The 72,089-nt window shown below is 31.0% G+C and overlaps 3 protein-coding genes, 2 long non-coding RNA genes and 2 pseudogenes across 7 annotated transcripts; 2 read left to right on the forward strand and 5 right to left on the reverse strand.

Moving 5' to 3' along the window:
- Positions 1-406: 406 nt before the first annotated feature.
- LOC129287141 (PR5-like receptor kinase) lies at positions 407-3,413 on the reverse strand (annotated as a pseudogene).
- Positions 3,414-16,825: 13,412 nt separating this feature from the next.
- On the forward strand, positions 16,826-22,207 carry LOC129287106 (uncharacterized). Of its 2 annotated transcripts, XR_008587595.1 has the most exons (4): positions 16,826-17,217; positions 18,098-18,159; positions 20,093-20,226; positions 21,946-22,207. It is a non-coding gene; the product is annotated as an uncharacterized LOC129287106 (long non-coding RNA). The 2 variants fall into 2 exon arrangements; XR_008587596.1 differs by lacking the exon at positions 20,093-20,226.
- A 7,455-nt stretch (positions 22,208-29,662) lies between these two features.
- On the reverse strand, positions 29,663-33,990 carry LOC129285459 (rust resistance kinase Lr10-like). 2 transcript variants are annotated; one of them, XM_054921178.1, is made up of 3 exons: positions 33,142-33,989; positions 31,454-31,480; positions 29,663-30,924 (listed from the first exon to the last, which is right to left on the reverse strand). In XM_054921178.1, the coding sequence occupies exons 1-3, from the start codon at positions 33,290-33,292 to the stop codon at positions 29,903-29,905; spliced, it is 1,200 nt and encodes a 399-aa protein (XP_054777153.1). In that variant the 5' UTR covers positions 33,293-33,989; the 3' UTR covers positions 29,663-29,902. The 2 variants fall into 2 exon arrangements, with proteins under 2 accessions (XP_054777153.1, XP_054777154.1); XM_054921179.1 differs by lacking the exon at positions 31,454-31,480 and having other exon boundaries at positions 33,142-33,990.
- A 3,234-nt stretch (positions 33,991-37,224) lies between these two features.
- LOC129285438 (rust resistance kinase Lr10-like) lies at positions 37,225-39,502 on the forward strand (annotated as a pseudogene).
- Positions 39,503-40,246: 744 nt separating this feature from the next.
- On the reverse strand, positions 40,247-42,486 carry LOC129285439 (uncharacterized). Its single transcript, XR_008587212.1, has 2 exons — positions 42,122-42,486; positions 40,247-40,648 (listed from the first exon to the last, which is right to left on the reverse strand). It is a non-coding gene; the product is annotated as an uncharacterized LOC129285439 (long non-coding RNA).
- Positions 42,487-50,447: 7,961 nt separating this feature from the next.
- LOC129285191 (phospholipase A1-IIgamma-like) lies at positions 50,448-52,607 on the reverse strand. Its single transcript, XM_054920771.1, has 2 exons — positions 52,056-52,607; positions 50,448-51,077 (listed from the first exon to the last, which is right to left on the reverse strand). Exons 1-2 carry the CDS (start codon positions 52,605-52,607, stop codon positions 50,448-50,450), a joined length of 1,182 nt encoding a protein of 393 aa, XP_054776746.1.
- A 12,311-nt stretch (positions 52,608-64,918) lies between these two features.
- Positions 64,919-65,862, reverse strand: LOC129286250 (uncharacterized). Its single transcript, XM_054922254.1, has 3 exons — positions 65,780-65,862; positions 65,207-65,448; positions 64,919-65,103 (listed from the first exon to the last, which is right to left on the reverse strand). The coding sequence occupies exons 1-3, from the start codon at positions 65,860-65,862 to the stop codon at positions 64,919-64,921; spliced, it is 510 nt and encodes a 169-aa protein (XP_054778229.1).
- Between the last annotated feature and the right edge of the window lie 6,227 nt (positions 65,863-72,089).

A 72,089-nucleotide genomic window follows, 5' to 3' on the forward strand; every position in this document is an offset into this window, starting at 1 on the left:
GTGCAATGTATACTATATTTTCTTCTACTTTTCATCTTGAATTTCATATACATGTAAAGATTTATTACATGTTAGGCATGACCAAATAGCATCATGCTAAATAAAAATAGTAAATAATTAAGCATTGAACACACGCAACCTATTTCACTATTATTGATGATTTACAACAACGTCCTTTCCATGAATACCTTTCCAATTGACAGAAGGATCCCATCAGCCATTCCAACACTACCAATTAATGAATCCAAGAAGGAGTTTCCACGCAAAGGATAGAAAATAAATTGTAATATGAAATATAATGGGGAGCTTAGTTCTATCTTCCGTAATTATATCAACATATACTAAAACTATCCATTAGAATTATGTCATCAAACAATCCAAATTGTTTTCAAAATCCATATATAACTACAGAGAAATCTTATTGGATGACTATGTTATTCTTCTAAAAGCCTATAGTCCAGTAAATCAAAATGCTAAGAAAACATTCAACATGATAACAATTTTACTAGTTTGATAGGTTTGTAGTTTGTTGCAAATAACTCATTGTGAACATCAAATTTTCATGAGTACCAACATCCTCTTTCATAACCCTTGCCAATTAAGTTACAAGAATTTATGGTGGCAAAACTTCTTGGAGCTCAGTTTCACCCTCAAGCATCTCTATCACTTTCTTCATGGAGGGTCGATCACTAGGATACATTGTATACAATGCGAAGCTACTATAATCATCTTCTTCGCAATTTTCCTTTCCTCATCTAAGGTATTACCCTCGTCTATTGTTTCCTCAAATTGGTCATAGACCCATTTGGCAAAATATGTTTGCCAAGAATGTTCAATGACATTTGTGTTCTTTCTTCTCCCAGCCATTTCCATCAACAACATCCCAAAACTATAAACATCAGCTTTATGTGATATCCCTCCAATGTTCTTGTACAAAAATTCAGGTGCCATGTATCCGAATGTTCCCCTTGCATTCGTCAAAGATACAATGCTATTATCTAATGGATATAACCTCGCCAATCCAAAATCTGAAACCTTTGGATTAAAGTTCTCATCAAGAAGGATATTGTGAGGTTTGATATCAAAGTGCAGAATTTGCACATCACATCCTTGATGTAAATAGTTGATTCCTTGAGCAACGCCAAGAGAAATATTAAATATTTTCTCAAAATTGATGGACCCATTCCCTTGTTTCTCTATGAATATGTACTTGTCAAGAGATCCATTAGACATAAACTCGTAAACAAGAGCACGCTTGTTTCTTTCAACACAGAATCCGATCAGTTGCACCACATTGACATGATGAGTCCTTCCAATAGTGGCAACTTCGCTGATGAAATCTTGTACATTGGCTTTGGACTTTTCTAGTAACTTGACAGCTACATCATGATTGCTTTGAAGCTTACCTTTATAGACATAACCATAGCCTCCTTCTCCTAACTTGTGTTTGAAGCCATTAGTCATCTTCTTGATCTCTGAGTAAGAGTATTTGATGGGCATCAGGTTACTATTATTTTGGAGGAAGTCCTCAATATTGTCGTCATAAGATTCATGCCTTCTTCTCCATCGAAGAATCAAGAATATAAAAGCACAGGGGCCACCCAGTACAAATTTAGCTACTATCCAGAGGATTACTGCACAAAAGATATTTCAACATTCATTAGCAATAAATCAAAATCTTCCAGTATAAAATAGACTTGTATGATTTAGTTTGATGTGTGTATTTGTAGTCCTTAAAATTAAGATTGATGTATCCATGTAGTTTGGTATACTTGAATCTTAACTGTTTGATTTTGTCCTTACTCATCATAAATTCCAATTTAAGAAGAGAAAGGAATAGAAGTTTATGCTCATCAGGGACTTACACGAATATTAAGTCTAATGAATAAGAACGACACAATCACAAGTTTTATCCTATCAGATGAGGTTAATTATGTGAATTGCACGATACTATTTTACTGTATAAACAACCAAACCTTTCCATATATTGTTAACCAAAAGGTCTATGAATTAAGTTAAATAAACAATTAATATGAAATTTAGACTAATTAACTAGAGTTTATATATCCCATATAAGCAGTGGTGGTCTGCAAATTGATAGAATTGTAGACAGATGGTGATGTGACAAAATTTAGCGTTCTTGTTTAATTATATCTCCAAAATTTGTTCCATCTTATATCCAAGTACTGGTAGGAGACAATTCTACGCACTTCAACTAGACAGTGAATAGGGAACGTATTTAACGAGTGGATGTATTTCCTAACTGCTATTAGTTTGGAGACCCAACTTATAAGTAAATATAATAACTGAATGCGCGTGAGAAATGAAATTGAAGGACAAGGAGAAAACCATGCTTCGCTCACCTATAACTATCAATTGTCCAACAGCCACACCTGCGTTGTGAAAATTGGGGAAAAAAGTTCCTATTAGATCATCATGAATTTAATCGCTTTCGATTATCGTTTCTTTTGTTTACCAAAAGCATAAATATAACATCTTGACTATCTATAAATGCTTACCTGAAAGGTCTGAAAGAGTGGGCAAAGGATGACAAAGCACCAAATTTGTGGTATTTTCAAACCAGCAGTGAGGTTTCCCATGACCATCCCATTCTCCACAACGATCAGCACGCCATTTGATGTCAATCCCTTTAACCTCTTGGCTCTGAACTTCGGGATGAGAACAGTTCTCATTACATGTCATAGGTCCCCATGGCGACACCTTCACCATCAAATCTATTTTGCACGGCTCTTCCACTTCATCCACACTGGGATTCTCAGATAACAGAACATAAGGATAATGCTTTTTGGGCTCTTCATCACTTGTACAAGGCGCCACAATTTCAGTATATATAGAAGAATCAACTGGATTTTGGCAGCTGATAAACACTAATTCTCCGGCAGAATAACGGTAACCTTTGGGGTGTATTTGTCTCTCTTTGTCTGTGAAAGCGTGAGTGAAGTTGTTGTATGCAAGAGAATGACGAGTGATTGCATAGCAGTTTTCGTCGTCAACTCCACCGGTGATGGATTGGAGAGAGGTGGAGCTAGTGGCATAAATGGCCTGCACCAAGTGCCTCCCATAGTTTAAATACAATACAGTTCTGTTGTTCTCTGAGAGCACTTCGTAACTGGGATTGTAGCAGTTGCCGTAGAAATCGACTGTATTTTTAGAGACGTTGAACACATGTCCACAGGAGTCACTATAATATCTGGTAAATTTGGAGTAAAAGTTTTCATAATTAATGAAGAAAAATAGAACAAATACAGCTGAGATGAATGTGAATATGAAGGCTTCCTTCATTGTGAAGGATATCAGAGAAGGAATAAACAACTTCAGAAGCCTGCACTACCAAATAATTGAAAATCTGCCCAGCTCTCAATGCAATATCCACGCGGGGTGGCTCGGCTAGTTTTGGGTGATTATGAATGATCATTCAGTCATTGATAATAAAAGTGGTCCACGAATAGAAAAAGCCTTCGATAATTGATGAAGAGTCAATAATGGTCGACTTGGAGTCAATACCTTGTACCAATCCTCCACCATCAGCACCACTCATTCATGGTATGGGGAATTTTGTAGCATTCCATCTCCATAAAATGGAAATGAATTAAGGGAAAATGGCCACAAAATCCCTTTGAATTATATAAATGACAATTTGATCCCTCAATATGTCATAATTTTATTGAAATCTTTAGGGAATTTTGTGTCAATAAATTTTAAAGTAAAAAAATATTTTACAATAGTAAGCCCCAATTACAACTTTTGGTTAATAAATAACAATTTTTATTCTATTAATTATAAGAGTTGAATAAGAAATCACAACTTATCAAATGTAATTTTTGTTATTGAAAACGTATCTTAATCACAACTTTTGCTTAAGAAATAATAACTTTTATTATGTGAATCATAAGAGTTGAATAAGAAATCAGAATTTGTCAAGTGTAATTTCAATCATTAAAAAACAAGTTCTCAAAATAACAAATTTCATTCACAATTTTTATTTAAGAAATAACAACTTTTATTGAAAGAATCACAATAATTGAATAAGAAACACTACTAGAAAAATGAAATTTAGCAAGGGACAAATCCCTTGCTAAATGTCATTTTTCCTAACTAAATTACATTTTAGTGAGAGAGAAAATCCCTTGCTAAATTTGTAACTAAAAAAGGGCTTGCTACGTTTAGCAAGGAATCATATTTCCCTCACTAAATACTATTCAAAATTCAATAATTTAGTGAGAGATTAGTCCCTCGCTAATTCCTCACTAAATATGCCTATATTTAAAGATAGTGATTCCACATCACCCGTCATGTGTGCATCAACTTGTGCCATGTCACCAATAACTTCATGCCTTATCAACCATCATGTCACCTACCATCTCGTATCCTATCAGCCGTCACATGTGCAACAACTCTTGACACGTCATTGTTCACCTTGCGTCATGTTATTTGCTCCTTACCATATCATATATTCATTATGTTTATGCCAAAACCAAGACTTGAATCCTTGACCTCATACCTTCCAAGCTAAGCCTTATACTCTCCTTCTTTGCTAGTTGAAATGAAAGGCACCTATAGTCATTATATAAAAATTAAATATATATTATTTAACTACATAAATATATCAAATAATATATTATAAAAATACACACATATATACATATTAAATCTTATTTTCAATTATTAATGTGTTAAAAATATTTATATTTTATTAAATTATTCTTTATGTTATATTTTTAATAAGGTATTATTTTATTAATTAAAATCAACTTAAAATAAATAAAATATTAAATATTAAATAATTTTATTGTGAATATTTTAGTTAATTTTTAAATTTAATTTTTATTTTTAAATAAAAATAATTAAATATATAATTAAATTTGTAGTAATTAGCTAAGGATAGAATCCCTCACTATTATCTTATTTTATATAGGGATTGAAAATCATTGTTATTTTTCTTACTAATTCTCTTATTTTAAAGAGGGATTAGCAGTTCCTCGCTATTTTTCTTACTAATTATCTTATTTTAGATAGGGATTGACAGTCTCTAGCTATTTTTCTTGTTAATTTTAAGTCAAGTTACGAAATCAATATTTCTCACTAATTTGATATTTTAGAGAGGAATAGATGATCCCTCGTTAATTTGCATTTTCCTAGTAATAAAATCATACCTTGTCAATAAGAATAAAATAATATTTTCAATTTAAAATTTATTGACACAGAGATTCCTAAAAACTTGAGTGGAATTATGACATTTCAAGGGACTAGATTGTCATTTATATAACTCGGGAGGAATTTATTGTTATTTTCTCATGAATTAAATTGAAACAAATACCTAAATTCAATTAGCATCATGTAAAACAATTGTAATTGGCAATTTTCCTTTTAATTTTCCCCAAAAAAGGCGGTTTCCTTGTATAGAAATGAAATTTCAGTATTTATGAATTTGTGTTTAGAGTTATATATATACATACATACACAAGAATAACACAAAAATGAACATGAATATAAAATTTATTTTTGTTGAAACTTTCAAGAACTTTGTGATAATTTCATTAAAATAAATAGATATGTGAAGTTATAGTTGTAAATTAGACATGTAAAAATTAAAATTATAGTTGTAAATTACTGATGAAGTAGTTGTAAATAATTAATGTTAAACTTTGTTAGTAAAAATAATTATTTAATTATTGAATATGTGAAGTTATAAATGTAAATTGCTAATGAAACAATTGTAAATTGATTATTTAATTAATGTAATATATGTTTAATAGGGGTAATTATTGTCTTTGAAGCCTAATTTTAAATTATATACTCAGGTCCTAAGAGACCTTGTGATAATTTTTTTCATTTTGTGGGACTTATTTATAAAGAAGTATACATCACAGAATTTATACATAATTTTTCTTTTGTTTTTTAAGCTTCACACCCTAAAAATGGATCAATGCATCCAATAATGAAACAAAATAATTGAGCACCGACATCATTGACTCTGGCAATTTGTGAATTAATTAGACAAAATCAACGGTGGAAGAATGAAAAACGTAATCTCATTATGTCCTCATGAAAACTATAATTATTTGAAGAATTTTCTTATGATTTTTTATGGTAATAAAGATCACTTTAGAATTTCTTTGGTGAGTGTAACACAAAATTAAACGTATACATGATGAGATTTATTTTTATTTTTCTGAATTTGATAAGAAATTATGATAAAAAATTTATAAATAGCTATGGTTTAGACTAAGTTATTAATTTTGAGAATTTATTTTTATTTATTTTTCTGAATTTTGCAAGAATTTTGTATAAAATATGTACAGTAAATTAATATCAATAGAGCCGACCCAAGTTTTGAAAATTCGCCCAACACAATATCCAAGGGCTTTAATTTGACAAAGACAAATTCTTTGTTTTTGTCAGACATTAGCAATGAAAGATTGACTTTTGGGCAAAAAAATAAAATAAAATGAAACAATGAAAGATGAAGTTGAGTATCTGCCTTGAACCAATCGCCCACCACAACCGCCCACTAATGAATGCATCATGACATTAATTTCAAAGGAATGGATCAGTTAAGAAGACGGGTTTTGTTTACTGGGTAATGGTTGAAGCGAATGGGTTTACTGGTGTGGGATTTGGCTCTGTTGGAGGGATGATGATTTGAAGATAGATGTGCTAGAGAGGAATGATGAGTATCAGCATGTTGCAATAGAAGGCAGAGCATGAGGAAAGTGATAGTTACTGTGGTTTTTGCAAACCCTTAGGAACCGTGGTTATTAGCAGGAGATTTTAACGATATTGCTTCGCTTTTGGAGCAAAGAAGGGGAGTGGGTCCGAACGAGGCAAAATGTGTGAGGTTCAATGAATGGATTAGTAGTTGTGGACTGTTTGACATACAGACTGGGGGTCCTTGTTTCACATGGAGGGGACCACAATGGCAAAGAAGGGAAAGGATGTTTAAAATGTTGGATAGAGGGCAGTGTAATGAGGCTTGGCAACAGTATTATTTCCTGAATATGACAGCTAGAGTTTTGTCTAGAATTGGATTGGATCATCACGCAACTTATTTTGACGTAGAAGAAAAAGGGGGAATAAGTGGGGATAGGCCGTTTCGGTTTGAAGCCATGTGGTTGACGCACTCTTTGTTCAAAGACTTGGTGAGAGAGAAATGGAATTCTTCGGTGGAGGCGCATAGGGCTCTTGAGCGCTTGCAAGGTGCCTTGAAGAAATGGAATTGTGAAGTGTTTGGAAGTTTGAATAAGCGGAAGATGCATATTATGGCTAGACTGGATGGGATTCAAAGAATGGCCCAGGGTTCCAATCCTCATCTTGATACGTTAGATCAACAAATACAAGATGAGTTAGCAGATTTATTAATACAAGAAGAGTTGCATTGGTTTAGGAAATCAAGAGGTATGAGGATTAAAAGTGGGGATCATAATACCAAGTATTATCATTTAAAAACCATTGAGAGGAGAAGAAGGAATAAAATTAAGGGTCAACATGAAATTTTTTCACTAAACTATTGTCACGCCTCAAAAATAGAGGGTGACCGGCACAAAATGTAAATTATATTATACATCCCTTAAGTCCTAAATTGAAAAATCTTTTCATTTTAAAACATAATTGAATCTGTATTGAAATTATAATATATTTAATAAAAATTATTATAATAAAAGATTGAATGTTTTTGGAGAAATTTCGGCAAAACATTCCCTTTAAATAGAATCTCCCGAAAATCCTACAACATAATATTTTACACAAAATATAGTTTCAATCAAGAGTTTAGCTTCTTCTAACTAGTAGACAACATATAACAAAATAGAAATATAGCTATAGACTATGTGAAGCACCTACCCTTACTTTTCAAAATAAAATACTTGAGTTTAAATATTTACATCAAAAGGGAGATAATGCTAGGCAAAATTTCACCTAGAATAGTTGTGTGCCCTTCAGAAGTCGTCCGTAGGATCAACGTCAACTAACGGCTTTGAGACCAAAATAAATTTTCAATGAATAGCATCCCAACAATAAGTTATTAAATAAGTATAAAAGGAAGGTTTAAAATAATTATGTATGCCAGAGATGACTATTTTTGCAAACAAATATTTAATAAACTTTAACATAAAAGAACTCTATGAAATTTTAAATAAAATCCTAATTCATGAAAGCCTCATATCAATGTCATTATCATTTATTTTCAATAAAAAAATAACTATGCTAAATAATTATAAATATGTCTTTAATTAAAACAAATGAAAAACAAGTTCATCAAACAATTTAAAACTCATAATTATAGGGACTTATCAGAACAAGTAACAAACGTGGGCACACAGTCCACGAGAATAAGTAATCAAACGCGGCTGAAGTCACGAAACAAACATGAACATATAGTCCACAAGAGTAATGCTAACAAAACGCGGCTTCAAGCCACAAAAACAAACACAAATACAAGACCCACAAATAACAAATGTGAGAACAAAGCTCACAAAAATTAAACTAGCTAGTCATTGATCATGGCACGCGAAGGGCTAATGGAAATGCCATTAGCAACCAACGTTCTGTATAAAGTTTTCTTCAAATTCATTTTCAAACATGAGAGGAAATCATCAGTAACATATAAAGTTTTCATTTTCAAAGTCAAACTCACATGAATCATTCTTTGTATCAATCCAATATTTGCTAGAATGAAATCTCATAATTAAAGTCCAAACTTGTATTTACTGATCAACTAAAATTATTAAATTTGATAAAGATTTTCAAAAAATAAAGTAATTTAAGTATCAAATAAGCAATAATCACATTGTTGTTATTAAAATGATTTACATAAAATGTAATGTTTTAGCAAAAATAAATTTGATTGAAAAATTAGTTGGGACGCTATTTACTTACCTGAATTTCTCAAAATTCAAATTTCACCTCTCAATTTAATCAAATTTCTCCTCTTCCAAACATCCTATGAATCATAATTAAATTTTATTAAACTTTCAACCAACGCAATAATTCCTTACTAACATTCAAATTTTTTATCTACAAACCATCCATCTCTAAGGTTCAAATGATCACATATTGTTCATTTTGTAGCCAAAACTCCCTTGCAATCTTCCAAGTTAAGTTCAAAGATCAATAACACCAAAGCTAACTATTCTTCCCATAAAAATCAATGAAATTTCAAAAGTAATAAAAATAAATTTCAATTTCTCTTAATAGACATTTTCTCATTAATTATCAAACTTAAACCAAATCTCTTTTCTTCAAATTTTATTTTTCTCAAATTTTTTCTAATATCCACATTTGAAATAATCCAACCTTCCAATTTCAAGTATTCTACATAGGCAATTTTAAACCCAAGAAAATTGAGTTTATTCACTTTCGTCAAATATATAATGCTAAATTATCAATCTGAGCCAAATTCTCCTCACTGTTCGAACAAGCACAACAGCAAAAAGGAGGATTAAAATGACAATAATTAAACATCCATACCACATATACACAGAGCAAGAGGGAAGAGGACTTGAATCTTACCCACCTTAAAGCACAATTGATGAAGAAAAAGGGAGGAGGAGCTGAAACTTATGGCTAAATAGGGGAAGAAATTCTGGCAAAAAGAGAAGGACAGGACAGAATCAGCAAACAACACCAAAAACTAGAAGAATCATGAGCAGCACCTCAGCTTCCTCATACACCAACGTCGATGCAACCAAATGAAGGAGGTAGAACATTGAACAGGGAAGACGAAGGAGAGATAGCTGACAGGAATACACAAATCGACGAAGAATAGAGAAGAACGAACAAAAAGGAAAATTGACCAACACATTCCTCCGACAACAGCAGCAAGGATCGAAGCTTGACAAAATCCTTTTTAACAGCGATCGACGGCCACACGCATCAGAGAAAACAGAACAAAATGGAGAAAGAAATAAGGTAGCGAATTAGGACGTTTTCTGCGAGGTGAAGATGAACCCATAATCACCAGTGATAATGATAGAACAGCAGAAAATGAAGCAAGGTCAGAGGTCACAGCATGGAGGATCCAAAATTTTCTTTTTCTTTCTGGCGAACTCATGACAGAACAAGGAAAGAGAGGAGAAAATAAAATCTGATGACATAGGGGTATTTTGGTAATTTTCAAAAGCTAAAAAGGGAGCATTCAAAATAAAACTTCTCACTTAAGGCTGATGGGAATCGAACTCACGACCCTATTGATTAAATGAAATTTTACTTTCCACTAGGCTAACTTTTCTTGTTGAATTTCTTTCAAAATTAATAAAATACAAGTAAAACACAATATCATATAATTTAATTTTACTAGAAATTTATGGGTTATTACATTCTCCCCCCTTGAGAAATTTGGTCCTCCAAATTTAAACATGCTTATCTCAATCCTTGAACAAGTGTGGATACTTTACATGCATACCACTTTCAATTTTCAAAGTAGCCTCTTGGAATAGTTTTCAAAATTGGGACGTGAGTTGGGGACCTCTATCAAGGATTATTGACTCTATAACCTCATGCAACCGAAGTATCTCATTAATGTATAACTGGTATACTTATTCACATTACAAGTTGTCTTTAGCAGAATAAAATGACCAGACTTAGTCAATTTATCAACAATTACCTAAATAGAATCATATCCTTTCTCAGTATAAGATGATTCGGTAATAAAGTTCAATTTACTATTTTCTCATTTCCATTCTAATATTCCAAAGCATTGATGCCATTCCACTAGCTTTTGATGCTCTACTCTAACTAGCTGGCACTTTAAGCAGTGCGAAACAAAATCCATTACATCCTTTTTCATACAATCCCCCAACATAATTTCTCTAGATCTTGATACATCTTTGTTAATCTTGGGTGTATGATATATGTAGAATAATGAGCATCTCTCAAGATAAGCTACTTTAAGCCTTCCTCTTATGGTACGTGGTACGCAAAATCTACCATCATACCTTAATATCCCTTCTTGGCTAACTACAAACTTAATGTTACTTTTTATTATGATTATTTCCTTTAACTTGCATAACTTTGGATTCAAAAATTGAATACTCTTAATTTGATCCATTAGAGAAGAACGAGCTTGTACATGAGCTAGAAATACTCCCTTGTCAATAATCTCAAACTTTACTCACTTTACTCAAGCTTATGAATTTCTTGCACTAAAAGCCTTTTTACCAAAGTTATATGTACCGAGCTTCCTATAGATTTCCTACTTAAAGCATCAGCCATAATATTTACCTTACTAGAATAATAAAGAATTGTACAATCATAATCCTTAAGCAATTCTATCCATCTTTTATGTCTAAGATTAAGATCCTTCTACTCAAAAATGCACTTAAGACTCTTATGATCAGTATGAATCTCACAGGTCTCACTATAAAGATAATGGCGCAAGATTCTCAATGCAAAAACTACTATTGCCATCTCTAAGTCATGGGTTGGGTTGTTCTTCTCGTGCTTCTTAATTTTCTTTGAAGCATAAGCAATAACTCGCTTATATTGCATTAAAACACAACCTAAACCAACACAAGAAGCATCACAATAAACTGTGTATTCCTATATGCCTAATGATAAGCTCAAAACTAGTACCGAAGTCAAACGCTCTTTCAACTTTTGAAATATCTTCACACTTGTCATTCCATTCAAACTTCACATTCACTTAAGTCATTCTTGTCAATAGAGTGGCTATTTAGGGAAATCATCGACACATCATCATTTTGTATCAGAGCCAAGGTTTTGTATATAGCTATGTGGAGCAAGAACTTTTCAAGGGAGTCTTGATTTCTTTTGCTATATAGAATTATATTTTGAATTAAATATTTCTTTTATTTCTTTATATAGTGAAATATGTCACCCAAACGTCGAGTATTTACTAGGAGTTCTACTAGTAGTAGGGCTTCTAGTAAAATTTCTTTGATAAAAGATATGCCCTTGAGAGGTAGGGGACGGTGTCAGAGTAGGATTAGGACTAGGGTGGCCAAACCCTTAAGTCCTTCCAAGACATTCTTTTCGAGGTTGAACATTTAGAATCTCAGTCAGACTGTTCTCTCTACACATGTTATGCAAGAGGAACCACTTGCAATAAAGCAGAATTTATGAAGCTAAATCCCCTTCCTTTTTGGGAACCAACACATGGGAGGATCTGATTGAATTTCTTGAAGGAATTGAGAAGAGATGTCGAGGCTTAAGATACCCTAATATTTAGTATGTTGAGTTTGCAATGATTTAGTTGCAAGGAGTAGTAAGTACTTTAGCGAAAATAGTCCCAAATCTGCATTCAACTAAGGTACATTTTTTGACATGGGAGGAGTTTAAAACTATATTTCCGAATCAATATCTATCTCAAAGTACTAGAGATGCAAAAGTTGAAGAGTTTTTAACTTTAAATATGCAGTTAGGGAATGTTAATAGTATAGTACAATTAAAAATTCAAAAAATTATCTTCTTTTGCCTCCCATATGGTACCAACTGAAAGGGAATGGATTAGCAAGCTTGTATATGGATTGTCAGTAGATATATATATATATATATATATATGAGATAATATGGCCCTATGTTGGGTCACGATGTCACTTATGCTGAAATTGTTGATAGTGCTATAAGAATTGAAAATCATTATAAAGTAGAAGAAACAATTTCTAAGAAATGCGAGAGAGATAAGAAAGAGAGAACAATGAGAGATTTCTAAGTTCTTCCTTCAAGGGTCATCGGTTGCTAAGTCAATCTCACATTTTTTTGTTTTAGCAGTGTGATGCAAATAACCAAACAACATAAAAGAATGTAAGACTATTGGATAACAAACATAATGGAATGATTTTTTTTAGCAATGTGATGCAAATGGAAATGTCCAAATAAAAATAAAGAAAGATGTTGCAAACAATTGACAATGATCCAAACAAAATATATGTTAATAAAATGGCCTTTAGAAGGAAGACCGGAGAAATGAGAGTCGCCACTAAGATTTTGAGGAAAATCTCAAGAAACTATTTAAAGGTGGATAAGGGTGGTCTGCGAAATCAAAGAATAGGTTTCGGAGTTGGTTGAGTGTAGGGAAGGTGTTAGGTATCCCACAACACCCGTTCGTGAGAACAGTTACCTAAAGTTTGTTGTGCTATATTAATATGGTTTTAAAATTATTTTAATTATCTCCTTTTATATTCATGTGTTTGATATAAAAAATGATAAGAATTAAATGAGAAATATTTATTTATTTATGAGGGACGACTTGACTCAAAATTTAACTCTGAGGCCTATGTACCCTGTGATGGGGATCAAAGTCCACGTAGTTCGAACTTAAAAGTTTGTTAGTGAAAATATTTTTTTGAAAAGAAATTAATTAGAAATAATTCACCATTTTGCAAATAAAATAATTTCTGAAATTTTGATACATGTGTTTTAAATTGCAAAAAGTGATTTAATTTTAATTATTTTCTCAATTTTTGAATTTTTAGAATAAAGGGAGAAAAGAGTTTAAAATTATTTTTCCTTCATATTTTATGATTGGGGATTTAATCGTAGTACCTGTAGAATCTTATTGGTTTATAAGGTAATACAATTATTCTTTATATCTGCGGCGAATCCAAACTCTCACAAGATAAAAGAGTTTAACAACTTAGTTTATTTACTTAAGTTTTTTTTAATTATTATTTTTTAGTACATTCATATATACTTCTCTTTTTTTTTAAAGACTCTTAATCATCATATTTGCAAAGCCTTATTGACTTTTACGGTAATACGATTATCCTAAATATCTGCGGAGATTTCAAAATCCTCACACCATAAAGGATTAAATATTATATATTTTTTAAAAATATTTTAATATGTAATTATATAATTTGCATTTTAAAATATAAAAATCTTAATCGCTATACCTATGAAGTCTTATTGACTTTCACAGTAAGATGATTATTCTAGAGGTCTATAGATATTCAAAAATCTCACATGACCAAAAGATATAATTGGTAAATATAATTATAATCTAAATTCATTAATTTAAATAATTAAAATTATAAATTTTTTATTTTATTTACAAAATTCATCTATTTATTTACCATATAAATTGTAAATCACGATATCTATGTGGATTTATTATCCTACACGATAATGTAATTAATTTAAGTTTCTACGAAGATTCTTGAAATCTCTCATGAAACTTAAATAATTAGTATGAAAAGAGAATTAATTTCAATAATGGGCAATATATACAAATTAATAATCGTGACATTTGCGATAACAAGCAAGAAGAAATTATGCAGGGCATGTAAAAGAAGAAATCAGGACACTGCAATATGATAAACACAAATAGTCACAATGGAAATTATGACTATAACGAAATGAAACTCCAGGACCACAGGTAGCAAAAATTGTCACTGCAATTATAATAATCATTTCATCTCAATTAATGGGACATAAAACAAATTAACAATTGCAGAGACAACGAAGTTAAAAATAATAATTTGTGACCCAGGATCATGAAGTGCATTATTTGAGAACTTCAAAACAAAATGGCACTGAGAAACCATTAATCTAAACCACCATGAATAATCAATCACAGTTCATTAAACCATGAAATCAACACGAAGTCACTTTCAATTTTCATATTTAATTACTAAAGTAAAAGTGAAACAATAACAAGTTAGCCCAAACCTTCACAGATAGCAGAATCTCACTTAAGGACAAAGCCATAGCAGAAGGTTTGCTTTCTTCTTCCTCTCAAGACAACGCTTTCATTACTTCAACCCTAAGTTTTAAACATGTTTCTAGTTCTCTGTTGCTTGTAAAACATCCAGAACTCATGTGACTGAGGGAAGAAGAAAATGGTGATCTCGTTCAGTCCACAAACCAACGTGTGCATGCATGACTGTTTATGTGTGTTCCTCTTCTCACTCTCTCAGTTCCAGTCCCTATTCAGTCATCCTTCAACTTCTGCTCCGTCTCTACTCTCGGTCTCTGTTCTTATACTTGATTTTTCTTCCTCTCTCCCTTTCCAGTTTTGGTCTCTCTATTTTTTCTTTGTTGTACTCTGTTTTTGCTTCAGTTTCCTCCTCTCTCGGTCTCTTTCTCATTCGTCTCTCTCTCACATTTCTGACTCTCTTTTTTTAGTCTCTCCTCTCTCGATCTCTTTCTTCTTTTGCTCTCTGTTTTTCTTCTCTTCCTCGGTCTTCCTCTTCCCTCCTTTCTCCATTTTTCCTCACTATCTTTGATCCATTCTCAGTCTCTATTTTCCTGCGTTTTCTCCGTCGTGCTCGTCCTCGTTGTTTTTTTCTTTTCTCCAGACTCCCCTCACCTTCTCAGTCTCTTCTCTCTTCTCTTCGTCTCCACTCCTTCTCTGTCTCTGCTTCTCGTGATATCTGTCTCTGTTATCCTTTCTTAGTCTTATGCGTCTGCTCTGTTTTTTCCTTCTATTTGCATGCATCTCGTTTTTAGTCTTCCTTTCTGTCTCTCTCTTCTCGTCTTTGGCTCTCTCTCTGCCCCCTTCTTCCAGTTTTCAGTCTTCTCTCTTTTAAAGCAGAAATAGGGAAGAGCTTACGTGTGAGGAGAGAGTTTACGTGCTTTCTCACTCTGCTCTACTATGTGCATGTGTCTGAATTTTCTTCTGCGTTTCTATGCTTTTCTCTATATGTTTTTGGCTTTCTTCTTCCTTTCCCTCATGCAGCGCCTGACCGAGAAAGGTTTGTTTCTTTTAGCTGTCTGTGACTCTGGTTTCGTGTGTTCACTGTGCATGTTTGCTTCTCCCTGGTCTATTACTATGTTTGCTTGCTCTATGCTCAAGCTTCGTACGTACATGTCCCTTTTTTTCAGCCATTCTTTTTTTTAATGCTTTTTCTTTTTTTATTATCAATTAGATTAAGGGAGGGAAAGAAAAGTCTAATTTTAATATATATATATATATATATTTAAATGAAAAATAAAAAGATTTAAGGAAAGAAAATTTAAAAATAGTTGAGTCTAAAAAAAATTGATTCCCAATATTTTGAATGGTCGGGATAATTTAGGAAAGATTTTAAAAGATTCAAACAAGATTTTTCTTTGATTTTGTTAAAATTATTATTTTTAAATATAATCCTAAAAAAGATTAAATTTCATTTTTATATTTTTTTGGGTTATTTATTATTATTTTTAAAAAATGTCCGGATAAAATACGGTGTTTACAGGGTGATATACCAAATGTTTGATGAAATGAGTGAGAGACAAATTTTTAAACTATTGAGACAATCAATAGTAATGAAGGTATCATTGATTACATTATAAAATAAGTAAATTACTTTCTATGATGAAGCTTAAAAAAATCAAGAAGTTGGCTTATTGTTGATAGGTTAGTATTTGAACTTGTTAGGTGAAATTATGAAATTTGTTGGATTAGTTTAGGTCTTGAAGCACATGGGAACAACAAAGAAATTTGTTGTACTTGATAACATTTATGATATTGAATTAAAGGTGTTATGCTGTAATGATCCTAAATTTTAAATTGAACAAAATTTTTTTCTAATAAATATTTCATTTAAATAAGTTTTATAGTAATTAGAAAGGGGTAATGTAGTAACCCAAAAATTTTAAGGAAAAAAATTAAATATGTAACAATATGTATTGATTGTAAATATATTAATTATTGGGACAAATATGTCAAGAAGGGAAGCTGGTATAGTGGTGGCTGTGCAAGTATTCTATCAATAGGTCCCAAGTTTGAATTTGCTGGAAGCCACAAGAAGAATTTTTTTTTTTGCCTTTTTGCTCTGTGAAATTACCAAACTACCCCTCTATTAAATCTGATATATTTTCCTCTACTTCTTCGATTTTTCGAGAAAGAGAAGTGAGAGAGCAAGAAAGAGATTGAGATCCAGAAGCTTCTTTCCCCATTCTTCATTTCGTCCTTCCACCGTCCCTTCTCGCCACTATCGTCAGTGACCATGGATGCTCGAATCCTCTCTTCCTTTCATCCATCCTCCCCTATTCTTCCTCTGATTTGTGCGACTGGCCTCATCTTTTTGGCACAACGTTGCTGTCGCCTTATGTTCGCGACAGTGGGTGCATTAGCATCCGTTCATCCTTGTTCCTCTACTCTTCTTGGTTCACCTAATAATGGCTTCCCCTATTTCTTTGAGGTTCAGTGTCAGTGCTGTGTTCGACCGTGCGTGGCAGTGAGTGCGTCGGTTTCACCCTCCATTTTTGCTCATCTAAGTTCCTCTTTTTTTTGGCTTCTAGATTCGCCGATTTAAGGTAGGTGCTTCAGGTCCTATTTTCCTTTGCTTATTCTGTACGTGTATTATTTGGGCTGAGCTGTGAATTCCTTCTTGCTGCCGTCATGTGTGATAAGGAGATTAAAAGCATGATTTTTGGGTTGATAAATTGCTTTTGCATTCGCTGTTGCAGAGAAATAATTTAAATTTAATTTTCCTTGAATGAATTAAATGGTTGGTGTTGAATGAATAAAAAAAATTTGGAGAGTCCTCAAATATTGATTTTGGAAACCGTTGGAATGAGATTTGGAGAGAAATAACCTAGAATTTTAGTTTATCGATTAAATAAAATATTTGATGAAATGCCTAATTAGGAGAATTTGCTATATGACAACAAGATACATGTGGTAATTATATTATTGTTAACTAAATGGGAAATTATAAGACAATTCTCTTCAATAGAAGTTAAAAGATGATTAGTTCACATATTTATATAGAACCACCTTTGGAAAGGGAATTTAAGAGGATAGGAACTTGGTTTTATGGTCTAAATATCATGCAAAGTAAAGGGTATTTGATAAATGTTTAAAAGAGAAAATTTTGGATTTTACGTGGCAAGATATATATGATAGGTATGTCATCATTGATTAGATAATCCTAAGAGGCATATGTGTTTTGTAATTAAAGTTAAAATATAAATTTGAAACTTTTGGGAGATATTTGAGTTAGTAATTTAAGGACCAAGTTGCTATTTATATAATTAATTATATTTTAATGTTTCATATAATGTTGAGAAGGATAAAAGTAAAAGTTTTCTTTGTCTCATTTTCTTAGTTGTTTTGGATTAATAAACATTTTTGAATGGTAAAGTATGTTTGAGGGAGTGACAATGATATTCTTTGTATATTAAAAATTTTAAGGACAAGGCATTGTCATCAGGAGACTAGTTTGGAAGTAAGATACGTACTTGGGAACTCTACAGGTAAGTGAATAGCACCTCATAATTTTTTTTATAAAAGTAGTATGTTTTTTTAAAAATATTATATTTTCATATAAATCATTTTAACAACTACGATGATTATTATGTACTTTGTTAATTAAATCATTTTGGTTCTGAAAATTTTAGAATGATGGTGAAGTTGATTAAATTATGGTATATGCATGTATTTTCTTTATGAAATATATTTTCAAGATTGATGGAGGCATCTTTGTTTATTTTACTTTAGAAATTCTTGGTTACTCAACTAGTACAAGTTTATACATTTGCTATGAAACAATGTTTTGGCAAACTCTGAGATTTGAAATAATTCATGCAAGTTTGATATTGAGAACGCAAATTGTATTTCAAAAATGATTATTCTTGCATGTTTGAAAATTGATTTCACGAGGACTTTAAGCGGAACAATGTTGCTAACGGCAGTTTCATTAGCCTTTGGTGCACCTTAGTAAATGACTAGCTAGCTTGGTTTTCGTGAGCTCCGTTCTCATGTTTGTTGTACGCGAGCCTTGCCCTCGCGTTTGTTTCGTGGCCTTGAGCCGCGTTTGGTTAGCCTTACCGTCGTGGACTGTGTGTCCACGTTTGTTTCGTGGTTTCAACCGCGTTTGGTTACTTACCCTCGTGGACTGGTGTGTCCATGTTTGTTACTTGTTCTGCAAAAGTCCTTAAAAATATTAACTTTTAATTGATTTGTGAATACACACTTTATTGGTTTTATTTAATAGAATGTATTTTTATTTATTTAATTTGCTTTACAAGTAGAAGGAGTTGAATTGTTTTGTCATTATCAATTCGGTGGTTTAGTATTTTGAAGCTATATGGAACTTCTTAACCTTTGAATTCATGATTATATTATATTGATTGTTCTCAGTTAGTATATTTGAATTTTCAATGTTTGCAGTTAGTAAATTGCTACTTTTACTCAATTATGAGTAAATTATACTCCTTTAACATATTAGATTCAAGAAATTAACTTATTCATGTTTTATTATTATGATTGATATATCTAAATCTTGTGAGTTTTTTTTTGAATTAATTTCCTTTCCATTATTTTATAGAATAGTAAGTTATTATTTCGCTCTATTAAACTCTACTTTTGGGGATGCTATTCACTGAAAATTATTTTAGTCTCAGATTCATTAACTGACGCTGGACCTCTTGCCGACCTTTAAGGGCTTGCAACTGTGCTAGATAAACATTTATCTTTGTAAATCCCTTCTCTTTTAATGTGAATATTCAATTATATGTTTTATTTTTTTAAACAAAATTATACTTTAGGTGCTCCACGTTAACTATAGCTAGGATCCTGATTTTTGTTCTATTATGTTGATTGTTTGTATCTGAGAAATATAGTTTCAATCTGTTGAATGCATACTATAATAATTTTTGTTATAGAAATTTCGGGAGATCGTATTTATAAAGAAGGTTCTGCCGAAATTTTTATAAAAAAATATTAAAACTTTATTTAAAACAATCATTATTATAGATATCATATTTTCAATACAAATCTAATTATATTTTTGAAAAGTGAAATTTCATTTAATTTGAGGCTTAAGGGATGTATGATATAATTCACATCCTATGCTGGTCACCCTTTGTTTTAGGGGCGTGACAGGTAATTTATAGAAAATTATGCTAGAAATTTTTGCAATGATCCAGAGTTTAAATTTTCTAAGTAAAAGTTTAGTTTTAAATTATAGAAAATTTTGTGTGCTCTCTAGTAATTTTCTTGTGCCTTTTATTGTAAATTTCTTGTGTTCTTTTTGTAATTTTTCCCATTCTTCCTTTTCTTTGAATCAGCCCGTTCACGCAATTATAAAACAGGGCATCGCATTTTTTTTTAATCCCCACCACCCTTATACACTTCTCTGGACTCTTGTAGTCGGTTTATCTTTCTGATTCTTCTCAACTTTCTTAGCTAGCTATCGGTGGGGTGTTTCTTCGTTGCTGTGCTTCGTTCGCTGCCATCCTTGCCGTTCGTGCTTGCCAGCCACAGTGTAGTGAGCTACTGATTCTCTTTACCTGTCATCGTCTTATTTGTGTCATCGAGAGGTGAGCAATACTCTCCTTTCTTTGCCATCGAGTTGTTGTCTTCCTCTTCTCTCTGTTCGGCCGTCACCTTCTTCCTCTTCTCTTTGTTCTGCTGTCACGTTGGAGGGAGAAAGTTACAGCTTTCTGTCATTCTTTTCTAAAAAAGGGTTGTCGGTGGTGAGTGGGAAAATAGCTTTCATGTCCTTCATCTTCACCGATTGAACATCCATGCACGAAGAAAGCTTAATATTTTGCTGCTTCTCTTCTGTTCTATGAAGTCTGTTCTGTCTCCTTCTCTTGAACCATGTGATTGTAGCTCTTTTATTTTTTCGTGTTGTCCGTGGGTCGGGTGTGTAATAGCTTCTACTACATATTAGTTAGGGTAAGATATTGATACTCCTTTCTTCCGTGAGTATAGGTTTTAGTATACTGTGCAATTTACTCTGCTTGCTTCGTTGGATGAAAGCATACCCTGTTTCCTTATAATATTATGGTGGTAGAAAGAATTGGGTGGTTTGACTTAAATATTATTTTAATATACGCTGAGCCAGAACTTTACAAAAGAAATTAGAAGATGAAAATTATTAGTTTTACTTGGATGCTTGCTTCATGATTTGGCATGATGCATGTTCTCTCAGTAATTGAAAGTATCCTTGAAAGATTTATATGTGGGATAAGACTGTGAGAGTTTATAATAAAGTCTAGAGAAATTATAAATATTTATAATGACAGAAAGATTGTTGGATTATGTGTTATATTAATTTTGGGACATCATTGGAATAAGTAAGGAGTTGTGGGAGTTGGATTGTGAGATTTTGAAACTCAGGTGAGTGGGTGACGTTCCAAATATATTTTTAGTAAAGTATTTTAAAAAAATTCTTTACTTAAATATTATTAGTATTTCTTTATAAATTGTTTACACATTCTTATTAATCCTATTTCCATATTAATAGTATTATTTCTTATAAATAGTTTAATTATTTAATTCTATGTTGATATAAAATTTTTATTGCAATTATTTGTGTATGGAGGAAATGATAATTTTGAGCAATGGAAAATGATAGTGGAATAATATTTGAAAGTGAGAATTTTGAAACTATTTTTCTTTCTCCATACACACTTGATTTTAATGAGGGGGACTGAATTTCGAACGCTGGATGTTAACGACAGCTCCGTTAGCCCTTGGTCCGTCATGGTACACTTAACTAGTAGGGTGCTTACAGGAGATGTTAGCCCTGTGCGATGGCCAACGCATGTGGAACAGAGTGAGGGTTATTCGTGAGTATTGTACTCGCGCTTTTGTTCATAGGCTTCAAGCCTGTACTTGGTTCGTGGCATTTTCCACGCTTGTTTCATGGCTTTTGGCCACACTTGATTTGTTATTTATCCTCATGAATTGTCTGTCCATGCTTGTTATTTATTTTGATAAAGCCCTCCTAAAATTTCAAATTTAAAATTTACCATTTTCTTAAAATTCTTTGAAAGTGCTTTATCGAATTGTATTTATTGTAAGTCTTTATATTTTATGAGCAACAAAATTTTAATACACATATGTGATTCTATCAGCCTTGTCTAGATTCACAATTAGACTATTATGAAAAATCATTATTCATTTTTAATTTTGGATAATTCATTATTTCATTAAGTTACTTGAAATTAAATTTGTTATTTATTATCCTTATACTTCCTTTACTATAATCTTAATTGAAACGCTACTCACTGGTAAATTTTTAGTCTCAGATATCGTAGCTGACCCTGCACCTCCAACTAACCAGTGAGGGCACTTCTTGCTTTTTGGAAAAAGGAAGCACGTGGTGATTATTCTTTTTAGTGAAATCTTATATGGTATTTTGTAAATTATAAGTTAGTACTCCACATACACCATAGTTAGATTCTAAGTTTATTGTTATTGTAAAAATTGTTGGAATAGAGCTAGACTCCTTGTTAGTCTGGTTGGTAGGTTCTATTGTTATTATGAAAATTTTGGGATGTCCAAATTATAGAGGAGATTCTGTCGAAATTTTTATAAAAAAAACTTTAAAACTTTATGAACTTTACTATTATATAACTTACGTATATCTCTATTTTAGTTTTGATTTCTAGTTAATTAAGGCTTATGGAATGTGAGTTCACTTCATATTCCATGCCGATCATACCCTTAGTATCGAGGTGTGACATATGCGATCAGTTGTGACCGTGTAGGATAAGAAACCATACTGTTTTGAATAAAGTATAATTTTGTAAAGAATTATTGAAGAATCTTAAGGATAAATCACTTATTGGTTACTAAAGGAAGGAGGTATGATTGAAATAAGTATATTATTGTAGGTGAGAAAAAGGAATAAGAAGAATATAACTTTAACTATGGTTGGTGGGTTAAGTACAAATAAGGATTGAGAGAACTTTAATATGTTCTAAATAATATATAGTGGGTTTATGAATGTTAGTTAGAGATATATGAATTAGAGCTTTTAATGAAGAAAGTTCTTTGTTCTTCTAGTTTAGGTAACAGAATACATAGCTAAAGGGAAGTGGAGAGGTGTTTAGAAAGAACATATGATTATTTTAGGAGCTTATTAGGTAAGTGAATAGCATCCCAACTGATTTTTGCAATCAAAATTTTCCTTACTAAAATATTACGTTTTTTGGCAAATTATTTTAAGAGCAATAATGCGATTATTGGATATTTGTTGATTAAAATTACTTTATTTTGAGAAATTAGTTTTACCAAATTTGAAATGTTATTTGATCAATTAAAATAAGTTTGGACTTTGATTATGAGATTTTTATTCCACCAAATATTGGATTGATACAGAGAATGATTCATGCGAGTTTGACTTTGAAAATGAAAACTTCATTTATTACTAATGAGTTTCTCGCATATTTGAAATTGAATTTGAAAGGGACTTATTCCAAAAAGCGGTAGTTCCATCAGCCCTTGCCACACCATAATTATGACTAGCTAGTTTAACTTTTGTGAGCATTGCACTCACATTTGTTATTTATGGGTTTCATACTTGCGTTTGATTCTCATGGCTTTGAGCCCCGTTTTGTTAGCATTATCCTCATGGACTGTGTGTCCACATTTGTTTCATAGCTTCAGCTATGTTTGGTTACTTACATTGGTGGATTGTGTGTTCATGTTTGTTTTCGTGGCATAAGCCACATTTGGTTATTTACTCTCGTAGATTGTATGTTCACATTTGTTAATTGTTTTGATAAGTTCTTATAATTATAATCTGATTATTTGGTAATTTTATATTCCATTAGTTTTTACTTAGTAACTTATTTATAAGTATTTATTTCATTTATATGCTTTCTTGAAATCAAGTGATAATAACATTTGCTATGATAGCACAATGGTCTAAGATTTCATTTAAAATTTTATAGAGTCATTTTATTCTGAAGTTTATTAAATTTTTATAAAAATTATTGTCTCTTTAACTTACATAATTATTTCAAACTTTCCTTTTGATTCATGATCAATTATTTATTGTTGGGGCATTATTCACTGAAAATATTTTTGGTTTCAAATAATATAATTGATGATCTACCTTCTGTTGATCTATGAGGGACTTCTTGTTGAATTGAGGAGAAAATCTTTTGAATATATCTTTCTTGTACTGTAAATGGTTAATTAGTTATTATATTTTGAAATTATAATTAGGTATGCTCTACGTTAACTATAAATAGGATTCTAATTTGAACTATATATTACTGTTGTATAGATTTCAGAAGGTCCTATTTAGAGGGCAGATTTTGATGAAATTTTTACATAAGTTTATTGATCTTTTGTTTACATGAAAATATCACAATTATCTTCCATCATATTTCAAATGAATTAAAATACTAGATTAAAGTTTCCCTGATCAAGGCTTAAAGGATGTTTATTTGTGTATATATATACCGTGCCGATCACATTTAATTTTAGGGCGTGACATGATTCATGAAAGGGAGGCTGGTTTGTGGTTGTCATATTCTCCCCTATTCTATACCCTTTCTTTCTCCTCTTCTGTTCATATTTTTTGCTAGTAAATTTCCTTCCATTATTGGTTTTGCTGTGCGTGTGAGTGTGTGATGCAATTTTGTTGAAGTTTCAAATTTTTCTTGTGATCTGCTATTGCCCATGACTGTGTGAGGAGGAGGAGAACTAAATTAAGCTGGAAAAAAATGAACGAGTTGCTGGTCATAAGGTTCTGATATATACCTTAGTTGTTTTGATTGCTTTTATTAGGAAATCCATCCCTTCTTGTCATAAGCATGGCGCTAGCTTTGATATCAACACTTCCTTGATTCTCTTTTCCTCTTATTACATAGAAAGATTGATTTCTATCACCTGATCATGTTTAAAGTCACTATAAGTGTATACCTTTGTTCTCATGTTTCTTATCTGTAAAATACCAAATATTACATAGAATGAAGAAAACAGTATCCCGAATATCATTCAATCAATTGATATACCTTAACCAATTTCACAAAATAATTACTATGTGCTAGGGAGTTTCTTTTTAGCCGACCCCATCTAGTGTGATAAAAGCTTGTTGTTGTTGTACTAGGGAATTTCTTAATCCTAGTTTTCACTCTAGTGATATTTTCCTTATCATTAGATGGTGTAATATGATATGCTGATTCCTTGGTTTATTTCAAACTGATATGATGATTTTATTAATTGCGTTACAAAGTGGCTTTTACTATTCTAAATGCATGAGTTCTATTGTGAGCCCAAATGAATGTCTACTGAGTTTGTTCAAGCATGAAACAAATTATGGTCTTGATAGTCGAGAGAAGTATAATATCTTAAAAGTATCTTTTATAGAAACTTTTCTTTTACAAGCAAGAACTATCTTAAGTACTATCTGTGTCATGATTATATCTCAAAGTCATGAAAATAGCATATGCACATGATTTCGCCCATCTAAGGCTTTAAATGGGTGGCTTTATTAATTGACATAGCTACATGATATTGAAATTTCAAATTTTCATTTTACATCTATAATTTGAAACTAGTTACTACATGTGTGAATTGGAGTTCACATTTTCAAAGGATCACATGGCTATGAACTTTCATGAATACAATGGTTTGGATCTAGTTTGAAAGGTGATTTTTTTTATTATGTTCTTCATGAGGAAGACTTGTAATGCTATGATGTACATATAAATATGATTTTAACTTGACATATTTATTGGACCATAATGTTGTGTGGGGAATTTATAATTCCTATTTTAAGTATGTGGGTTCTAATTGGTCTTAGAATTTGATACTTTTAACTTAGTGTTTTTCTTGAGATATCACTTTAATGCTTAACTTTCGTTTGTGAGCCTAATGAAGTTGTTATTTTGCTTGATCTGTTGAGTTAAAAGAGGGCAATAATCTTGTAGTAATATGTTCATAGATTCTATTTCATATTATTAAGTAAACTACACGGTTACAAGTGAAGATTCATGGATGTATTTGTACCGTGAGATTTGAAAGTAATGTACATTCGATGTTTAAACAAAAAGTTTAGAAGGAGATTGTATTTTAATGGAGTATTGAGTTATGATTTTTGGGGGATTTTTATGTGTAAAGCCTTAATCTTAAAATTTCAAGTTATTATAGCTAAATTTTGGTAGTGAACTGTTGGAAGTAAATTATTGAATTTACTAAAAATTTATTAAACTTTTTATATAATTTATAAGGTGTTCAGAAAAGGAGAAATTTAATTGAAGTTGAGAGGTGAATTTTTGAATTTTGGAAGGTATTTCAAGTAAATGGATAACGTCCCAATCAATTTATATATTAAATTTTTTTTATCAAATATTGTTTTTATTAATTAACAGATATTTATATATTTCTCTTGCTTTAGCTACTTTTGTTAATTAAATTGCTTTGCTTCCTGAAGTCATGACTTATATTTTTTAGATTGACAAAAAATACTTTTACAAATTCTAGTAATCCTTTAATTGATAAAGTCAACTATGAAAATAATTGAACAATTTATGAGATAGTTGTTATGAATTTTCATATTCAGATAAATCGATGTTTTTATACCTTTCATGCGAGTTTGATATTTGGAAGAGAGAAATTATATTTTTGAAAGTAATGATTTTCTAGCATGTCTGAAAGTGGATTAAAAGGGACTGTATACAGAATATTAGTTGCTAACGACAGTTCCGTTAGCCCTTGACGCGCCATAGTGAATGATTAGCTAGTTCAATTTTTGTGAGCTCTGTTCTCATGTTTGATATTCGTAGGTCTCATACATGCGTCTGTTTCATGGCATTGACCACATCTAGTTATTTATCCTCATGGAATGTGTGTCTGCGTTTGTTTCGTGGCTTCGACCACGTCTAGTTACTTGCCCTCGTGGATTGTGTGTCCACGTCTATTTCATGACTTCAACCACATCTGGTTACTTACTCTCGTGGACTATGTGTTCACGTTTGTTAATTGTTTTAACAAGTCCCTATAAATATGAATTTGATTATTTAATGATTTTATATCCCATTGGTTTTAATTAATAACCTTTTTTTAGTTACTTATTTCGTTTATTTGCTTCCTTGAAATTAAGTTATAACAATATTTGATATGATAATTTAATGATTCAAGATTTCATTTAAAGTTATATAGAATCTTTTATTCCAAATTTATTTAAATTTTTATGGAGATCGTTGTCTTTTTAACTTCCATAATTATTTTTAACTTTTTTTATCCATGTTTAATTATTTGTTATTGAGACGTTATTCATTGAAAATGATTTTGGTCCAGATAGTGTGGCCAATGTTAAACCTCCTGCTAATGATGCTAATGAATAGTAAGGGGATTTATTATTGATTAGAAGTGAAGGACCTAAGGTTGAAGTTTTTTTTTTTATGTAAAATTTGAGTTATGAAATTTTATTTTGTAAATTATATCTAGGTGCTCCACATAGTCTATAGCTAGGTTTTTATTTGTGCATATTCTATCTACTGGTTAGAAGGAGCTGAGCTCTTGATTAATATGATCTTTTATGTAAAACATTGTGTTGTAGAGTTTGCGAGAGATCATATTTATATGAGAGGTTTTGCGAAATTTCTACAAAAGATATTAAAACTTTTATTAAGATGAAGATGGTTGTGCGTATATATAATGAATATAAATATAATTATGTTTAGTAATTAAAAAGTCTCTCGATTTAAGGTTTGAGGGATATGTGATGTAGTTCACATCCCGTGTTGGTCACCCTTGATTTTCGGGGTGTGACACTCATCTTCTTTCATCTTCCTCTTTCATTAAAGAGTTTTTGCTAGTTCTTCTACTGTAATAAATCTTTATTTATTATTTATTTTTTTAATTTTTATTGCCTATTAGTATTGTGATTGGTTGATTAAATTAAATATGTTTATAGTTAGGTATTTAATAGATGAATTTATACCTTCAAATCTTTGTTTTAATTCTCACATTTTTATTTATAATAGTTAGATATTTGTATAGATGAATTTGGGTATTTAGATTCCTTGGTTGGTTTAGTTAACATTGTTATTGATGCTAAATTAATTATGTATTTTGGGAGGTCTTAAAAATAGGAAAAATTCTATTAAAATTATTTTAAAATTAAATAAAGCCTTATTTTAAATTAGTCATTTTTATTAAATTGAAGTCTTTAATGTTGTATAGGTAAATTTGAGTATTTAAATTGTTAGGTTGATTTAGTTAACATTACTATTGATCTTTTATTAATTATATATTTTTGGTAGGTCTTATAAATAAGGAGAAACAAACAAAATATTTTTAAAAATATAGACTTACAAGATCAGTTTTTTAAGAAAACTGATGTGAAAAGTTAACTTTTCACATTAATTTTTTAAGAGTAACCAATGTGAAACTTTTCACATCAATTATTTATTTAACCTATATTTTAAGTTTTTTTTCCATGTCGGTTATTAAACCGACATGAAAAATCAACTTTTCACTTTGGTCTTTTTTGCTTACCCCTAATAACTAATGTAAAAAATCTAAAATAATTAATGTGAAAAGTTTTTCTTGCAAAATCAACAAAGAACGTGGAGTCTAACAAAAAGAGCTAGTTTTTCATAAAGTGAAAATCAGGGTTTGAATCTCTATTAAGGGAAGTGCTCACATTCGATGCCTGACTATGCTTTGAATAATTTTGCCTCCAATAGGAGGATACCAATGAGAAATTAAATAAAAAATAATTAAATATAATTTACATTCTTAATTTTTCTAAAAAACAAAAACTTTTAAAACTATCTTTCATTTATTAAGAGATAGAAATGGAAAAAATAATTAAAGAGTGAAATGATGAAGGGTAAGGGGAAAATGATAATTAGAGACCCCATAAGAACATTAATGATAATTATAGACCCTGAATGATTAAAATTTTAATAATAGACCATGATCATTACTTGTAATTAAACAAATATAAGTAGTCATTTGGGAATTTACTAAATACATGTGAGATTATTTTTTGCTATCACTATGATAATGACCACTCGGAAACTCAAGTAAATACATTTGGGTTTATTTGTAACATTAGTTAGGAATTTACAAGAGTCAATTATAAATTGCAATTTAATCACTTTTTTTTTAATCTGTCAATATATAAATAAGTCACTTAAAAATCTATTAAATACACTTTGGATTATTTGTAATATCAATTAAAAATTTAAAAGAGTCATTTGTGAATCACAAACCAATCCCTTGTGATTTTTTTTTCACTCGAAAAATTAATAAAAGATAATTAAAAATCATTGAAGTGTTAGTTGAGAATTTTCTAAGTCTGATGTAAATTTCAAACCAATCAATAAAAGATAATTTATTATAAGTAAGGACCATAGCTTGTTATTAGGATTTCAATAATTTAAGGTATGTGATTGTCATTAATATTCTTATGGAGTCCCTAATTGTCATTTCCCAAGGGTAATTTTAGAATAATATAAATTAATAAATTATTTTTATGTACAACGCCTTCTATTATGAAATATCAAACAATTTAAATGTTACCTTTAATTTAGGGATAAATTTTTGTTCCTTCAAATTTCACTCATTTATCGATTTAGTTCATCAGGTTTTATCAATTTAGTTACCTAAGTTCACCTTATATTATTAACTTGATCCTTATTATTTAAAGAGGAGGTAATACTGTTAAAATCTGTTGACATGGTCACATAGATAGGGAAATATATTGAAAGGAGCTACGTAGATTAATGAAAATAAATATAATTATCTGGGTATAAAAAACATACTCAGAAATTTAAAAAAGAAAGAAATAAATAAAGCACAACGTGAGGGACTCATTTTTTTCGGGAGGGAGTTGGGTTTGTTCAAGATAGGCCAAATTTGGAAACCAGTTTATTCATAATATTAATGAAGTCCAACGCCAAAACTTGGGCATGCTCCACATAGGAGTGAAATCGCTGCATATGACCCGGCAATGCTATGGCTACGTTGATGATGTAACTATCAGACAGATCATCATCAGAAAAAGAGACTATATCTGCACCTTAATTAGTGTCATCCTGAATAACTGTACATACATATATTTATCTAGATACATGATCAAAGTTAGCTGATGCCTGATCAATATAGAGACAACAGATTTAAAGACTAACGAAGATAAACTAAATTAATCACATCATGGATTAACCTCTGTTGACAATGAGTTGCCTAGCCATTAGCCATGACGAGTATTTTTGGGCTCTTGCGAAGCCTAAAGGCTCATATATATGGTAGAATGTTTTCTGGCTCAACATGTCCTTGAAGCATGTCAATTACTTTGCTCATCGATGGACGATCACATGGCCTCATCTCAATACAATTCAATGCTATAGCAATCATTTTTATTGCGATTTTCTTGTCTTCATTTGAGGCATTGCTCTTCAGTATTGATTCCTCAAACTGGTCATGAACCCATTTGGCAAAATAAGTTTGCCAAGAATTCTCCACCACATTATGGTTCTTTCTTCTTCCTGCCATTTCCATCATCATCATCCCGAAACTGTAAACATCTGCTTTGTGTGAGATACCTCCAATATTTTTGTACAACAATTCAGGAGCCATGTATCCTAGTGTTCCTCCAACTGTGGATAGTGATAGAATACTTTTATCTAGTGGACACATTCTTGCCATCCCAAAGTCTGAAATTTTTGGAACAAAATTGTCATCAAGTAGAATGTTGTGAGGTTTGATGTCAAAATGTAAAATTTGCATATGGCAACCTCGATGCAAATATTCAATTCCACGTGCTGCTCCTAAGGAAATCTCATACATCTTCTGATAATCAAGCATTAAGTCTCCTTGTTTTTCAAGTATGTATCTGTCAAGAGAGCCATTGGACATGAACTCATAGACAAGTGCTTTCTTTGTTCTTTCGGCACAAAATCCAATTAGACGGACCACATTAGCGTGATGAATACTTCCAATGGTGGAAACTTCACTGATGAATTCATGTCCATTGGTTTTGAGCTTTGTCAATAACTTCACGGCTACATACTCTCTGCTTCGAAGTCTTCCCTTGTAGACTGAACCATAACCACCTTCACCTAACTTGTGCTTAAAACCATTGGTCATCTTTTTCACATCTGAGTAGGAGTATCTTATGGGCATCATGTAATTGTGACTTTGAAGAAATTCTTCAACCTCATCGTATTCAGCTGAATTTCCTTTTCTCCATTTTTGTATCAAGATTATAGTCACAAGGGGGAATCCAAGTGCAAGTTTAACAGCAAACCATGGAATCACTGTGGACAGAATTGTGAACACATATTATGTTTATATATATATATATATATATAATTAAAAACCAAGTGGCAAATAGTGTGTGCATTGACGCATGTGTGTGCATAGTACGTCTTTTGTTGCATCTTTCCGATTAAATTAACAATATTATGTTGGCGTGAGAAAAACGTTCTTGCCATCAAAAAGTGAAGAAACCTTGACAAACCTTTGTAAATAGAAAATCCTTAGAGTGGAAAATAATAAAACTTTGTAAGCCATAAATAAATGATTATAAATATCATTTAGTTATATGCAAATAGATCCATCTTAGTTGCAAATTAAGAGTTACATTTTACATTTAAATACCTTATTTGCAATTGAGATTTCTGAAATTTGTAATTGTTTAAATTAATATTTACAATTTATTTTAAAAAAAATTGTCAGAAACTAATAATAATAAATTATTACGCCTTTTTTTATGTGGAAACTACCTGTCTTTCACGCGTTAATTTCTAATATACACAATAGTCAGAGAGGGACAAGTGGTCTTACGGAAAAACTTTGCCACGCACTTTGCCCCTGTGAAAAGATTGCAAGAAAAAGAAATCCGAAATTAATTATCAAAAGATAAAGAAAATTAACACATAATATCATCGTTTGGGAAATGCAAACTAACGATACAACACCTTTGAATAGTCAGAACCAAATAGTTCGCCTCTTGAACATTTTGAGATTAAATTTATCGGAGGAAGTTATAATTAATCAGTCTATTTTTATGGCTTTGAATTGAAGAAAAGTTCCCATGCATCTGCATAAGATACTTAAATTTGTTTTAAAAAAAGACATGTACACCTAGAAACAATAAATTAGTAGAAAATATATAATAAAAAATGGTGATAAGTTATATTTTGGTTTGCACAGAATAATGACTGCAATAATATATCTATCTATATATATATATATATATATAAACAATAAAATACATTCTCCTATGCTTAAAATTTAATTCATTTTCAATTATCTCACTAAAAAAAAAAAATGTTACAGTTAAATTTAATATCCAAAAATTGCTTCCGTTTCGATCATTATCCCTAATAAAAAAAACATGTGGAAAATATGTATATTCTCTTTAAACTTCATTATTAGAACTGACTAGAATGATTTTTTTAAAAAAATAATTAATGCTTCACAAACTCTTACAAATCAATTTATATTTTGTATTATAAAACTATTCTATAATGTGTTATATAAAAGATTGGATTATATTTTACATAATGCAATTGGTCCCTCGTTGGTCCCATTTAATAAAGTAATATATTCCTCGTCAGTAGGTCTAAAGTACTTTGGACAATACCCAACCTTTCATGCAAGCCCTATATGGATCAATATGGGCTATATGTGCAAGCAGGCCTCATGCATGCAAGTACTTTTTAGCGTAGGAGGGTCAACTATCAATTTTTTCCTTTAAATTTAACAATATTAAGAGAATATTATTCTAATTCAAAATGACAAATTAAGTTTTTAATTTCAATTCCGCATAAAAAGTTAACTAGGAAATTAAATTGGGTTCATGGTTCTCAAATATTGGGTCGAAATTGAAACTACAAGGAAAAATTATGTATAGATTCTGAATACATAAAAATCCTACAAAATTTAGAAACTACAATAAAATTTTTTTAAAACTTGAGTATAATTTATGGTTGAAAGTAAAGATAATATTTTCCTCCTTGTTAAAAATGATGCAGTTATATTTATAAAACATGAAATATGACCTGTGAATTAAAAATTATTACTTGTAAATTGTGAAATAGTTATAAGTGAAGGGTAAATATGACCTCAATATATTATTTATAAAATATTAAATGTGACTTATGAATTGAGAATTTTTATTTGTAAATTATAAAGTTATAGTTATAAGTGAAGGGTAAATATGACCTCAGTTTATTGGTTTTTTTTTTTTTTTGAGAAAGCAAGGGCACAAAGGTCTTATCACTTAAAATTTCAATTAAACTTAGGTCCCAAAAGACTTGATTGTGTTTTTTCCAAATTTGCGGGACGCATTTATACATAAGTCCCTTATATAGGATATATAGGTAATTTTTCCAAAGAACAATTATAATCTTCCAAAAAAAAAAACTTTATCTAGCAAACTCAAACCGTAATTTTAACACTTTGGAAATCATGATTAAGCTGGAATCTTTGTTAGTCACTAATTAATTAATCATCTGAATGAAACTGACCTGAAAACAGTCTTGATTTGATCTTCCGAAAGGGAGGAGGATTGGACTGAGAGTTGTTGGAGAATTCACGATCATCGTTCATCAATTGCAATCTAAGCTCAATCCCCTTCACCTGCAGAATCTGAATCTCAGAATCGGAACAGTTTGTCATATAATTTCTTGTCTTCTTGGGCAAGAAAGTTGCATGCACAACAAAGTCAACGCTGCAAGACTCTCGCAAGTCAGAGACTGTGGCGTTCCAAGGCAATGCATAAGAGTAGTGTGCACCAACACTGGACAATATGCTGCTATCTCCACCAAGAGAGAAGATTGATCAAAACTAAGTGGACGATCACAGCTCAAGAAAATCAATCCACTAGAATAACTATCGACGAACGATGATTCAAATCTGTGGTTCCAATTTGCGTAAGACACAGATGAAATAGTGAGGGAAGGACAATTGGTATTGGTATCATTACGGAAACGGCCGGCCGTGAGGGATCCGAAGGTGGAATTGCCGCCGGCGATCATGGCGTCAATATATTGGTACTTGTTAAAGTTCATGGAGAGAACTGTTTTGTTTTCCACGCAGTCCAGGACGTAACTGGGATATCCACATATAGATTGGTCGTCGGCAACTCTGTTCTGGCCAAATATGGTACCACAGATGACGTCGGTGGTGGTGTTGACTTCGACGTCGGAAACTGAGAAGAAAGAGAATATCAGAATATAGATGGTCATACATGCACCAACTGTGACATAGATCAGAAAATTTGTGGCCCCCGACATGAAGAAGATCTTCGGAGGTCTGTACAAGGTACGCATACGCGGAGCTTCTATGATGTAGTTAAAGCTAATGACGTGAAGCGTCTAAATTAACGAGGAGTTTATAAAGTTAGTTGAGTTTAAAAAAGATTTGGACTACAACTGGCCTAATTTTACTTAGTCATTGTCTCAGTTATAATTATCAGATTTCATCAATACTTAAAAATTATCAAGATTCATTTTTCTCCAAAAATCCAAAACAATCATCATGATTAAAGCACTTCTTATATATACTTTCTCTTCTAAAAATATGAGATTTGGCACTTGATAAGTATTATATAACAAAATCTCTTACAGCCATTCAATTCAACCAAATAGTGAGTGGACTTAAGATATTTATCAAATCCAATTCTATTTAAAAAACCAAGAAAGGAAAAAAGTTAGAGACATTGATCACTATTAATAGTTTTGGACCCGGCGACTAGTCTCAATTTACTCGTTCAATGAATGTCTGAATTAAGGTTATTTGGTTTTTTAACACTTGAAAATTATTAAGATATATTTTCTTCAAAAATTTAAAACAACCTTTATGATCAAGTTGTCTTTTGCATTGATGTACTCTTCCTCCATGAGACTGCCCAATAACCCAACGCAAAAGGCATTAAAATAATCAAACTACCCTTCCACCAAATGTACTGCTCTCACATGAGCATTGATGCATGTCTTTTGCATCATCTTTCTTTATGTGGAATCCATTTGGTTGAAAGAGATATCTTCTTTTTCATGCTTAAGACTCTTTTTGAAGTTTTTTCATGAAGGAGAAAGCTTATCTATGAATGAGGAGACAATATAGATTTATCCATATGCATTTTATGTTGTTTGAAGTTATTCAAAATGTATCATTTCATGAATTTGTTCCATAACAAATCTTCTATGAATTATTCTATAATTATTGAAATGTGTAAAAAGAAATTTCTTACTTGTTACATCCTCTTGCATGTACCTCGTCTCTAGTTTATTCCAGAGTTCCTTTGCAAAGGTTGAATGTTGATAAACATAAAAGAGAGCATCATTGAGCCCATCAAGGATGTGTCTAGTGCAAATATATTCATCATTCTCTTACTTTTGCCTTTCTCTAACTTTGGCGATATATGGTTTCTTCTTCTGTTTCTTGGGGCTTGGGAGCGTGGTGAAGGCATATGTAAGCCATGTTCAAAGTTGTAAGAATATATAAATTTCATCTTCCTTTGCCATTTCATTAAGTTACCTCCTTCAAATATTTCCATCTACTTCACAAAGTTTGTAGTCAACTCCTCCAAAGCCATTATTTCAACAAAATTAAGTCTGGAAATTGTTGGAGGCAATATAATGGTTCTCTAAAGAGTAGAAGAAAAATAGATGAAGTAGAAGAAGGTTGTATATGATGCCTTTACAGAGTGGGAAACATTTTTCTTGAAGCTTAATTCTCACCCCCTATGTGCAAATTAGGTTAATGGCTAATTTTCTTTAAGAAGTATGGTTTGCATTTTCAATATTTAAGCCAAAACAATATAATAATGGTGCTTATAAAGTGATAATTTGACTTTATTTCTAATGCACAGATAAAGACAATGAGTTTAGATATTTTTATGTTATAAATGAGTGATGGTGATGGATATTCATAAATAATGAAATGATATGTTGAAGTTGTTCACTTTGGGTACTCTCATGGAGGAAGAGTACATCAACCTAATTTGTGCTCTATATAGGGGGTGACTTCGAGGCATCTTCATACAAATACAACCTGCCCAAACCTGAACCACAAACAAACAAACATCAGTCAATACCCTTCATAAATTTATCTTAGTTATCAATTATCCATAAAGTTTAATATTTATCAGTGAATTAAGTTTATTAAGTTTCATAACTACACGCCATCAATACTTATAATGTTATTTTCCCTTCATGATCCCTTTTCTTTATTAATTGCTTGGCAAACATGGCTGATTGGCCATTCTATTTCTGTGACGCGGTTTGCAAGGCCCCACGGCTTTTGTTGCCACCTGCAAGGTTCAATTATACATGTCCCATCCAATGGGGAAACCTTTGAAAAATTGCAAGTTTAAATTTCCACAACCTGACTTATTATATTATATTCATATCATATTTAATTCGTTAGATTGTTTCCTTGAAATTTCCCTGCCGTGTATTCTAATCTCTTTGAAGATCGAGTAGGTCAGGTCATTGTTAATGGGAAAGAGAATTTGTCTGACACATCTACATATAATTTGCTCATATGTTCTTGTATCTCTATTTGATTCTTCACTGCTTCTGTAGTCTGCTTATGGCAAGCCATAATACATTCATGCATAAATTAAGGACAATACAGTGAAAACTGAAGAGAATAAAAAATGGCAAGCAACTGTAATAAAATGATGAGGAAAAATTATACACTACTACTTGAGGACCTAAAATAACCAAAGAAAAAAAAAAGTATACTTCTTTCTATCCCATATAAGTTGCTTCTTGAATTTTTGTTATAAGGAAAATTTTATAATTTATTAATTCTATCTAAAAATTGGAAAAATTTTCTTTTTTGTGTTCCATATTAAATACATCCTTAAAAAAGTTTCCTACTATCCTATTTAATTTAACGTTGAATAGAGGTGTAAAAGAGAAAATTGTAATAAATTATCAATATGGTGCCGTACAAAAAGAACCACAACACCCGCCACATTCCAGTGTTTTATAAATAAGATCACTGAGAATAATAAGTTAGGATGAATTAACAAATACTAGAAATCAAATTTAAATTATTAAATTACCATTGATACTATGTAACTTTTCATGATTTAAACAAGAAAATGGGGAACACTAACTTCCACGGCATGCGTAGAGCAGCTCTAACAGCACTCCAGGACTATGTCATGAAAGTCTTGAGAATTTGTCCGAGTCAATACAATATCGATAGCTTGATATCATGCATTTATTTTTTTTCCACTAATTATAAGTCTCAATCCTCGAAGCATCCACGCCATTGCCGCATGTATGATCCTTACGTTACATTACTTGTCTCTCCCATAATCGTTTACAATGGGCTACATTTTTAAACCACTCAAGTCTTCTTTAGTAACATTAAATTATATACGTTTCAATAGTGGCGGTGGGGTTGTCTCATTCATGCTATTATTTATCCTCAAAATTTTCCCGCAAATAGGAACGAAGGATCCTCCAAAACGTGGCCGGCGGGCCGGCTGTTATTATAATTGGAGTGTTGTTTCTTTCCATTTTATATACTTTCACTTTCACATATTTGTATCTTAATTAGATTTCAAAGTATAAGCATCGTACTTATAGATTTTCCTGTAGACCAAAAAGAAACATGAAACAGCACTTTCATGTCAACCTCAGGCACGATCGAATGGCCATTCTCTTCAAAAAAGGAGTCCCTTTATTATTCTTCAGCTTCGTAATAATTTCAGCAAAACCTGATGACTTCCCTGATGCATGCAAAGAATCATCAAGGTGCGATGTTGATGGACCAGAGATAAGATTTCCGTTTAGGTTCAAAGGAAAACAGCTAGAACGATGTGGCTATAGTGCTTACTTTGATCTATACTGTACTGAAACAAACCAGACAGTGCTCGAGCTGCCTTTGTTTGTTAAGGTTTTGGTGCAGTTCATAGACTATGAATCACAGATTTTAACTGTGTCTAACCTTGGAGGATGCCTGCTCAATTCAATTTATACTCTTCTCCTTTTCGGGCGGTCGATACTGAGTCGTCAGGCCAATATGCTTTGTTCAATTGTTCTGGGACATCTCGAACGAATTCAAATAGCGGACGATTTCAACAATGGGGAAACTTTTCTTGCCTCGACGTTGCTGGCTGTGAAGTTTTAGCTGTACCATATACACATAGAATCGTGAACAATTCTCTTTTATCTTGCACAAGAATTAATGGCTATGAATTAGTCCCAGTTCTCTATACAATATCAGTGAGTTTCTAATTCTATCATGGCCCATACCAGATTGCAAAAGCTACATTGAAGATAGTGCGAATTGTTTACCTGAATGTAACCACAGCCATGATACAGGTGAAAAAAATTTCTCCAATTACAATATCTTTTTGAAACTGTGAATTTTAGTTCTATTTCTGAAGCTTATATATATATATATATATATATCTGCATTTATGTTTTAGGAAGTCCATCAAAATGGAAAATTACCGGTAAGGTTCTTCGGCTGAGGATTCAATTCAGATGTTTAAGATTAAAGCAACCAGATAAGATTATTACTAATCGATATTTTTCTGTATTTGCAGGTGAAATCCTAGGCCCGTTTCTGTTCATATTTGTTGGAGTTATTGTTTCTTATAATATCTATGAAGGTAGCTAGGAGAGGCAAGGCCGCAAGAAAATTGAACAGTTTTTAGAAGATTACAACGCACTTAGGCCTGCTAGATACTTGTACACTGACATAAAGAGAATCACAAATCAATTCAAGGATGAACTCGGAGAAGGAGCTTTTGGAACTGTCTATAAAGGGAAGCTATCTAATGAAATTCAGGTCACTGTTAAGCTCCTAAATGCTTCAACAGGGAATGGACAAGAGTTCATTAATGAAATGGAAACAATGTGTCGAGTTCACCATGTCAATGTGGTTCGTTTGGTTGGCTTCTGTGCTGATGGATCTACACAAGCTTTGGTTTATGAATTTTTACCTAATGGTTCATTGCAGAAATTCATAACTTCAGCTGACAGAAAGGGCTTTTTTTCTACGTTGGTCAAAGCTTCTTGATATTGCTATTGGTATTGCCAAAGGAATTGAGTATCTTCATGAAGATTGTGACAAAAGAATTCTCCACTTTGACATTAAACCTCACAACATTCTTTTAGATGACAAATTCACACCTAAAATATCTGATTTCGGTTTGGCCAAGCTTTGTTCCAAGGATCAAAGCACTGTGTCTATGACAAAAGCAAGGGGCACTTTAGGCTATATTGCACCTGAGATCTTTTCTAGAAACTTCAGCAATGTCTGCTATAAATCAGATGTTTATAGTTATGGGATGTTGCTACTTGAAATGGTTGGGGGAAGAAAAATCAAGGATGTTACCATAGAAAACAGCAATGAAGTATACTATCCTCAATGGATTTATAATCTTCTAGAGAACAATGAAGACATACAAATCCATATAGAAGGAGAGGAGGACAGTAAAATTGCAAGAAAGCTATCGATTGTGGGACTATGGTCCATTCAATGGCATCCAATAAATCGTCCAACCATGAAAGCTGTGGTTCAGATGTTGGAAGGAGATTGTGAAAAGCTAGTTTTGCCTCCTAATCCATTTGGCTCTGCACGTCCTACTAGAACAAGGGCTGTTAATGGAGTAATGCAATTAAACCCAGAGTTATCTATCATTTCTGAAATAGAGTGAAGTTGAGATGGTTGATAATTAATCATTTAGTATACTGATGTTGTTATTACACTTTCTAATTGTGCTAGCTGTAATGAGTTAAATAAAAGTTTTTGTTTAGTTGTACCATATTTGTTATTGTTTCATATTTGTGAAAAAGATTTAAAGGTCTATCATTGAGATCTAGATGGCACGTTATTCTGCAAAAAGTATAAAGTGAGTTGTATTGTATTGTAGCCTTATAAATATCTAATATTACTTGCTATATATGTTATATAATATATATTTGTCACGCCCCAAAAATTTAAGGCATGACCGGCACGGAATATGTGAATAAAACCCATATCTCTTAAGCCTTGAATAAATATACTTTGGTCCATGCAAAACTATAGGCATATTTTTATTTTTATTTTTTTTATAAATTTTTTTTTAGAAAACTTTCATATAAATAAGACTTCCTAAATGTATGACAAAGAACAATAATAATCAAATAAAAAGATCTCGCTCCCTACTAAAATATATACAGTCTTTAAAGAAAGACGAGAATCCTACCTACATTATACGTGGAGTAATTAGGACCAGGCCATGAAATTAATACAGGGTTCAAATTTTCATCAAGCAAAACTTGTTCGAAATAATTCTTCCACTCCACTTTAGTGATAAAATGCCTCAAGTAACACCTTGATATACAAGCCCAATTTATACTACCTGAGGCCAAAATTTATTTTTCAGTGAATAACGTCCCAACAATAAATAATAAAACATAAATAAAATGAAAAGTTCAAAATGGATATGTAAGTTAAAGAAACAAAAATTTCCGTAAAAATTCAATAAACTTCATAATAAAATGTCTCTATAAAAATTCAAAGAAAATCTCAAATCATTGAACTATCGTAGCAACTGATAATATCACTTGATTTTTAAAAAAAACACGTAAATGAAATAAATATTTATAAACAAATTACTGAATAAAAATTAATGAAATATAAAATCATCAAATAATTGAATCCATAATTATAAGGACTTATCAGAACAATTAACAAATGTGGACACACAGTCCACGAGGATAAATAACCAAACGCGGCTTATACCACGAAAACAAACGTGGACACACAATCCACGAGAGCAAATAACCAAACGCGGCCGAAGCCACGAAACAAACATGGACACACAATCCACGAGGGTAAGTAACCAAACGCGACTTATGCCACGAAAACAAATGTGAGTACGATGCTCACGAATAACCATCCTTCCGTTCCACGTGCGTTGGCCATCGCACGGGGTTAGCACCTCCTATAAACACCCTGCTAGCTAGGTGTACCATGGCGCGCCAAGGGCTAACGGAACTGCCGTTAGCAATCAGTGTTCTGTACAAAGTCCCTTTTTAAAATCATTTTTCAAACATGCGAGAAAATCATCACTTTCAAGATACAGTTTTCATTCTCAAAATCAAACTCGCATGAATACGTTTAAGCATTAAAACATGCCAGAATCAAATTTCATATTCAATGCTCATGCTTGCATTTATTGAATAAAAAAAATTTCAACTTCAAACTCACATGAATCATTCTCTATATCTCTCCAATATTTGATAGAATAAAAATCTCATAATCAAAGTTCAAACTTGATTTAATTGATCAACTAACATTTCAAATTTGGTAAAGCTAATTTCTCAAAATAAAGCAATGTTAATCAACAAATATCTAATAATCGCATTAATACTATTAAAATGATTTTCAAAAAAATGTAATATTTTAGTAAAGAAAATTTTAATTGAAAAAAATTAGTTGGGACGCTATCCACTTATCTGTAATATCCTCAAGGCTCCAAACTCATTTCTTATGACTCTATTTGAGCTTCCCTCTTTTCAAACATCCTATAATATATGATATATAAGACTTTATTACACCTTCTATAAATTACAAAGGTTTCTTTCTACTTCTAACACAATCCCAATTAACTTCCACTATTTAAAATTCCAAAACTGAAATTCATATCTTAAGTTTTTGTCCCGTTGTCATCATTTATATCACTAATTTTCTCCATGTCGCTTTAACCATGCCAATTTATTTACTTGAAATATAAAACTCTCTCTAGCTTTACATCCAACATCTTAGATACATTATTTCTAATCACTCAATTAACACTTTCTAATATTTAATCTCTTGTCCACAAGTTATTGCTAACCATACCATTCCCAAGAATTCAAATAGTTTACAAATAGCTTACACAAACCAATTTCTACACAATACCAAGCTTAATTCACAAAATACTAGCATCCAAGTCAGTTATATCTCCATAGAGATTTAATAAGCTTTGAAAAACACAAACTCAAGCAACTCCCTTTCTAATAAACATTTCATCGAACATTTTATAGGCACTAACATTTAGCTTCTAAATTTTGGTTCTTTATCCAAAGCTCATTTCAATCGTTTCTTCAACATCAACTCATTTAAAAGAAAATCATTTTAACTCAAAAGCTCAATCCCATACATATCCTCATCCTACTCTTAATAATTTTTTTTTTATCTTAATTTAGCATCCCCCTACCTGTTCATCACGGCAGCAACAGCGCAAGGGAAAAAGCTTACAATTTCGACCAATACATCACACACTCACGCACTTAGTACCATTAGGAAGAAGAGCTCAATACTTCTAACCTTAATCACACACACAACGCAGTAAGGAGGAAGAAAATTTTCATGAGCTATACAGGGGAGAGGGAGCTCGATAAAACCACAGCACAGCACAATCAAAGAAGACAAATTCTGATTTTTTCTGTGGTCACTAGTGGCAGACGAAAAATAAAGATGAAAGGAGAGGAAAGCTAGATCACTTACACATATTTACACAGATGCTGAAGAAAGAAAAATGATACGGAACAGGGGAGAGCTGGACGAAGTACTGTGCACTACCCACAGTAAGGATTTCGACGTTCTCAAGGTTGCTGGCCACTGGACGAGTAACAGGGATGAGGGTGGAAGACAAAGATCTCGAAGCTACTGGAACCAAGAAAAATCTCTAACTCTGTTCCTCTGCTCCAGAACGCGTATGCGCCGCCGAAAAGAGAAGAAAAGAAGAGGAAAAATGGGGAAGACTTGGCTGGAGGCAAAACAACGAGAACTCACCGGAAAAATCGAACCGAAAAAATCGAAGAGGAACGGAGGGAGACGGCATCGGCAAAACCCCTCAGTCGAAGGATCCAGAAAATGGTGTTATATCTGTGCGTGCGTCTGACCGAGAGGGAGGAAAATAAAGATCTGGATATTAGGAAATTGTAAAAATTACAAAAGAGGGCACAATATTTTCCTATAATAACATAACAAACACGGACACTTTTGTAATTTTTCCAAAATTTTAAACTAATAGAATTTAACCCATTGCTTAAGAGAATTCAAACTCTGAATCTATAAATAAACTATTAGTATAAGTTTCACTAAGTCACCATTCTCTATTTACCATAAAATTTATCTAAACATATAAATTAGAAGAATATTTTATTATTATTATTGTTATTATATTATTATTATTTTGTAAATTTTAGGTCATTACAATATTGATACTAACAAGGTCTCCCTCGTTTCGTCCCTCAACTCTGTCATAATTTATTTAGTGTTTGTAGAGTTGTACTCGATAACTACATGGGAAGGCTGCGCCTTAGTTCACATAATTTTAGAATTTCACAATGCTGCTGACAAACAATTTTTTTGTAGTGTGGCCTTCACGTTGCTTTTCCAAAGTAGAATGAAATTCTCATTATTACAACATCAAGAAGAGATCAATAACCAATCATCAATCATCAGAGAGAAGAGATTAAGAAGAAAAATAGTTAATATATATTATTTGCAAATAATGATATCTTGTTTATCATCTCATTGCATAGGGACTACAGATTTGTTTTTCATCTCTATATTAATGAAAAATTATTTGATTTTCAGACTAGTCAGTTGTTTTTTTTTTGAATTGGATTATGAATTAAATTAATAAACATTTTTCTATAATTGTAATATTTATTGTATCTAGTGATAATGTATGTTTTTTTGATACTATAAATGTTTGATTTCATTTTTAGATTACTTTATAGTTGCAAGTGATCAATATTATTAAAAAAATGAAAATTTTAAAATTCAAACTGTAATGACCTAGAATTTAATTGAAATTCAAATTAATGATAAAGTATTTTGAGGAAATATATATATATATATATATATAAAAGTATTAATTTATCAAGGAGGTGAATTAGCCTACTGGTGATTGAGCTAGTCATTCATAAGGCAAGTCTTAGATTCGAACCCTTTCAATGCAAGGGGAGAAAATTTTTATTTTCACCAATAACTTGGCTAAATTACCATTTTGCCCCTTGATGTTTATTAAAAAAAAGAAAAGGGAAATTTAGAGGTAAGATTGGGAAGCTTCTGCTTCATTTGAGAGAGACTAGTCCAGAGGAGAGAGATTGCTGATTTTTCTTTCCTTCTTTCATGATTCCTCTGCATCTTGCCTTCTTTCCTTCTGTCTTCAACCACTGCCAACGAGTATGGTTGTCATTGCTTCGACCGTCCACCATTGACAGGTGCTGGAGCTCGCTGATTCGCTGCTGTACATTTGAGAAGATCTCTCCATTCCTCCCATTTTTTAGCTCATCGTGAACCACTATCTTGAGGTGCTGGTAGTGTGTCTATTACCTTGTGTGTGATTTGATCTTCATTTCCTCTGCCATTTTTTATCTCTTCTCTTCGTTCTTCATTCTTTGTTGTCGCTGATGAGAGAGCTAAGTTGTTGTGCGTGGTTGCTATTGTTGGTCCATATGCTCGTAGTTCCTTTTCTGCTTTGCCTCTCGTCGCTAAATGTCTTTTCGCCTCCATTATTTCTGTTCGTGAATGTTGAGTATGTGCAGAGCTAGTTTAATATTGTAATAGAACAAATTCATGGGTTGGAGACCGGTTTGACGATGCTTTCTTCTTCCCCTATTCAACATCAAACTCCTCTCCCTCCATCATCGTCGTTGCCTATGGCTGGTGTAATGACTTTGGATTTTAAATTAAATGATTTTCCATCTAATTGATATTTTATTAAATTGTTCAAGTTTTATGATGAATAGGAAGTAGTGACTTGGTGGAAATTATGTTGGTCTCTACCTAAAGGATTGGGGTTTAAATCTTACCTTTGCTAAAGGTAATTTTATTTTTTTGATGATTAATGATATTACCAAAATATCCTTGACTTTTGTGTTATTAAAGAAAATATCTTTTAGGTCTCTTGTAATTTTCCCCAAGTAAGCTTTAATATTTTAAAACCCCCTCTGTTGGTCGAAGAAAATAGAGCACAGCAAGAAAGAGCGTCCATTTCTTCTACACAAGTTTCCTCCACATCACCAACTTGCTTATCTGATCCCCACCAGTAACTAGCATCTCATGCCGTTGAAATTTCTCCATCGTAAATGATGAGGCTGTCTGATTTACTTTCCTCCTTTCCTCCCCTGTTTGTCTATCGCATGAGTTATACTGGTGTGTGTGTGATGTTGGCCTTCCTCTCCTCTGTCTCATCACCAGTGATGTGGGCTACCAAAAATCCTTTCCTTTCTGTCATCCTTCACACCTCCTCTATCCGTATCTATTGTGGTTGTTGCTGTTAGACCTTTCTTAAGCAACAACATCATTGGCACTGGTCTATTTGAATTGTCACCATTTCGGTGGTCATAGAGTACGTCGGTCTCTTCTCTTTCTCCTTCCTCATACAATTTTTTTCCTTCCTTATGCTTTTGCTATCGTGGCCAAAGGTGAGGATTTTTTATTTCCTCCTTTTCATTTGTTCTGTCCAAGGGTGCATGTGTTTTGAATGGTAAGGTTGTAATTTTTATTATGTTGCTGCTGTTCATAAGTGTGTAAGAAGGGAGAATTGATTTAAGCTGATTGATTGCATGTTTAAGTTAGAGAATTTTTTAGAAGAAGAATGGGATAGCACGAAATTTGGTTATAGTTGAGATTCAAATGCTCACAAAGTGTTTGATAGAATGTTTAAGAAGAGCCTTGCTATATAATGGCTTGATTCTTGATATCTATCTATCTATATATATATATATATATAATGATTATATTGCTATTTAAATAAATTATCATTAAAAGACAATTATCTTTTATGAAATTTTAGAGGTTAATTGATTCAAAATATTTCTTTGTAAATGTTTGGGAGTTGGAATCAAGGAGGAAAATGTTTGATTTGAGTTTAAGAATTAATGTGTATAAGCGTATGACAAAAGTGTCTATTAAAAAGAGTTTTTATTTAATTACGTAATTTGTGAGTTCGATCAATTCATATGATGGTGCAAATGGTTTGGGCTCTATCTAAGTCAATTTAGTCTTGTGGAGAATTTTGATTATATAGTGATTGGGTGGTTAACTGAATTTTGGAAATGGCACTGTTGGTGATTTATAAATTATGGTATTTACGCATTTTGGGAGACACTTAAGGTGTTCGGCAAAGTGGGTTGTAGAAGCTTTTTTTAGTTGGGTGTGCACTCATGTAATATACATACCTTGGTTAAAATTTAACTACTTGTGCTTAAGGGGAGTTGGAAAGACAAGTGTAGTATAGACAAAGTTGTGAATATATATATATATATATATATAAAGTACCATAAGGACTGAAGGACTTAGTTATATATCGGATGGATTTAAGAACTGAGAGACTATAGTATTGTTATGAGAAAGGAATTTATTAAACGTGGCCAAAGGTCATTAAAATTTTGCATTATTGAATGGGGGATTTAGAGAAAGAAAATCTTGATTGAGGTAATAAGGGAGGATTGAAGCTTTAAAGGGCGAATTTTGCATTTGGGAATATTATAGGTAAGTGGATAGCATCCTAACTAATTTATCAATTAATTTTTCTTACTGAAATTTATTTTGTTACATTAATTATTTTAATAATAATTATGTTGATTAGTGGATACTTTGTTAATTAAATTTCTTCATTTTTAAGTTTTAAGATGGTGGTGAAAAATGATTCATCATAATATATAAAAGTTTTACCCCTTATGAGATATCTTTTTAGGATTAATAAAACTCATTTTCATTAGCATTGGCAATTTTTTATTATTCAATAAATGCAAGCATGAGCATTGGATATAAAATTTTATTCTGGCATTAATGCTTAAAAGTATTCATGCGAGTTTGATTTTTAGAATGAGAACTATATATTAAGAGTAATGATTTTCTCGCATGTTTGAAAATAATTTTGAAAAGGGACTTTATACAAAACACTGGTTGCTAACGGCAGTTCCGTTAGCCCTTGGGGCGCCATGGTACACCTAGCTAGTAGAGTGTTCATAGGAGGTGTTAGCCCCATGCGATGGCCAACGTATGTGGAACGGAGGGATGGTTATCCGTGAGTATCATACTCACATTTGTTTCATGGCTTTAAGTCACGTTTGGTTAGCATTACCCTCGTGGACTGTGTGTCCACATTGGTTTCATGGCTTCAAGCCACATTTAGTTATTTACCCTCGTGGACTGTGTGTCCACGTTTGTTTTCATGGCATAAGTCACATTTGGCTATTTACTCTCGTAGACTATGTGTTCACATTTATTAATTATTTTGATAAGTCCCTATAATTATGAGTCCAATTATTTGATAATTTTATATTCTATTGATGTTATTCAATAATTTGTTTATAAATATTTATTTCATTTATGTGCTTTCTTGGAATCAAGTCCTAGTAACATTTTTCATGATAGTTCAATGATTTAAGACTTAATTTTAAAATTTTATAGAGCTATTCTATTTTAAAGTATTAAATTTTTATGAAAGCTGTTGCCTCTTCGAATCACACAATTATTTTTAAACTTTTCCTTTTTACTCATGTTCAAATATTTATTATTGGAACGTTATTCACTAAAAATTATTATTTTGGTCTCAGATACGTTAGATGATATTGTGCCTTTCGCTAATCCTTGAGAGGCTGTAATATTCAGTTGAGACGAAAAGCTGTAATCAAACTTCTTTAAAGTAAATTTAAATTCATGTATTTTGATTTGTAAACTTCTTTTGTCAGGTGCTCCACATAAGCTATAGTTAGGGTCCTCACCCTTATTACTTATACTTTGTTATTTGTTGATCAGAAGAGAATTCCTTGCTGCTACTATTATTTTTTAAAATATTTGTAGATTTGTTTTTGGGGAGATTTTATTTTAAAGGGAAATCCTATCAAAATTTTTACAAAAATATTAAATCTTTTGTTCATATGGGTTGTATTGAAGATGGTTTAATTTATTATAAAATGTCTTCATGGTTTAGAAATTATAGTTTTCTTGAGTAAAGACTTTTTTAGGATATGGGTATTATCTCTATATTCTATGCCAAGTATGTTCAAATTTTGGGGTGTGACAGCTGGTGAGGGAGCTCATTCTTCTATCTTCATCTCTGATGATTTTATGTGGTGCGTGTATATATATATTTTCTTTCCCTACTTGCTTATTCGACTGAAACTGTGCTGTTTGGAATTGAAATTTTTGCTAACCTTTAATTGATATTTTTTATGGGGAATTGTATTGGAAAAGCATGATGAATTTAATGGTAGATATATGGAATTTGTTGGGTAGGAGATTGAAGCTAAACAAGTTGTATTGAATGGCTTGTAGGTTGTGCACACAAGGTGTTTGATTTAAGGATTGAGAGAGAATCATGTCCCAATATAATAAGTGACTACGGATAAAGTATTATGAAGAAATTGTAATATAAATGATGATATTTGGGTAATGAATCATTAACTAAATATTTATAAAATTATGATGGGGGTTGTCTTCTAGACCCACTTTATTAACCTACTTGCTTAGAGCTTCATAGAAATTCTTAGGGCGTATGTAATTAGTGTGTGCTTGCATGTGTGTGCATTTGTGTCTCTATGTATATTTAGGATTATGAATGTGGTGATTGACTTTTAGTGCATACGTGAGAGCTGTCTAGTTGCCTTACTTTTGTAATGTAGACCATAAAATTTTATTCATGACACTTAAAATAATCCATGCAATGACTAAATTTGTGTATAGAAGATCTTACATTTTTTTTTAAGAAATTGAGATCAAGGACTTTGTTTACATATAAATGTTGAAAAGGAATATGGGGTTGATAAATGTTGTTTTATTTAATTATTCATTTTGGACCTATAGCTTATTGTAGTTATTTAAACCTCCATGTATGTAAAATAAAATGCTATGGTTTCAAGTTACAAAGTTGTGGGAAGCGTGCAAGTGTAAACAATGGTATTATTTAGTTAAAACGTGTCAGTAGATTATTATGACTCGTGCACTAGAAAGGAATGCGGAGGATATGAATTTCTTTGGAATGGAAATTAAAAGATTGGGGTCCAAGAGCAATGCGAGAATATATTATAATGATTAAGTGAATGAACAACTATGAGTTTTTATAAAATTTTAGAGGTTCAGTTATTATTATATTGGATGTTTCAGGAATAAATCTTGTGAGGAATGCTAAGGGATAAATCATAGTGTTAGGATTGTCTCAGGTAAGTGGATAGTGTCCCAACTGATTGTCTAATAAATTTTTTTAACTAAAATATTACAGTTTTGTGCAAATCATTTTATAACAATAATGTGAGTATTGGATAATTTGGTGATTAAATTTTTTTATTTTATGAAATGACCTTTATCACTTTTGAAATGTTAATTATTCAATAAATACAAGTTTGAACTTTGATTGTGGAATTGCATTTTAAAAATTTTTGAATTGCTATGGAAAAATAATTCATGTGAGTTTAACATTAAAAATAGAAATTTTATGTTGAAAGTGGTGATTTTCTCATATGTTTGAAGATAAATTTAAAAAGGGACTTTATACAGAACTCTATTTGCTAATGGCAGTTCCGTTAGCCCTTGGTGCGTCATAGTATACCTAGCTAGCAGGGTGCTTATAGGAGGTGCTAGCCCCGTGCGATGGCTAACGCACATGGAACGCAGGAATGATTATTTGTGAGCATCATACTCACGTTTGTTTCGTGGCTTCAAGTCACGTTTGGTTAGCATTACCCTCGTGGACTACGTGTCTACGTTGGTTTCATGACTTCAGCTGCATTTGGTTATTTACTCTCGTGAACTGTATATCTATGTTTGTTAATTGTTCTGATAAGTCCTTAAAATTATTTATTTGATTATTTGATGATTTTATATCCCTTAGTTTTTATTTAGTAATTTATTTATAAATATTTATTTTATTTATGTGCTTTGTTAGAATCAAGTCATATTAACATTTGCTATGTTGGTTCAATGATTTAAGATTTAATTTTAAAATTTTATAGAGCCATTCTATTTTGAAGTTTATTAAATTTTTATGAAAGCTTTTGTCTCTTTAACTCACACAATTATTTTAATTTTTTCTTTTTAGTCATGTTTTATTTTTTTTATTGTTGGGACGTTATTCACTAGAAAATTATTATTAGTCTCAAATACCTTAGTTGACGCTGATTTTCCTGCCAACCCCTGAGGATCTTTAAACGTGTTGGGCGGACAATTGACTGAAATCCCTCTCTTTTATGTAATTATAAATGCTTTTGTACTTTTTTCGGAAAAGAATGGTTAGATGCTCTACATAGACTATAGGTAAGATTTTATATTCATACATACATATATATATATATATGATATCTGCTGATTGGAAGGAGCTAAGCTCCTGATTGATATAATAATTTGTGAACATTCTTGTACTATTAAATTTTCAAGAGATCCTATTTATAAGAAAAGTTCTTCCAAAATTTTTATAAAAATGCTAAAGTTTTTATATTGATGATTAATAACAAGATTGTTAAAATTTCAATGAGTCTAATTATATTTTGAAAATAAATTTCAATGAGTCTAATTATATTTTGAAAATGGATTGAACGTTCAAATTTAGGTTTATGGGGATATGTGATGTGGTTCACACCGTGCCGATCACCCTTTATTTTGGAGCGTGACACAAACAAATAAATTTAAAGTATTTGCAATGGAAAATTCTACCACAAACCAGTGACATGTTTTGTAAAAACTTGTAATGAATAACCAAATCTTCACCAAAATAACCAAATACATAACATACTACTAGGAATAAACAAAGTAAAGTAACACAATTCACATTTTAAATGTCAAACAATATACTATTATAGCATTAATTAATGGATTAAAAGTCATCATCCTTCAATTCAAGATCCAACATCTTCCAACTACCATCGTGTTGCTGAACCAGACCTTTGTTTTCCTGAACCCTCCAAGTCTCAGGAATATGATATTCATCTTTCAAGGCATCCAAGCTTTTATTGACAAGTGCGATATCACGTTGAACCTCTAAATTAAATCCTCCTTTGCTTCCTTGTGTTCCTGCAACTCCATGCAAATAAACCTCCAAGCTGTGCCAACCTGCCACATCACCGACATTGTTCTTCAAGTACTGAGATTCTTGAGTATCAATTTCAAGCTCTTGTCCCACTTCAGAATACCCTATAAAAGGATGTCTTGGAACAATATCTTCTTTATTACGAACATGTAAGGCTCGCAGGTCTGTTTGGTCAGAGAAGAAGGCTTGAAAGTCTGAGTCTCCGACTCGTGGGCTGGCAAAAACGATGGCTGTGACAGGAAAAGCTTTGATCTGATGAGGCTGATGATGATGATTCTGTGGGATGTTATAGCCATTAGTGACTATGTCCACTGCATTTAGGGTTGCAAGTGCAGCTCCTAAGCTGTGACCAGTTACTGTTATGCTAATTTCTTCGTCCTTAAATTGGTTGACAAGTCTTCTCATCTCATTTAAGACCTACATCGTTATACGTGTAAGTTATAGAACCACATAATCATCTCAAAGATAGAAAACACATACTCCCTCCTATTCTTAATATATGTAGGACCCTATAATTTTAACCACATCAATCATGTATATTAAGTTGAGAAGTCAACATTTGTTAATAATATTAATCTTCTAAAAAATGACAATGTTCTCTTTTCAAAACTACCCTTATTAAAGGAGTGGGTGGGCTCATTAGAAAAAAAGAACCAAGTAAAAAAAGTAAGGACTGAAAAATGTATTAGGCTGGCTTATTTGGTTTTGTTCTATTTTTTGTTTTTAAAACCAATTCCTAAAAAATATTTTTTAAAAAGCAATACAAAATAAAAATCTATTTGATTATGTTAATTTTAGAAAAAAATTATAAGTAAAAAAAGCTTGTAGTGGTGGTCGATAATGATTAATGATGATTGTTTATGATAGTGATTTCAATAATATAAACATGAAAACAATTCTAAGATATTTCTTTTTTTGTTTTCAAAAATAAAAAGGGCTAAAGAGCAAATTAAATTGACCAATCAACTATTAGTCTAGGAGCATCAATCTAGCTCCTATCATTATTAATAAAAGTTAAATTTGATCATTAAGTGATTAAAAAAATAAAAAATGATCTCAAAAAATGACAAATGATTTTCTTGGTCCTGCAATTTCTGGTTTTTTATTGTAATTTTTAAAGTATTTTTTGTCATTTTTTGTCAACTAACAATTAAAATTAACTTTAATTAACATTCAAATTGCATAATTTTTTAAAGTTGAAAGAAAATTTTATACCAAAAACAAGTTTAAAGTCTCAGACGCTCATTTATAATTTAGGAACCAATTTGCTCATTTTCCCAAATAAAATATGAGAATAGTTTTGAAAACATTTAAATCTAAATCACTTGCCTAAACATTTTTTTTTAAGATAGAAAATGATTTTTGAAAATAGAAATCAAACAAGCCCTTGTATACCTGGTTCCTGGCGCTGGTTTTGTCGAGACATGAGTTATCTGCTGTGTAAATGGAATAAAAGCCTCGATGCACTTTACAATGAGAATCATCGCCAAATATCTGTGGAGCTTCATTCAAAAGGAATTGAACATCTTTAACCCATTCCGCGCTCTTCTGGGTTCCTCTCCAGGCAATCACAATATCTCTCCTTCCTAACACAGCTTTGCCTTCATCTGTCGCCACGGCAACATACCCTATCCAGTTCGATTCCTCAACGCCGTTCAGTACGAGGAAGTCGATTTCTACAGTCGCATATAGAAACCTCGTAACCTCGTACTTGAAAGGATTCCCCTTTTCCAAACCCACCTTGGAAAAGAACTCAGCTTTCCCATACCTGCTCCTTCCTGCGTACTTAGATGCTTTATCAGAGTTAAAAGCATCGTAAGTAGCTTGAGCCATCTCTCCATAGTGTATTATGTACCTGCGAAGATCATTGTCAAGTGGGTCTAGCAGATCCTTCCAGTAATGTTGCCCACTAAGATCTCTCCAGTTTTCAGCAATGCTTTTGCTCATCTTTTTCGCTTCTTAGCTTCGAAAGTGAACCAGAATATCAATTATATGATAAGCTTGAGTTATGTCGAGGAGGCTTGGTTTTGCATGCTTTATATATATTTCGAAACGACGGCCTCTTCTCGCATGCTTAACGTACTTAATCGGATTCGCAAACATGAAGACAATACATCCTTTGAAAAGTATTTAGCTGTGCAGTCTTACAATTCTTTGAAAAGTATATATTTCCGCTTCGTTGCTGATTCAGTCTTACAATTCTTCGATATTTGTATGCACATGTACGTTTTTCAAAGGAATGAATTTAATGAGAGTAGGGCTGTTAGGTTTTGGTTAATTCAGACGAGGTTACTCGATAGACCTAATAGGTTTTTTTTTTTTTTGGACAAGATAGATGGACTAATAGGCTAACTTAGACTCATTACTTGTGTTTCTAAAACACGTTTTGTTTTAAATTTTTTTGTTATCAAGCAATTAGTTATCAATTATCAAAGATGATATTACAACTTATTAAATAATTTTTTAAACAGCATTACAATCAATAAATATACATTAGGTTAAAGAAAATTTTTTTCCAAATTTTTTTTAGGTGCACTAAACACCCTATACTGGAGGATAGAGCTCTCAGTAAAAACCACAAACAAACCTGGTGCTCTTAGTACATGTAAGAGTTTCTCTAGAATAGTAAACATTAAGGGAAGATAAAAATAAAAAATTAAGGTAATAAAGCTAGAAGAAGATGTTAAAATGAATATTTAGGTCATAAAAAAAGATAAAATTTATAATAACTATATATGAGAAAAGTTGTCATGGCATCTACGAGGGGAAAATAGTAAGAAATTATTTAAAATGATTCAGACATGGATTTAGAAATTTTATGCTGTGAATTAAAATTTCTAGATATATAAACAATGTACAACTTTTCAATGAATATATATTATTTCTTTTGTTCTCAGTAAGTTTTTATACACATCATAAATGAACCCCATGTTCTATTTCTAAATTTATCAGGTATTTGAGGAGAGAATATATATATATATATATATACACATAACGTTAACTTTTCTTAAATATTTTTCCATTTCTAGAATAAAAATCAATATAATTACAAATCATGGCCACACACATTGTGCTTAAAAACAATTAGAAATAGAAGTCAACTAAATCTATCTCATATAACAAGGATGAGTCATGGGGTATGGATAAAGGCAAATGGTTCAAATCAAAGTCATCTCATGGAAGGAGAAAAAACAAGAAATTATGAGATATAATTCTTCAAATCAGAATACATTTATTTTGTTTTAGTATGAATTTTAAATGAAAATGTATTCTGGAACTGTCATGCGCATTGTCTCCTACACCGTGAAAAGAAAGACCGACTGCCACCGTCACCATCCCTGCTTCCCCGATCTTGAGTCCGATGACAGTGATGGAGATTTGTTAAAGGGAAGAACCGAAGAAGTTGTAGTTGGGTTTGAAATGAAAAAGGGTAGAAATGTCAAAAGTCTGACCTCCAGGGAATTTTTCACCTAAAATTTTTTAATTTAATTAAATAAACAAAACATAAAATAAACTAATAAAAAAGCTTATTAATTATAATGCAAACTTTCTCCAATTCAGAATATGAGCAATTTTTAACCCAAAAAAAACTGCATACCAATAAAATATTTATTGCCATGCAAATATGGTATAGTAATATTGTTTTTCCTTTTTATCTTAGTTTTAATTTATGATGAGTTGGAAGAAGATCATAAATTCACAAATACAGGATTCCATATTTATAATACAAGTGATAAAATTTAAAAAAATTGAATACTAAATTGCTTATATTTTAGATCAATATTAGCCAGGAATAAAACAATAAATGCTTATATTTTGGACCACAACATTGATTTTTAAGCATAATAATTCTTTTTCTTTCAATAAAAGTTTAGATAAGTTGGGTCTTGGGAGCTCAGTAGGTCAAAGCATACTTTCAAGCCCATAGCACTATAACAAATGTAGAATGTCATTTGCGATAGGATCTTAACCTCTCCATCAAATTGGAATCCAATTTTGGACATGTTTTGTTGGAATGAATTAAAAATATAAAAAGATACTTTGTTATTATCCCTGTATGTATTTTATTTATAAATATATGATCCCAGGTGTCTGGTGTATTATAAAATTATTTAATACCAATTTATTTTTCACTATTTAACAATTTGTTATTATTTTCTATATAATTTATTTTAAAAATAATAAGTTATTCTAATAATAACTTATTGATTTTCCTAGTGCATACTAAAAATATAAATATTTTATAATATTTCAGACTTTATTATACATGTTAAAATCAAAAGCTACTTTGAAAATATTGATAATATTTTTGATTGATAAATGATTTGATGTTGATAAATGATGATATTTTAACAAAGTGTATGGAAAAACCAAAAAACACACGAAACAATACTAAGGCCAAGAGCCCAAGACCAGGCTTGACAAATGTCCAAAAGTATTCATGGCCATTTAATCTTAAAATATTAAATTAATATTAGTTAAGTCACTGATAAATTTTTTTAAAAAAATAAGTTAAAAATATCAATCTAAATTATTATAAATTCAAAATTTTTAATTACAAATAAATATATAAATATTAAATATAATATTTAGATTATAATATAAATTTTGTTTGTAACTGATATTTATAATTTATTTTGCAAAAATTTTTATTGAAAACTTAATTTTCGTTAATTCATTCATTTGGAACCTAACTATCATTCTTCAAAAATATTCGAGCAACCCTGACCCCACCATCTTCAATGGTTTTCTTGGAGAAAATCAGTGCAAAATCCCTTGTATGAAATCTAATTACTATTTGATCCCATGAAATGTACAAGCTAATCCCCAAGCAAGTCTCAAATCTTTTATTTTAGATATATTTTGTATATAATTACTAAAATATCTTTATATTTCGTTTTAAATTAACCCATCCACCACCGCAACTCTGACAATCAACAGTGGGTTATAATTACTTACTTATGGGAGGGATGGCCTTAGGGGATTAGAACCCAGGTTTATATATACAAGTTGTCATTTTTATATGTCAAGATGTCATTTTTCTATGCTAGTTACCAATTTTATTCTAGATACAAGTTATTCAATATATATATTATATTTTACACTAGTATAATCATTATCAATTATTTTGGGAACACCACCCTTCCAAATATTATGTACTTAACCTACTATTCATTGGGCCAAAAAGACCTACTACTTGCCACCGACAAGTGTTTTGACAATCAGTTTGTTAATGATGGAAACTTTTCAATGTTTCAACAGAAAGGGTTGATGGGTTAATTATTTTTTAAAAAATGAAAATAAAAGTATTCCACTAATTATACATAAAATATATTTAAAATAAAAGATTTGAGACTTGGAGATAAATTGTGCCTTTTATGGGTCCTTGTAGTAACTAAAATCTCTGCCGAGGACATTGTCATGAATTTCCCATTTTTTATGCCCAGGAGAAAATGCCCACTTGCATTGACTGGCCCCCACCCACACCACAAGTCCACAATCCACCAGAAACATGCCACACAAACAACCTTCCAGGCTCTACTTCCAAAACGGAAAAGAGAAACGGAACGGAACGGAACGCCATTCGAACTGGGCCCACACCAATTATTGATTCCAAGTGCTACCCGCGCCCCATTTATAAAACCCATTTTAAAAAATTTATTTAACCTCATTTATAAGTTATAATATAATTTTTTAAATAATATATATTTTTTAAATTTTTTTATAAAAGAAAAAAAATAATATAATATTATTTTTTAAATTTATTATATATGAGTTTATTTAAAATTTTACACACTTTTATTCCTTATATTTTTTTTACATTAATATCGATAAAATTTATAGAAATGACTTATAAAAAGGATAATAAAAATACTCTCTAATCATATACTCCCTCTGTCAATATATATAAGATATGTTTAACCGAATCATGTAAATTAATAAAAATTGGTTATCCAATTAAAAGTATAACAATATTTTAATTTTGCCCTTAATCATTATAAATAAAAATATGAATCCTTTTTTTGAAGTAAATTAATTAAAATAATTATATTTTTCTCTTTTTAATTTAATAAGAGTATAATGATTCATTTCTTAAAAAATTGCTAATAACCTCTTATATATAGGGACGAAAAAAATATATATAGGGTGAGACAAAATATTTTTTAATCCTATTTATAATTGATTTTATTAAATTTTAATTATAAATTTTTTTATTTATTTTTTTTTAAATATTATGAAGAGAAAATATATCATCAAAGTAAGTATATTAATAAAAGTAAATTTGAACAATTATTTAATTTTTTAACAAACTTAATGAATTTTAAATTTTTCTAAATCTGATAAAATATATTAAAAATAACTTATAAATAAAAAAAGTATTTTTTTTTGGAGAATGACAAAGAGGTCTTAAAAGGATTAATTAATTCAAGTTAGGTTTCAAGTGTTAAATTTCAAAAATTTAGAAGTCCATCCCTTAATTTTATAACCACGATGTAACAAATTTATAACTTATTTTTTAAATTTTAAAATGGTTGAAGAATAAAAAAATTATTTTTTCTGTTAAAATTTAAAATACAAGTTACAAATTTATCACAATAAAATTAAAAAAATTAAAAGATTAAATTATAAATTCTTAAAATTTAACACTTGAAATCTAATTTAAATTAATTAATTTTTTTGAGACTTCTCTATCATTCTTTCAATGTTTTTTGTTGATTCTACTGTGCATGAACATCTGTAATGATCTGATGAATTTGATATGGATGGATTAGTTAAATGAAATTTAATTAATTAAATTTATCCTAAAACATAATTATCTTTTAAACCTGTCCCTAATTAAATAGGTGACTTGTAATTTTTTGAATTCCAAATTTTACGGACGAACAGTGTTCAAAGAAAAAAGTTATTTAATAATCCAGACAACTTAAAAAAAAAATCTTATATCTTGAAAATAATCAGTCACTGATTTATATATTTTATTATGGGTTATATATTAAAAACTATGAAATATTTCCATAAGGATCTTATAAATACTCCCCCCGGTCCATTTTTACATTGCTTCTTCTTTGTTAATTTTTTTTTATAAATTAGTTGCTAAATTATAGATCCAGAAATATTTGGAATTCTAAATTTATTTTTTTACAATGTTCCCTTTTAATTTTTGAAAATGGTGCAATATGGCCAATATCATTAATAAAAGTTAACATTGATCATTAGTTGATCATAAAATGATGGAAAATTATATAAAAAATTATATAGAATGACCAATAATTTTTTTTGTCCTTCTCTTAACTTTTTGATCATTTTTTGTCATTTTTAATAATTTTTTATTATTTTTAGCCAATCAATAGTCAAAGTTAATTTTTGTTAACAACAATGTACCATTTTTAAAAAGCAAAAAAATTATATGAAAATTGAGTTTACAGTTTTAGATGCTTCTAAATTTATAATTTAAAAGTCAACTTACCCTTTTATCCTTTTTTAATACAATGGAAAATAAAAAGTTAAAGGAACATTTTATTTAATTGCGTTCTTATACTCCTTTAGGGGTTTCTAATGTATATTCATTGTTTCCTTCTTAAACAATAAATATTAATTAGATTCAAGTTCTCCACAACATAATTTAAAATCAAAAATTTTATTGAGAATTGAATATAGAAAAATAATAACTAAAAATTATCATTTTCCCATGCTCTCTTCAATAGATTTTATGGTATTTGATCGTGTAATGGGTAATCTAACATAATTCTCCCTTATATTATTATCAATAAGAATTCAATGAAAATGAAAATTACACAATAGAACCAAGTTGTTAACGTAAAATAAAAGCTATACTTTAAAAAAAAGATAAAAGGATTCTTTTTCATTATAACTAAAATTAAACCAAAAAAAAAAAATAGGAGGTCATTCCGAGGATTCTAGGTTAGCCCACTTTGTTGGCATGTCAAATAAGATGGGATACGTATATATTAGTCAGCCATTGAATAGATTGAAAATTTTTCTAACCAACTTGCGAAAATTGACGTGGCCAATTGATTCAACCCTAATTAAGTTAAAGATTGTCACAAAGAAACCCAATGAAATCACTACAAAGAACCTTCCAATAAATAGTACTCCTTCTCGTTCACTTTATTAATCACCTTTTAAAATAGTGAAATTATTCAATTTATAAGTGAATGGATTGATAATGATATTTTATTTTAAATGAAAAATTTAAACTACCATTAAAAAGTAAAAGAGAGATAAACAAAAAAATAATATTATATAGTTTATTTATCTTTTGAGAGTTATATTTGTAATTTTACTAAATTTTATTCTTCGTACTTTTGTTGTATTTGTATTAATGAAGTTAGTAGAAATGACTTATAAATAAAATTGGAAGAAGTATGTTTAAGGAGTTAGTTTTTAGTAAAAATCAAAACAATAACTTTGCACGATTCAATATCATATAATCTAAAAGAGGGCCAATTCACTTGATAGGAAGTCTTCTTGTTGTAGTATTGCCTTATAATATCCTGAAGAATACATGAGTATTGCCTTTAATATACACTTAATACTATACTAAGTATATAACTTTAAATATTCAGTAATGAAATAGTGGCAATTTAGCTAGAAACCATCACAATACATATCTTATTTTACATTATTTGAAAGAAATAAATTAAATGTGATCAATCTGACCAAGTCATTGCGCATACTTAAGTATTTTAAATATAACATGGTAGTGTGATATGTATGTAGAATTTGTTAATTCCTCGCAATTTAATTAGCCAGAAACCAACATAATTCATGGCGTTGCAGTCTTATTTGTTGATCGTTGCATGTAAAATTTTCATGAGGAGAAGTATGAATGGGGTATGGAATAATGGCCTTTGTTTAAAATTCTTACATTGTTCAAATGAGAAGAGGTCCGAGTGTATAAATATTAAGAAATGATCTTAGTATAAATACTAGAAGATAGATGTAAACGAGGAGTTAGTGCATATAACAACAGGCAAACACAATTGCAAACACAGGTACCATGTGAATGTTTTTGGTCAAATGAAATGATTTAACAATCAAAGTTATTGGTAAGGGTAAAGTTGGTCCTTTGTAAAGGTTCATGGGGAAATGGCCAAAAATCGAATTCAACGTTAATGACATGGGCAACATTAATTAATGGTCCTTTGTTTCTTGTTTTTGAAAACTATTTTTTTTCACAGAAAAATTTTAAAATTTTTTAGATAAATGTTTTTTATTTAATTGTTTTCATTTTTTGTTTGTAAAAACAAAAAAGAAATAACTTCAAGTTGTTCTCGTTTTATTTTTCTTATTTTTAAAATATACTATATTTGATTATTAAAAAATATAGTTACTTGTTATTATTAATTATCATTATTAACTACCTATAATCATCACTATTTATCCATTTTTAATTCTAAAACTATTTTTAATTAACATAACCAAGTGAATTTTTATTTTATTTTGTTTTGAAAAATAATTTTAAAAATGATATTACAAAATAGTTTTTTAAAATAAAAAATAATAATAGAAACTAAACAGACCCTAGGCATCCCTCAGCTAATATTTTAAGGACAAAATTATCTTTATTTTGACTACAAGTAGTTTGGGAATTTTATAGAAATTTTTGGAGAAATCAAGATTTATTACTAATTTTAACCAACTTTCTTAATCCTTGTACTTTGGTTAACAATGTCATATAAATGGAATTGGTGGGGAGTAATTTATAGTAGAAGTTGAACCACACAAGTAAACACTCCTTCTGATCTTATTTATAAATTATTTTTAATATGTTTAATCAAAATGATAATAAACAAATTTTTAAAAATTTAATAAGATTTCACTTACATGCTTTACAAATATAACAAAAAAAGTCATTTTCTCTTTATCTTATAAATAAGAGCAAAAAGAGAAAATACAGATGGGCGGCATTACATTGTAGGCAAGGGGGGCAAATGCATCCCTTGAGCTTGAAAAAATTACAAAAAAAGTTTATATATTTTAATATTTTGTATCACTTGATTCAAATATTTTACACCTCTTAACTCAATTTTAAAAATTTTAAGTTCAAAAATTTTTTAATTATTTTTTAATTATTAATTTTAAAAATGTTGCAACTCAGCGAAAGTTTCTGACACTATCACTGAGCATATATATATATATATATATATATATATTCATAATAGGAGGATTTTCCCGAGAATGCCTCCATTTCTATTGGTTTCGAGAAGGATTGGCTATTTCTATACCAACCAGAATCCTCATTAATTCTTACCATGGAATTAAATGAAAGTTGAAGCAGCCAAACAAACACGCTTATTGACAACATCTTTTTTTTTTTTTTTTTCAGATACTATGAGTAATGGCAGTTGAAAAGAGAGACCTTTTCCAACAACTGGGGGTCCGTTTGGATTTCAGTTGAGTATAATAGATTACGAAAATAATTGATTAAGTGGTAGATTTTAATCAGAATTGATTATGTTATAATGCAAACTGTTTGGATATTAAAATTGATTTCAACTGTGCAAATTATCATAAAATACATTGCTTTTTGAAATTAAATTATTAATAAAGTTGTATTTAATATTAATAAATTTCTTAAATTTTATTTAACACAATTATGAATTATTTACAAATTATTTATTATTAATATGGTAAAATGGAAACCAGAAGCAGGTATGAATAGATTAACAAAAAAATCGATTTTAGCATGTTTAATCGATTATCTCATTATTATGCTGTTCGGCAAATTTTGTTTTGAAAATCGATTAAACCCCAAAAAATCAATTCTTGACGCAAACCAAGCGGGCACTGGGTCTCTTAATCACTTTACAATTACTCCCACATCTTTGTATATAAAATATTTTAAATTAAATTACACAAATTAATAAAAATTAATTATTTAATTAAAAATACAACAACATTTTAATTTTATCCTTAATTATTGTATATAAAAAATGAATCTCTTTTAATGAGAGTATTTATATTTTTCTCTTTTCAACTTAATAAGGATATAATAGTTCATTCATTAAAAAATATATTAATAATCTCTTATATTTAAGGATAAAAAAAACTTTAAAAAAATTTTTATATACAGAGACAGAGATAATACGGAGATAATACTTTACTACGTGCATTGCACTTGGAGAGCCAAAGAAAAAAATCTAGTTGTTGGAAAAGATTTAGAAGGTGCAAGGAATGCAATTAATACGAGTCAGACTTTAAAATTTAAGGTATTGAAAAATTATTCGTAAAAGCTGATTATTCAATCCAGCGTACCACATTTTTAATATTCGCATTTACACGTTTTTGACAGGAATGCAATTAGAAATTAATCAACGGCAATGAAAAGTTATTAAATAAGCAAAATGACATATAGGTTCTAAGAGATCAATTAATTTAAATTAAATCTTAAGTACCAAACTCTAAGAATTCACAAGTTTGGCTCTTAATTTTACAACTTTATTGTGATAAATTTATAATTTATTTTTTTTTAAATTTTAATATGGTAGAAGAATAAACAAATTTTTTTCCTGTTAACATTTAAAACACAAGTTGCAAATTCATCACCATAAAATTGTAAAATTGAGAGGCAAACTTGCAAATTCATGGAGTTTGACATTTAAGATTTAACTTGAATTAATTAGTTCCCTAAGACCTATCTGTCATTCTTCCTATTAAATACTTTGAAAATTGAGAATGTCTGCCATTTATATAAAATCTGACAAAATAAATTAATCGTCAACATTAATATTAATATCATCTGGTTGACAATAAAAAAATAATATTAATAACATCATTATATGCTAAAAGGTTGTAGGAAGCTAAATATTTTACCATAGGTCATGAATATTTGTTATTTGTGCAGGTTCGCTATAGATTTACTCAATAATCTAATTTTTCTTATAATTCAAATGTATTTCTTGAGGAAGAAAAACTTCTCACCGTGTAATGGACGGGATCGGGGAAAATCAAGTTTAGAAAAAGATTACGCGGTGGCTATAATACAATTCATGTGGCTTTGAATACTTTTTTTTTTTTGGAATTAAGTATGGATTTTACTTTCGGTGATCTAATTTTTCTTATAATTCAAATATATTTATTGTGGGAGAAAAACTTCTCACCGTTCAGTGGACGGGAAAAAAATTACAAGGTGAATTATTATAAAACTTTTCTTACAATCAAGCTGTGAATTACAAGGTGCCCAGGCCCCAGAATGCAATTAATATGTGGGTTTTGATTTGACTTTGATATTTATGGAGGTGAATTATTATAAAAAATTATCAAACAATTTAAGAGCGTCATGTCACTGAGATCCAACTAAATGAATGAAAAATGTCTAACTCAAATGAATTAAATTCGTTATCTTTCCATTCAATGCATACTTCATTTCTAATTATAAGATTTAATTTTGAAATTCATAATTACTAAGAAAGTAGTTAAAATTTAGGATTTAGACTATTTTTCCTCCAAATTTTTTTTATAAAATGCTGGGCATCATGTATAAATAGAGCAATTTTTCCTTAAAACCATTTTTTAATTTGGAGGAGCAAAAAACTCCTTCCACCAAGAAGTTGTCTTTTTCTTTTTTTTTAGCCAAAGTCTACTAAGAAGTTGTCTATTTCACCATTTTCTGCCTACATGTATTTCGTGTGGGCTTCATTACTATCCAACATGACTTAATATTATAGTGTTAAATTATTAATTTATGCTTAAAGTTTTTTTTAGAAGCGTTGGATATCTTGAAATCTTATTAAAATAAATTTTAATAAATATGTATTTTAATAAAATATTGTTAAAATATTAATGATATTTAACTAGCACAATATTGCTCCATTTTTAATAAATATGTTTTTAGAGTTCAAATCTTCTATAGATGTTTTGAAGTTTTATCATTCTCTCTCTTTGTTTTGTTCCATCCCTTCTTTTTCCTACTCTTCATACCTGTGGCATGTTTTTTCTGCTATTTCTTATGTATCTATAAAATAAATCTATATGGATTCAATAAACATTGCTTTATTTTTAATTAATATATTTTTAGCATAGTTAGAAAGCATTGGCGTTGTTGGGTTTTGGGTACGGAGCATTGTGCCCCTTCTAAAATTTCTAAACATGCCAGAAGAGTAAATTAAGTCCTCAAAAGAGCAGCGTGTCAAACTACTGCGAATTCTCTATATCCTTTACTGCAATTTCATTGAAGTGCCAAAGCAATTTTAGAGATTAAAGTATGGGTAAGTGTGTGAAACGCAAAGTTTGCATTACTATGTAATAATTACAATGGGTTGTTCCAATGATAGGAGGAACAAGCAAAGTAACTAGTCTAGGACATCTAGACTGAACAATCAGGGTCACACTAGGTAAGATTGAAGTTGAAGCTGGGCAAGTTGAGTTTGCACAAGGTAAGTTTTGCCTTGAATGTTGAAGAAGAGCCTCAATTATGCACTCATTGTTCTTTTATAGGAAAGGCAACAAGTGTGCTCTTTTTAATTTGAATTTTACTTTTCAGGAGAAACAATAACTATTTACATTAATCTAAACATCGTGGGTCTGCCTTATTGGGAGAGTGGTAGGGTAAGTGCTTCAAGTTCCTCAGTAAGTGGGGGTGTTGCCTTATGACTTAGTCACTATTCTAATAAAATGCAACGTTTCACTAAACTCCTTCAAGGTCCAACCTTAAATGGATCGTGGCATGGTTTTTTATGAATTGGGCCTTAATTGAACACAAAGTTTTGATCTTTTCTTCCTTCATGTAATTTTGAAGGAAGACTTATAATTTACATATTATTTTAATTTACAAATCACTAACAAATTAATCTCCTGAAGGGAACGAAACAAAAATATAAAAAAATTATAAAAAAATTTATCCAAAATAAAATAAGAAAAATGAAAATAAGGTCTAAATAAAATAAGTATACAATATTGTCTAAAAATAAAAAAAAATATCAGGGGGATTGTTAAAAGAAAAAGGAAACAGAAACATCTAAAAAATATTTTTCTTATCTTTTCTAAAAGGACTCTGACTAATTTTTTCTTCCCTCCAATGATTTTTTTTTGTTTTGGATTTTGATTGTTTTGTTCATTCAATTAGAACATCAAATAGTAGATTATTTAGATTATAAAATAAATAAAAAATAAATTAATTAATAATTAATAAATATTTAGATTATATTTCACCAAAAAAAATACTTTTATTTTATTAACAAGAGAAAAGAAAAACAAACTACTAACTACTACTAGAGACAAACTCAAGCAGCAGGTCAGAATGGTCTTCCACTACCCACAAGCAAGTTCGGCGGCGAATTCAGAATCACCAACTCCGACGAAAAGGTACGTGCTTCATTGGCCAGAGCATCCGCTGCCATGTTGGTTTCACGGTCGCACAAGATCGCTGCAGCATCCCAATCACGTTCGAACGAGCATCTAATCTTATGAAGCACTGGTGCTTCAAAAAAGTAAATGTATCCATATTTTATACTTCAGCATACGATACTTATAAGATATTTCTGCATATGTATCATTGTATGATGCTGTATTGTATTGAATACTCGTATCACTTCTAATCTCATTTAGGACAGCAACGTCCCAATTCACGACCACCAGATCCTGATCTTGGATAGCATCCACCACCTCCTGGCAGTCACTTTCCACCATGATGTTCCTCATACCCCATTCCCAAGCCAGTTTCAAAGCCCAGAGAATCCCCAAAGCTTCAGCAGTAAACGCAGATCCACGTAGGAATTTCCACTGATGATTTCGAGCAAGACCCCCACGTGTACCTATACCAGACCTTGTACAAAAAGATCCATCGACGTTAAACTTCACTGTCTTCCCATTCGGTGGCAGCTATCTCAGCTTCCTCGACTTTCTGATATTTGGCTCAATCAGATTCGGTATACTCCAGCTTAAACATGCTCGTCACTCTTTATCTGGCTACCCTTTTAAAGATCCTCTCATTTCTTGCCAACCAAATGTTTCTGCAAAGTACAGTAAATTAGATACTCCATTCGTACTCAGCTACAGACTTAGAACACCCCATGTTCCACCTTACCATGCCACACATTGTCTGTAGTAAAAAATCTCCTTCGCCATTATTCAAGTGGGACCAAATTAAGCCATACCTGTTGACCTTGCAAACAGTCACGTAGCACATGCAGATGGGCTTCTTGCCCTTCACGACACACTCCGAATTCGCCAGACTCATGCATACCACGTTTCATTAGTGCTACGTTAGTTAATATTTATCATTTGCATAGAGCCATAGATGAACTCTACATCGCTGAGGTACCTTCAGTTTTCCAGAGATGACGCCAGCCAGAAGCTCCCATTCCCAGAAACCTCCCCTCCACACTGGTGTAAATGAGCTCATTTAAGTGAGAACCGACCATTAGAGGACCATCGCCATATCGGAGTGTCCGTGCGAACACCATGGGTCTTAACAGTAATGCAAGCGATGACATCTCGATGAATTCCTGGTGGTAAGAAACAACCAAACTTAAGCCAATCCCAACTCCCGTCTTGTGTAACACAATCCGCTACCTTTTAGTCCACCACCTCACATGGAAGCTCAGCAATTACAACATTTGTTAGTTTACCAACTTGGGGAATCCACGTGTCCCTCCAAAAGGCAGCATATAGAACTCGTAATCCGAAGGACCTATACGTGCAATCTCTCTCTTCAAGCTCCTTTACCACTCTGTATGATCAACCATGGCCCCGCAGTCAAGGCAAACTCGAAATCTTCCCTATTCTGAAACTGCAAAAATAAAATATCCAGACCCAAACTCCAGTGTCTCCACCTTTCCACGACTGCCACACATCTTTTGGAGTTTGGTTCCCAAGCAGTCTTCCCTGACCATGTGATCTAAGAGCCGCACGATGAGGATTTTCTACCATTTCTTCGCCAGTCTCTATGTGAACTCTGCTAGTACGATAATATTCGGCCCCTGTTCCTTTGTTTCAATCTTAATACGGCTCTTTCATCTTTCCCCACTCCACCAATCCTTCTCCTCCTCACCCTCATCACTCTCCGAGTCACCTCTGTTAAAGAAGGCTGCCTATACGACTTTTTTTGGTGTAAAGATTGACACGCAGAAGACTTGTCCTTCTTCCACTCCTCCTCCCGTGGGAAAAGAGCATAGCTATCGGTAAGCTTTCCATCTCGTGTACGTACCTTTTTACGACTGCGTTCCAATGAGTCCGCTTCCTCCGTCGACGGCACCGCACCACCATGCTCTCACCCCTTCCCTCTCGCTCGTCGTTTCCTGTTCTCTTTCTTTTTTTTCACCAAAAAAGTACTAATAATATACTTTACCCAATAAAAGATAGTTTCAAAAGTTATATTTCTTTTTTCGGCCAAAAAAAAGGTTATATTTCTTTTAGAAAAAGATTAAGAATATAAATTAGATTTAATTAATTTTATTGATATTACTAATTTTAAATAAAAAAACATCTTTTAGAATTAGACTGGAATAGATTCTTTGAACTTAAAAAACTAAAAATTTCATGAAGTTTATCTTTTTAACAAAAAGAGATAAGATTTTATATTTTATAAAAATAATAAAATAAAAAATGTTTACAGAAAATTCATGAATCTCAACCCTAGAGAATTTAAAAGAAATTCATCAGACTTGTTTTTATATTTTAAATTTTTAATTTGTCAGTGGCTTTAGCAGAATAAATTACAAGTTTCTCTTCATCATTTTCTTCGTCACCCTACTTTCTAAATTGTTCGATTTATCAATGATAGAATAAGGAAATATAATATCAGAGGCTGAGGCAGAACCATCCTTAGTAGTTAGGGGGCCAATTTTTTTTTTTTAAAAATAGATTATTAATTTTAAAGTTTTAACATTTATCATACTGACTGGTAAAAAAACATTTATCATACTAAGTTTATATAATATACTTATGCTCTCTCCAGTCCCTTATATTATAAGGTGCCTTCCAAAAATAAAAATTGATCTAAATTATAAGATACCCAGTCAAAATATCAAATGATTCTCCATTATTTTATCCCTAGCTATAATTTTAATAGTTTTTTGTAACCTGAACAAGGTATGGGATTCCCTTTAATTAATAAATAATGAATAATTGAAATATTAAACCATTCTTTAGAAATAAAATAATCTAATAATTTTTTTCTTCGTCTGCTTGAAAAATATTGAGAAGTATATATAAGAACCAAAGTGTGTGTGTGTGTGATGATTATTTTGATTAGGTGTGGCCGAGTTGATTTTGGAGGAGGAAATCAAATCAATGAACTACTTTGGAGTGAGAGTGTGAGCCATGAGGGTATATACTATTACGGTGTCGTATTGGGTGGAGACATTCGATGACCACATAAGCCAACTGACTCAACTTCTTTTATATTTAAGCTGCCTTAACATGATTCAGAGGCTTATTTTCATGATACTATCTCTATGTAGAGTTTCTATCTACTCGCAATGCTTTAACCAGAAGTTTTTTCATGAATTATTATCGGAATATTTTCTCAATCCTTAAATGCAAGACTTGGTCAACATCGCACTCGCCCATCACCCATTACGGCGGCGGAGTCAACCCGGAGGTCAGGCCGGGTTCCATCCGAGATCTTACTATTGTTACACTCTGTCATAGTGCACGGGGATTCCTACTCGGGGCTCCGATTATCCTTGCGGATCATTTGTACCTATCAGATTTTTCCAGTCACACAGACCACTGTGCGATGTCTCTGGAATTCCTCACTGTCCATCCGCACTATTATAGATATCTCTGGAGCTTCCCATTGTTCACAATCGTTTCAGCTGCATCTAATTTCTCTGAATAAATATCGCGTCAATTTAGCAGCGTCTAATTTCAAGCAAGCGTACGGAAATTAATCGGCGCGATCCTCGGCGACGGTGAGCTAAATCGGAGCTTCTTCCATGGCGGAGACATCGGAAAAGCAAGTGATGGTTGTGGCGATCGACGAGAGCGAGCACAGCTCCTACGCTCTCAAATGGACTCTGGATCATTTCTTCAAGCCTCTGTTTAAGCTTGTTCTTGTTCAAACTCGGCATCACTGGGCTCTCAAATGGTAGTGATTGTTTTGCTAATATTCTAATTTTCGACATCCAAAGAATAAAAGCCATGATGGCTCAAATCAGGGACGAATGTAAGGAAGGGCAAGGGGGTGCTTCCCCGCTCCACAATCTCACTGCCCCTTTGGAAATTTTTTTAATTTTGCTTGTAAAAAATATAAAAATTACTGCTTTCTCTCCTTATTTTAAATAGTTTTCAATTTTCCCCCACATATTTGTTTTTGGATTCGTTACTGGCTCAAATATAGATAAGAGTTTGAACAAATTCGTGGTGGTCAGATGAAATCTCTTTGCTATGCATTGACAAAGACTTGACCCACAAGTCTAGTCATTCAATAAAGATATCTTCTTCAAGGGACAATGATCGACGGTAAAAGGAAGGAACTAACGCTATTAATAATCCACCCTCTATTCTTTTTTATAAGACAGATTCATATATTTTTTCAAAAATAGTTGATGTTACCTTTAAAATTATCTCATCTTTTCATAAATATCCTTGATTACATAGTTTATTGCATAGATTTTTTTTCCTTGAAAACATCTATGAATAGGAATACTAAAACTTTGTAAGAGATGAGTATACTCCTTTGGTCCTATTTATAGGACAGAAAAAGAATAAAAAATTAAATTCTATTTATAGAGTACTTGTCAATTTTTAATACTCCTCTTTATATTTTTATTTTTATTAAATGCTTTAAATAAAGATACCACTAATAAGATTTAATTAAGGATATATATTAAAGATAAAGTTGAAAATTTGTTAAATTTGAAAATAAATTTAATAAGATTTAAGGTTTTCTTTTGTTTCAGTGAAATATGTTGAAAGTGGCTTATAAATTGAACTAAAAAGAGTATATATTATCTTACTAAAAGGAACTGAACAGTATGGAGTAATAAAAATGATATGATTCTAAATAAATGAATGATAAATTAATGTGGTTTCACCATTAAATATGATATGATTATACATATATTATCATATGATATTAAAATTTAATAAGGATATTCAAAGGTTTCCCCACTGCAGGGAATGTCATTCATGGAACCTGACAAGCAGATTATTAACATTTACCATGTTTGACGGGCAAAGGATTTTTCACATTTTTTGTTCTATTGGAAATTTATAATTTCTATTTTAACTTTTGTTTTGTATTTTTTGCAGGGAATTAAACATATAATTTCACAATTCAAAAAATATTATTTCATAATTTATTTTTTATTATAATAAAAAACTCTAAATTATTCAATCGGGTATTTTAGCGCATATATATATATATATACAAACTTTTCATTCGGATTCTCAAACTCAAATATTTGTAATATTATATTATCCATCTGTACTTTGCAACTTTTCAGACTCTGATGCAATAATTATCAAATACTTTTTTTTTTTAATTTCTGCGTCCCAATAATTTTGTTGAACCTTCAATCTTCTGCCAATTTTCTTTCCATTGGTGGTGAAGATGCAGTCACTCAAAGTAGAAGGCGAAGGCCATGAAGACCAGAGATAAGACAAACGCAATTTGTGGATATCAAATCTCCATCCATACACATAAACTTGTCGACCATATGATGTATATATGAAAGTTGAAAATAAGCCTTACTATTTATGCATTTTCTGAATATTGTGCGCTTCGTCTGAAATTTCATATTTTGTCATCGATATTCATGTCATGCACCGTACGTAATTCCTTTTACTTGTAAGGAACGACAGAACTTCCTAGCCTCAACGCTTCTTCAGTTTCACGTTGGACGCTTTGTGTCATTAGCTTAACTAGATCGTAGTACCTCGTAACCTTAGACTCACTTCCAATCCAAGATTTTCTCCATGTCACGTGCAAGGATATTGCTGATCTATGTAGCTATTTTTACATTTATGATCACCTATGTTCTGATATACTTCTCAGTTTTCGACGTCGAAGTCAACACCGATGTGGTTTGTGGTTCCGTATTTGGTGATGATAGAGTAGCTCCGCTCCATGACGACCAATTAATATTTGGCAATGTATCCTATAAATCATATGTTTACATTTATGGAATGTTGCTCCTTGAAATGGTTGGAGGGAGGAAAACCACACATGTCACAGCAGAAAATACTGAACAAGTTTACTACCCACAATGGATTTATAATCTTCTAAAGAACAATGAAGACATACAAATCCATATAGAAGGAGAGGAGGACACTAAAATCATCAATATTGATAACAATTTTTCCACAAGGAATAAGGAAAAATTATTTTTTGAAGTTTCCAGGAAGGGTTTTATTTTTTTTTTTTGGCCAAAAGAAAAAAACTCGTCAATTGAAGCAATTCTACCATATATATTGACAAAAGGAAAAACTACATAGAAATGGGGACACTATGTAATATATGTGTGTATTGGAGGTCAATTTTTTACTCAATTAAGGCTCTATTAACTTCTTTCATCGAGGGTTGATCATTCGTGTGCCACGGGAAGCTATTATAATATTCTTCGTGATTTTCTATTCTCGATATATATATTATTATTACTCACACATCTATAATCCTAAAACTAAAATCATCAGCTTTGACTGTTTAATTTTTTTTTATTGTAAAAATCTTTACAGAACTTCCAAAGAGTAAGACATGTAAAATAAAAACGTGCATGAGATTAAGAATTACATCTGAAAATAAAAAAAATTAAATGACACAGTCAATCGAAGTTAAATTTTGTGAAGTGGCCTATTTTCAATTTGTTTTAATTTTTTTCCTGAATTGTACAAAAAATTTATATTAAAAGTTAAAAAAAAATACTTTTGAAATTTCTACCTTCACTCAATACATTATCCAGGCCTTGACTAAGATGTATTTTGGATTGTTGTGATTCATTGATAATCAAAGAAATCAATAACGGTTGAGTTGAGTCAATTCCTTGCACCGACCCACCTCCACCACCCATTAACGAATGGCACAAGAATTTTCAACGGACATGGAGATAATAATGATAATATGAGGATTTTGATAAAATATAATATAAATTAACTATAAAGTTAAAAACAAATAAATTGAATTTACATAACTGAATAAATATTAAATATAAGAAAACTAAATTTACAATTGTTTCTATTTATTTATTATGAAGCATATTAAAATGAAAAATAATTATACTGCTATAATTTTTTTAGCTAGATTATATTATCTTATATTGATGAAAATCGATTTGACGTATAATGGACGATGGCTAGGATGGAACCATAAGAAGATGAAAAAAAAAAAAGCCAAATAATTGACTTTAGGTCAACCGCAATGGATGTACTTTAATATCATTGAATTCATTGTTGAGGACAAATTTTGAACAAAGTGACAAGAGAAACCGACTATATTGGCAAGATTCTAAACATTAAACAAGA

This window comes from Prosopis cineraria, unplaced genomic scaffold, assembly GCF_029017545.1.
Source record: "Prosopis cineraria cultivar Desert tree isolate PC_DT_omini unplaced genomic scaffold, ASM2901754v1 PC11, whole genome shotgun sequence".
In the NCBI taxonomy this organism is placed as follows: Eukaryota; Viridiplantae; Streptophyta; class Magnoliopsida; order Fabales; family Fabaceae; genus Prosopis; species Prosopis cineraria.

Coding starts and splice junctions, on each gene's coding strand:
- LOC129285191 (XM_054920771.1), bottom strand. CDS start 52,607: ATGAGCAAAAGCATTGCTGAAAACTGGAGAGATCTTAGTGGGCAACAT. Junction 51,078..52,055: donor AAACCAGCGCCAGGAACCAG/GTATACAAGGGC, acceptor ATAACGATGTAG/GTCTTAAATGAGATGAGAAG.
- LOC129285459 (XM_054921178.1), bottom strand. CDS start 33,292: ATGACAAACTGTTCCGATTCTGAGATTCAGATTCTGCAGGTGAAGGGG. Junction 31,481..33,141: donor CAAATCAAGACTGTTTTCAG/GTCAGTTTCATT, acceptor ATCTTTTCACAG/GGGCAAAGTGCGTGGCAAAG. Junction 30,925..31,453: donor GTGCGTGGCAAAGTTTTTCC/GTAAGACCACTT, acceptor TTCTGTCCACAG/TGATTCCATGGTTTGCTGTT.
- LOC129286250 (XM_054922254.1), bottom strand. CDS start 65,862: ATGAGTCTGGCGAATTCGGAGTGTGTCGTGAAGGGCAAGAAGCCCATC. Junction 65,449..65,779: donor ACTGTTTGCAAGGTCAACAG/GTATGGCTTAAT, acceptor TTTTTGTACAAG/GTCTGGTATAGGTACACGTG. Junction 65,104..65,206: donor TGAGATTAGAAGTGATACGA/GTATTCAATACA, acceptor ACTTTTTTGAAG/CACCAGTGCTTCATAAGATT.